This window comes from Dromiciops gliroides, chromosome 4, assembly GCF_019393635.1.
Source record: "Dromiciops gliroides isolate mDroGli1 chromosome 4, mDroGli1.pri, whole genome shotgun sequence".
Lineage (NCBI taxonomy): Eukaryota > Metazoa > Chordata > Mammalia > Microbiotheria > Microbiotheriidae > Dromiciops > Dromiciops gliroides.
The window spans coordinates 154,139,049-154,211,137 of record NC_057864.1 but is presented as its reverse complement, the minus strand read 5'-3'; the positions used below and the strand labels follow the sequence as shown (position 1 = coordinate 154,211,137).

The following is a 72,089-nucleotide window of genomic DNA, read 5'->3' as shown; positions in this document are numbered from 1 at the left end:
AGTGGAGTTTTTTTTCTGCCCCCAAGATACTCTCTGAAAGAAAAACTTAACTTTTTATATATAGCAATAGTCTTCCAGTAATGCTATAGGATCATGCATTGTGGACTATCATAGTTTTCAAAGGACCAAAATTGCAGGGCCCAGAGGTTCCAGAGCAGTGCTTCTTAATCTGTTATGTGTCATGCCCCACTTTAGCAGTCTGGTGAAGCCTACACAACCCTTCCCAGAATAATGTATTTAAATGCATAAAATACATTGTACAAGAGTACAAATGAAACTAATTGTATTAAAATATAATCATCAAACTATTTTTAAACAAGTTTCCGAACCCCAGGTTAAGAGCCCTGACCTAGGAAAAGATTTCCAGAACATTTGGTGAATTCCCATGACAGATGTATGTGAGGACATGAAGAAGCGTCCTATAAGATGAGAAAATGTGGAATGATTGCAATCCGTGCCACTGGAAAGAATATGCACATCACTGAGATCACGGGTCTATCTTTGGGGGGGGGCAGGAAAATGAGGGCTAAATGATTTGCCTGGGGTCACACAGCTAGTAAGTGTCAGTTGTCTGAGGTCAAATTTGAACTCAGATCCTCCTGAATCCAGGGCTAGTGCTTTATCCACTGTGTCACCTAATAGGTCTATTTTACAACTAAAAGATAGAAATGTCCAGGAGGTGAAAGTCAGGCTGTCCCCTTCTCTGGCCAGATCATGGCTGCAGTATTATATTCAATTCTGTATACCACATTTTAGGAAGAGCATAACAAGCTGTTGCTCATAATTGGAAGTCTTTAATCAGAGACTGGAGCACCACTTATCCAGATATTATTGAGGACATTTCTGTCAAGTATGGATTGAGCTTAGATGACCATTGAAATTGCTTCCAATTCCCTAATTCTACAGGAAGAAAAAGCATGAAAGGCAGGGAGTATTTGAGGAGGAAATCTAGATGAGATGGAGGCATGGGAAATAAGGAGGTCTGGGAGACTTTATTACCTCCTCCTCATCCTCCTCATCCATCTGCCTCTTACCCCACTGAAACTAAAGAGACTGGTGTCGAGAGAGAGAGAGAGAGAGAGAGAGAGAGAGAGAGAGAGAGAGAGAGAAACTGGTGTCCCTCACAGTCACAGCCTATCAAGTTAATTATCACCTCCCTCTATTCAGGATCCATGAAAAGACCAGCAAATCCTTGGTTTGCTGTGCCCACCTGGCAGGCTGGGGCAGGGCATGAAGGTAGAGGAACCCTCCTCAAGTTTCTTTATCATGCATCTAGCTCAAAAGAATTCCTCTGAGACAATATTTCCTTCCTTCTTTCTTTTGTCTTCCAGCTAGTCCGGGGTCCATGTATCTCTTTCTACAGTGTGGTATGGCGGACACTGGATTTGGAGCCAGATGACTTGGGATCAAAGCTAGGGGATCACTTCTCCTGGCTGAACTTTACTTTCTTCATTTGTAAGTTGAAGAGGTTCAACTAAATGAATTGTAAAAACTCTACTATTATTTCTGCAGACTCCCAAGATAAGGAAACTCAGGACCAAAAAAGTAGGGATAGGTGGCTGTTGGGGGAATGGGGAGTTGCAAGGTGGGTGCAGGGACGGGGGGTGGGGAGAAAGAAGTGTCATGGATAAGAAACACACAAGTAACAAAATTACTTTGTGCAAGTAATTTCCCCTCCCTCTCTGAAAGCCAGTTTCCTCATCAGGCAAATGAAAGGTTTGGAGAACCAGCCTGATGTAATGAAAAGGGTACCAGATTTAATGTCAAGGAAAATTACTCTTCTACTACTACAATCTATGTGATCTTGGGCAATGGCTTCCCTTCCCAGGGAAGGGATTGGTCTAGATTAGTTGAAGACAATTTCTAACCCTAAGTCCTCTGATATCCTCCCCCAGTGTTCTTGACCCAGCCCCACCACCCCAGCTCCACCTGCCAATTCCAACCCTGACTCCTCCTTTAACTTGCAGTCCCATCCTCTATCCCACCCATTTCCTTTTTATAAAGATCAGGTAAAACCTCCTTGAGAAAAACTCTAGGAGAGAGGACACATAGAAGCACAGAAAACATGGACCAACAGACACTAAGAAACAAAAAAAAAGAAGAGACCATAAACTTACATTCTGGTATAACTTAGAAACAACCCTTCCCCCCGCCCCCCCCCCACGCCGCCTTAATTTTCGCTGGGCACTAAACACATGATTTTCCAGTCGGGAGAGGAACATCTTTCAGTGTCTCCCACCTCATCTCGAACCTGGAAGATAGAAGTTATGGGATGTTTTTACATCTAGGTAAGGCTTGATAGAGACAAAAATAAATAAATGAAACAGAGACAGAAAAGAAGCAAGAGGGATAACGAGGGCGGACTCCAGGTTCCCCAGCTGTTGGGCAGGAAAAGTCACTCGCTCAGAGGCTCTTTCTTAGACATGACTCATCCCCAAACCCAGGTTTGTGTGGGGAAGGAGGGTGCCCTATGGCTCTCCTCCCTACCCTCAACTTCCTCCTCCCACAGCTCCCAGCTCCTTCTCTAAGGATCCTGCCCTTCCCCTATCTCTTCCATACCAAATCTCCATGACTTCTCCTTCCAAAGCTCTTCATTCTGGGTTCCCTGAAATTCCCTTCCCTGAACATCTGACATCCTTGGCATTACCCAAGGCTGCTGTTTCCCACAAACACTCCCCACTATTCCAACTCACTCCTAGTTCTTTCTTTTTAACATCCTTTTTTTTCTCTACCTGGGCACAAGGTCCCACCAATCTATACCCTCCCTTTCAGCCTCATTCCACATTCCCACCTCCTGCTACTCAGAGGACTCAGGAGTGGGTCTTGACAACTCTGTCAAAACATTTGGAGATGGGGGCAGCTAGATGGCATGGTGAATAAAGCACCAGTCCTGAGTTCAAATCTGACTTCAGAAACTTGACACTTACTAGCTGTGTGACCCTGGACAAGTCACTTAACCCTGCAAAAACAAAAACAAAAACAAACAAAAACAATTGAAAATGGAAGGGTGGGGCAAAGAGAATTAAGACTGATTTTTTCAAGCAACAGCCCTGAAATAGCCCTTTGAGAAAACAAAAGAAAAGAAACTTAGGAAGCAGAGCCATAAAGGATCAAGGTAGGTAAAGAACTGAATTCTTAGTAGAGAGAAATGAAATAATAGTTACAAATGGAGACAAAGAAACACCAAACGGTGCCAGAGAGATGAAGTCGAGTCCTGTTTTTTAGCTTTGATGTCTATGCACCAGGTAGGACTAGGGTGAGTGAGGTGAACGATGTGGTTAGGGAGGGAGGCACAGTGGGAGGAAGCGTGAAAGAAGGCCAAGGTGATGGTTGCAGTTATATTGGGGTTGAGGCAAAGGAAAAGTTAAGGTCAAGTAAGGAAGAATTAGAAACAGTTTCCCAAGTAGAGTTCTAGTTAGGAAGAAAAGGAATGGCAATGGGTTTTGGCATAGAAATCAAGGTTATTGGGGAAAAATACAATACGAAATAAATATTTTTTTTAATTAAGATTTAAAAGTTGATATTGGTGTCAGGATTAAGTACTGGGAACTGAACTGCCACAACACCCTAGGAATCCAGATTCCCTGGGATCCCTGGACCAAAATGGCTGCTTGGACCAAACTGAGAAAAGCCTAAGACTCCAGAAGTGACCTCTCATCTACAGGATACAAGGACTTGCCTTTGCCCTCAGACTCAGTCTCAGTTTCGGGGTCTTATTCTTGTCTGTCCTAAACCTGGTAATTACTAAGCTATATTCACAGGGAGGACAGGAATAAGATATCATGATAAATAGGGAAGACCGTCATAGAGTGGCAATGTCCAAGAAGGAAGAGCTGGTTCTCAAAGTCAGTTCTCCTCGGTCTTTTGGCTCTAAATCCACTCTACCACACTTCTGAGCTCCCATACAGTGGTCCTAGGTTTGAATCCTGGCTCTGCTACTTCCTTCCTATGTAACCTTGAGCAAATCAATTCTTTTCTTCTGGACCTCAGTTTCTTCAGTGTGAGATGGATACACGAGCCCTTCAAGGTCCTTCTGGCTCTAAATCTTGTGCTTTCTTGAGAGCTTGCAGCCATGGGAATGCAGCTAGCAGATACTGGGCCTGGGGCCAGCAGCCACCTTGAGAGCTGAAAAGGATGTATGACTGAGCTGGGAGACTCCCCAAGAAGCCTTTCTGGATCCAGCTCTGTACCCCTGGCTCCATGTTTGTTTTCCCTGGTTGCCCTGGATCCTGGATTAGTGGAGGGAGGAGTTGGAGTTGAGACAGAGCCAAAGGAGGTGGCACCTGGAGCAGGGCAGGACTATGTTGGGTGCATCATCCAGATATTTACTATCAGTCTGGATGACTTTGCCATGCCTGTGGTCCAGGGGGCAGACAGGGGGTTCTGGGTTAACTGGCTACTGCTCACATTGTGAAGGGCTAACAGCCTGAGCAAAGCTAAAAGCAACCAAGGCTCTAGGCAACAAGCAGAGGAGGGGCAGTTGGGCCTGGGCGCTGCGAGCACTACAAGAGGACATCCTAATCAAAGCAAGCTTCACCTTTCCTGATACTTGCTTACAAGGCATTTCCCTCATGATTACCTTAGAAATTAAGTAGCACACATATAATTTCAATTTAATTCAATTCCACAGTCATTTCTTAAATATTTACTATGTGCTAGACACTGTACTAAGTACTGAGTATAGAAAGACAAAAAAAGACCTTGTCCCTCCCCGCCCCCCAAAAAATTATCTCCATTTTATACTTCAATGGATCTGTGACCTCACTGCTGTATGCCCTCCAACAGTGCACATAGAAACCCTTCTTACCCTTTGCTGAGTCTTATCCAGGCTTTCCCATAAGGCCTCCAAAAGGGGTCCACCCCACCTGATACCCCCTGACACATGACCAGATCACCTCCATTTTCAGGGGATAGATTCTACATTTACATGTAATTTATTGTTGATAATAAGTTGTAATCTATCCATGCCCAACATAGCCCTCTTTTGCCCTTTGACTGACCCATGGTTTTGATTCTTTGGATATTATGGTTTTATATGGTTCATAACCATATTATATGATTATTTTAGTGCCTTCCTACATTTTACAGATGAGGAAAATGAGGCTTATTGAGGCTAAGTGATTTGACGAAGATTACCCAGGTCTTCTGACTCCAAGTCTCGAGCTCTTTCCACCACGTTTAGTTCCCCTTTGGCACACTCATATCATCCATGGAAGCCGTTGCTGCCAGCTTCCCTAGGAGAAAGAGACGTACCCAACAGCCCTTCCCTGATGCAAGGACAAAGGCCTTACAGATATGAAAGGGGAAGAGGACACTTCTGGGGTCTTAGGGGCTCAAGAGCAAATATTCCTTCTTCCATGGTGCATGAGGTGGGCAAAAACTTAGGGCGATTCCCAAAATAAGGGAGTCAACCTGTTCTCTACCTTTGTCCCACTCCTGTTCCTCACTCCCATCCTCCTTGGCTGCCATTCCCAAGTTTCTATACAGAAAACTCCTCCAAGATCTTAACTGGCCCAGCTCACAAATCCCTAAAACTTCATGATCTCCAGTGAAAATGGGTATTGGCATGGGCAGCCTTTCCTGGTCACTGAGAGGAGATGAGTTCAGAATTCAGGAGGCAAGATTGGAGTTAAGCCCCAGAGCTTTGCAGGGCTATAGAACAGAAGAGGAGATGAAATGTTTTATCTTGAACCCCAAATATTCATGGTAGTGAGGGGAAAGGCAGATAGATAAGCACGGGTGACCTTTCAGGAACCAAAATGTCAGGCTTTATGGGAACAGCATACCCTGGGGTATGGTTCTGGCATCTCTTTCATGTGGGTTTGGTAGGAAAAAGAATCAGGGTGTCTGTCGGTCTCCTGCCTGGCATGACCTCCAGTTCAAGCTAGTCCCCTCTCACTCAGTGTTCCCCAATATTCTGCCCCCTCACAAACTTTGCATGGAAAAGGTATTCAGGTAAAAAATATGAACTCTCAATGTGCCTGAGAGCCTTCCTATGACCTAGCTTCAGAGTCCTCCTCAGTCCCAAGGTTCTCTTGGAGAAATACCAACAACTCCCCTGCCCTCTCCCTCCTCCTCACTCCCAACTATCTCTCATCCCAGCCCCAGAAGCCCTGACTGGCTTTGAACTTCCACAATCCCTTTCATGCTGGCCTAATCAAAGCATATTTACAGAGACCAATTAAATACTCAGTTCTGGCACAAGTCATAAATGAGAGAACTAAGACGTTTGGAGTGGAGAGAACAGGGGGGTGACAGACAACTCCATTTAGTCAAGTGGAGGTCCTGTTCAGGCCACTGAGTCACACCCTTGCCTGAGGCAGCGCCGGCCAGGCTGGCATCAGCTTCTGGAGCAGGATTGCTGAGGCTCAGAGAATGCCTTCCAGCAAGGAGCCGGCATAGCATGGACAGCAGCATCTCAGTAGGCAAGGCTGGCTCCCAGCCAGGAGATCTGGGAATGCTTACCTGAGACAGCTGCTTGTAGGTCAGGTTAGTTGCCCCAAGATAGAGGTCAACCACTAGATTTTCTAGACGGAGCCATCCTAGACTGACACTTGTGACTAGGGTACCTTAACAGGAGATGGGGATAGAGACTTTAGGGGTAAGGAGCAGGGGATGGAAGATCATGGGCATAAAAAATCAAGCAATTAGGATGCAAAATATCATGCCAAGTACTCAGTGGCTCAGATGTTTTTGTTTTATTTTGATTTTTGAAAGCTCCTGCAACTTTGCAGAGTTGGTACATGCTAATAAAACAATCATAGCTTCTCAGCATTGAAAGGGACCTCAAAGATCCAGCAGTTAAACTCATCCCTACAACATTCCCAAAATGTAGTCAGCCAACTTCTGCTCAAAGACCTTTGGTGAGAGAGAGAGAGAGAGAGAGAGAGAGAGAGAGAGAGAGAGAGAGAGAGAGAGAGAGAGAGAGAGAGAGAGAGAGAGAGAGAGAGACTGCTTCCCAAAGAAGCCAATTCCACTTTGGAAATACTAATTATTCAGCACTTTTCTTATGAACAATAAATCAAAATCTGTCTCTGCCACTTCATAGAATCATAGCTTTACAGCTATAATGGACCTTGGAGGTCAAGTCCAACCCCTTTAGTTTACAGATGAGGGAACTGAAGCAAACAGAGGTTAAATGACTTGCCCAGAGTCACACAGCTAGTAGGGGCCTGAGGTGGGCTTCAAATTCAGGGCTTTGGGGCTCTAATTCTAGCACAATATTTACCATGCCCCATGCCCCTCTTCCTCTCTTCTATCATTGCCTCTGGTTCTACAGGAGAAAAAGAATAAGCCTAGCAGCCCCTAAAATATTTGAAATCAGTTATGTCTACTCTACCCCATCTTTCTTACCCTGTCCCCCGCCCCCAGCCATTATCAAGTCTCTCTTCTTCAGGCTAACCATCTCCCACTCTTAGCCAAGCCTTATATGGCCTGGTCCCATTCATTCAAATGTGCAGGACAGAAGTGGTGCTTCTGGACCAAGGAGTGCTTTTTCTCCATTCCCAATTCTCTAACCTACCCTCCTGTCCCTAAAGTCTTCCTGGGATCCCTAAGTCTATGTATGCTTCCTTCTAGGTTAGCTTTGGGGGCTTCCCCCTTATCAGGCTAAAGGTTCTCCTTTCATGGATGAAGGAAGAACCCAATCCAATGATAGACTTGGAAGTAGGCACTGACCATCCCAAGGGATTCACTCCCATAACAGCTTGGCCAGGGCAGGTAAGGCACTGAACCAGACATCCTGGTGCCAGAGGGATCCAGGTACTCCCTCCACAGCTCACCCAACAACAGTAGGCACCTAGGCCATGTCTGCCCCCAGCTACAGACAAGAGAACTTTCCCTATAATTATATTCACATCCATACCTGAGAAAGGGGGAGGGGGTAGCACAAGAGAAGACACAATATAACAAACCTATCTCTACCTTTAGAATTTATACTTAGCTCTCAACTGCACCCTAAATCTGGGACCCTGAGTTTCTCTAGTATGGAATGATCTGCCCCAGGCCAGAATTATCATCAAAAAGAAAGAGGGCAGCTAGGTGGCATAGTGGATAAAGCACTGGCTCTGGAGTCAAGAGGACCTGAGTTCAAATCCAGCTTCAGACACTTGATACTTACTAGCTGTGTGACCCTGGGCAAGTCACTTAACCCTCATTGCCCCACAGAAAAAGAAAAACAAAAACAAAAACAAACAAAAAGAAAAAAAAGAGGATGAAACAGAGGCCAATGTGAGGCTGAGGACAGCTAGAGGAGGAGGAGACCTAGGAAGCAGGAACAGACTAGGGCAGGAGGCTGAGAAGAAAGAAGAGGGGGAAAGATGGCATGAAGTTCACCCACATTAAACATCCAGATCATGTCTATGAAGACGCATTCACCTCAGCACCTGCTTTCTCTGCCCAAAGGCACAGATAGCAGAGAACGGAGGCACCTTAGTTTTAAAGAGCCGAGGTTCTAATTTGCATATCGTTTGGCACATGGTATTACAGTGGGGAAAACAACAGATTGCATCATAGGTTTTGGAGCTAGAAATGTTTTTTGTACAGTGTCTTACCTCACTCTTGACCAAACGTAAGAATGAGACAGTCTTGGATGTGGCCACTTCAGGAATTTGTTTTATTTGAATATGCATATTTGATAAGAATTGAGGGGTGGGGTGGTCCATATTGGGGGGAGGAGAAGTGAAGGAAAGAAAATCAGTGCTCAAAAATTGAAAAAAAAAAAAAAAGCAAAATAGGGGCAGCTAGGTGGCGCAGTGGATAAAGCACTGGCCTTGGATTCAGGAGGACCTGAGTTCAAATCCAGCCTCAGACACTTGACACTTAACTAGCTGTGTGACCCCCGAACAAGTCACTTAACCCTCATTGCCCTGCAAAAAAAAATAAATAAATAAAAATTAAAACAAAAAAGCAAAATAAAACTTACAATTTTAAAATGTTCTTCATGATTAAGTTCTTGACCTGTCATAGTGAACTTTTAAAAAAATATTTAACTATTTTTATGTAATTGGTTTCCTTTATGCTCCTATGTATTTTATTTTATGAATTTTAAAACGTTATCCTGAGAAGGCGTCTGTAGGCTTCCCCAGATTGCAAAGGGGTTCAGGACACACAAAAGGTTAAGAACCTCTGAGTGAGAGTGTTTGCAGTTGAAGAAACCCTGGGCCAGCTATCCATGTATATTTCTCAGGTTTCTTGAGGTCTTAAGTTCTGGAAAGGGTGCTAAACCCCTATATAAATGTAACCCGGGTTCCTTATTCTTGGATGTCTCTAACATGTAGGGACATACATTGCCTTGGATTAAGATTTTCTCTTTTATGCCTATCTTCCAACTAGAATGTAAATCCCTGGAGGCCAGGGACAACATGGTACATGTCTTGGGATTCTCCCATAGTGCCTTGTGCAAAGCAAGTACTCAAAGAACGTGTGAGGAAGAGGAGGAAAAATGAAGATATCTGGTTTCTAAACCAAACTCTGCCACTATTAACTAACCTTATGGCCTTAGTTAAATCACTTTCCTTGTCTAGGCCTCAGTTTCCTTCTTTATAGATTTGCAATTATTTCTTTTTTAAGTCTTTATTTTTTTTAAGTAATAAACATTTTTATTTATAATTTTGGGTTCCAATTTTTATCCCTCTTTCCCTCCCTCCCCTCTCCCTTCCTTGAGGTGGTAAACAATTAGATATGGGTTATATATGTACAATTATCTAAAACATTACCATATTAGTTATTTTGTACAAGAAAACTTGAATAAAAGGAATAAAATGAAAGTGAAAAATAGCCTGCTTCAGTCTGTATTCTATCAATATCAGTTCTTTCTGAGGTGGATAATATGTTTCATCAATAGTCCTTTGGGATTGTATTGGATCATTGCATTGTTGAGAATAGTCAAGTCATTCACAGTTCATCAAACAATATCGATGTCTCTGTGCACAATGTTCTCTTGGTTCTGCTCACTTCACTATACATCAGGTCATACAAGTCTTTCCAGGCTTTTCTGAAATCATCCTACTTTTCATTTCTTATAGCACAATAATATTCCATATCATATACCACAGTTTGTTTAGCCATTCACCAATTGATGGGCATTCCTTTGATTTCCAATTCTTAGCCACCACAAAAAGAGCTGCTATAAAGAATTTTGTAGAAATAGGTCTTTTTTCTCATTTTGGAGATGTCTTTGGGATATAAACCTATCAAATGGTATAGGCAGTTCTATAGCCCTTTCTGCATAGTTCCAAATTGTTCTCCAGAATGGTTGGATCTTTTCACAATTACACCAACAGTGGATTAGCGTCCCAGCTTTCCCACATCCCCTTCAACATCCAATATTTTCCATTTGTGTTATATTGATTTTCAATTATTTCTAAGATCCCTTCTAACTCTAATATGACTAATATCAAAATGTATGAACCCCCTCCAAGGTTTTTTGTCTCCTTTAACTGCTTTCAGGGTTGTTGTGAGGAAGGTACTTTATAAATCCCCAGGAGTAATATCTGTTATCTTAAATACCTTTGGTTTTCCCACTTTCCCCCTCTCCTCCCAAGAAGCAGCTAGATGGTGCAGTACTGTGCCTGGAGTCAGGAAGACTTTTGTTCAAATCCAGCCTTAGTTATATATTAGCTGTGTGACCTTGGACAAGTCTGCTTCATTTTCCTCAACTGTAAAATGGAGATAATAATAGCACCCACCTTCTGGGATTGTGAAGATCAAATGAGATATTTGTAAAGTACTTGGCACATACCAATTGCTTAAAAAATCCTTGTTTTCTTTCTTCTCCAGATTCCTCTTTGTTATCCTTGGGTCCCATCACTCTCTGTCAGTATCTTGGTCTAGGATCCTGAGAAAAGTACCTTTCCTCATCTTCTCCCTTATTCCTCACTATCTCCCTGGAAAGTCAGTGTAGGGGTAAGCATGGGCCTAGCTCTAGTTTTTGTTGTTGTTGTTGTTTTTTGGTTTGTTGGGGTTTTTTGTTTTTTGTTTTTTTTTTTTGCGGGGCAATGGGGGTTAAGTGACTTGCCCAGGGTCACACAGCTAGTAAGTGTAAAGTGTCTGAGGCCGGATTTGAACTCAGATACTCCTGAATCCAGGGCCGGTGCTTTATCCACTGCACCACCTAGCCACCCCCCTAGCTCTAGTTTTAAGGAGGCAAATCCTCTCAAATTTAGAGGTAGGCTGTTGGGGGGGGGTGAGGAAGACAGGATGCACGCCCTAGAGTCTGGAGCAGAAATTTGGATTTATTCTAATCCTACCTCTTACAGATTCCCAAGTTGGGTCTATCCTTCTCCATGACTAAGAATCTTCTAGAGAATTCTACATAGAGCAGAGATGGACTTCTCCTTGCCCTTTGACTTCCATTCTATTCCCAAGATGAATCGATTAGGGCTTAAGCTGGGCCTGAGAACAGGGTCTCTAGATCTCCTTGGTAGAATAAAGGTAGAGTTCCCCTGGGTCTGAATGGAGACAGGCACAAGCTGTTGTGCCTTTGGCTGACCCTTAGAGTGATCCTTATGCCAGGATGCCAACGAGGGAAGGGGATACCAAAAAAAACCCTGGAGGTGTGAATTGGACCCTTTCTAAGGGGAGGTAAGAGGGAGCCCTAGGGAAGAGGGAGTCAGCATTAAGGGGGTGAAGACAGATTGGTGGTTCTGCCTTCCTCACAGGAGCCCAGGCAGGGCCAGGACCTCCCTCTCTTCTGCAGTGGGGAAGGTACCTGGAGGAACTGTGCCGTGCCTGAGGAAACGGAAGAGCAGGAAGCAGCTTGCTGACTCTCACTGGGCCCCATGAAAAGGGGACTCTTGCCCAGGGCCCTTGTAACCTGGCATTGTAAACACCTAGGACGCACCCAGCAACCACCCTCCACCTCGATTGGCTGCAGGGCCCATCAGGGGAGGCAAGGCTGGGCCCCGGTCCTGGGAATGGGACTCCACTGGGTTTGGGGGGGGGGGAAGATGAGAGTTCAGGGATGGGCCCCTCCACAACGAACTCCAGGGGAGAACAGTAATGCAAGCGACTCTGGCCTAGGTCTTCCTAATATACTTGTGATCATGGGGGTAGGGGTGGGGGATGGGTTGGGAGGGTATTAATATTGATACTGGTATTGAGAGTTGATACTAACCACATCCTTGAGTCAAAGGAAATGGGCTGGGGAAGGGTTGAAAGGCAAGGTAAGAGTGGCTCAAATTAAGAGTAGACCAGAGCAGAGTGAGGAAAGCTGAGGCAAATCAATGGGCTGAGGGGAACCATGTTTATTGGGGTGAACTGGGTATGGAACAGGGTAAAGGGAATGGAGGCTGGCAAATGAGGTAAAGGGAATTGTTTGGGTGAGGGGAGATGGGGCAGGGTGGGGTGAGGATCACTGGGATTCTGGGTGTGCCCTGTCATGGGGGACAGAGAGGTGGAGGCATTGTCTGTGTTGTGGTATTGCCTGAAGTTAAAAGGGCTCTGGAAAGGGAGGGCTGAAGGAAAAGGAGTCAGGATTCATCCCCAACCATCCTAGATCACAGATGCTGTCTGATTCATGGGTGTGAACAAAGGGACAGCCCTGCCTCAGGCCAAGGCCCCTCCTCCCTGAGCCCTCTTCCCCTCATCCCTCCCTAACTTGGAGTTTCCATCTCAGCTCCAGTAGCAGGCAGGAAACTCCACAAAGGAAGCATCCCTCTGGAAGAGTCCCTGTGACGACATCCTGGGGGAACCGAAACTGTCAGGGCACGGCTGTCCCCTGCTCCCACTGGTTCTCCCACACCCAGTGCCACAGCTCACTCTCACGGCCCAGCTGCTCATGAGGTGCCCTCTTTCTCCTCTTATGGGGGTATCACAAAAAAAGACATCTGGGTTCCTTGGGTGATTATGTGTGGGAGGGGAAGGGACACAAGGGAAACATCCCCTTGCTACCGTGCCCGTTCCACTTCCCCGGGACCCCCCCCCCGTCTATCTTGGCACTCTCAGTGATGGGGACCGAACAACTTCAGGCCTCAGCCCCACCGAGAGAAAGTCAGGCAGGAATCCTAAGAGGAGTATAATGAATCCAATCTCTATTTGTAAACTCTCTGGGTCAGCAGCAATAGTGGAAACCAAGGGGGCACAGTCAAAGGCAGCCCCTGGCCGGGGCCTAGGAAAAAGTCCAGTCATAGCTCCTTCACTCAGCTCACGGGGGTGGCCGGCAGAATGTTGCCTTTCCTCTCTGCCTCGATGCAGTACTTCTCCGGGAGGCCCGTGGCTCTGCAGAGAGAAGGCCAGAGGGGGTCAGAGAGAGGGTGGACAACAAGGTGCCAAGGGCAGCAGGAAGTGGGGTTGGGAGCAGACAGCATGCAGAAGACGGGGCTCGGGAAAGGTTGGTCAGTCCATCAACAAACACTGATGGAGAGCTGACGATGTGCCAGGTGCTGTGCTATGTGTTGGAGATAGAGAGGCCGGAAGATAGCCCTGTTCTAATGGGGGTCAGGGGGGACACCATGGAAATACATGTGACACATGCAGGGTAAGATGGAAGGGAAGTTCACAGGGAAGGGCACTGGCAGCAGGGGGAGAGTGAGAAAGGCATCCTACAGAGCCAGGACAAAGGAATAGAGTAAGGAGATTTGAGTGTGCCTGGGACAAGTTCACACCCAGGCTTCCCCTACTGAGAGGTATCCAGAGAGCCACTGCCCTCACCAGAAACTTCTGGAATATCCCTGGCTCCCACCTGCTCCCAGCTCTGAGGCAATTCTCCTCCCTCCCCTTCCACTTGAGGGGAGATTTCTCCGTAATCTTCCCCCCAACCCAGGCCATTTCCTTTTCCCCATTTGCTAGTCCTTTAGTAACTCCCTTTTCTATACCTTTCAGCTCTGGGGTAATTCTCCATTTCCTCAACTCTGGGTTCTGGGATAATGTCCCATGTCCTCACCTTCCCCCTTCAGCTCCCTGATGTGGGGCCATTCCCTCCCACTCTGGGCCCCTGAGGATTCCCTCACTTCCAGGCGTCTACTCTACGCCAAGAGCCAAGATGATACCAGATGTGGGCCGCCCACACACCTCAGCTCTTCCATCTTCTTTCTCTTGATGTCATTGATGCGCTCACGCCGCTTCTGGGCCTCCTCCTTGAGGCGCCGGCCCTCTTCAAAAGTGGCGATCCGCTCCTGCACCTGCTTCTGCTGATTCTCTCGCACCTGACGCCGCAGCTCATTAGCGTGGAGAAGACGCTCCTGAGCTTTCTTCTCTTCTTCCACACGTTCCTTCTCGATCTGCTCTCTCTGGGCCCTTTGATTTGGGGGAAGGCAGAGATAGGACTCATTGGGGCAAGGGGGCCTGCCACCAAAGGGTTACTCACTCTCTAAGTCAACTCCCACCCTCTAGTCGTTCCTCTTCACTCATCTCAGAAACACATCGCCTGTTCATAGACCTCCTTCTCTCAAGGCCATGCTGCAATCTGTGCCTCTCCTTCTATCCAATACACCAAGGGCTCTTGACTTTATACAGTCATTCATTCAATGACCATTTATTAAGGGCCTGTTTTGCATAATCCACTCTGCCAGGTGTTGGGGGGAATACAGAAAAGATCTGAACGCTTCATTATTTATTCCTATAATGGAATTAAGATGATTTTAGCTAAGGGAGATGTAGAGCAGCAGAAATAATGGAGGGAGGCTTGGGAAATATGGGTGGGCTCCACACACACACAAAAAAAATGGTGCGGGCCTTATAAAAAAGCTCTTTCAAACCTAACACTCTTAAAATATTTAAGAGAGGCAATATAGGATGGTGGGTAGAGGGCAAAGCTTGGGGGGGTCATAAAGACATGTATTCAAGTTCAACATCTGACACACACAGACTGACTAAGTAACCACAGCTAGGTCATTTAAGCTCTCAGTTCTCCAGACGATGCTTGGAGATGAAAGTGACACACGGCTTGCCAGGAGAGAGAATTCACACCCCAAGAGTTCACCATAGGAATGAAATCTTGGGGCCAGAACAAAACGCTGGTGAGAAACCTCTATGAAGGGTCTATGTAATTTGCCCATCTCTTCTCACATGTGAGGGCACCCAACCTTCACTCAGATATTGGTAAAGATGTAAGACCTCGGCCAGGTCGTTTTTCCATCCTGAGTCTCACTTTATTCATCTATAAAAAGAGGGCTTTAATTAAACAGTCTTTGAGCTATCATTCAGCTTTAAATCCTATGACCTCTTGGTCCCCTGAATCAGTGTTTTACAACCCTAAGGGTCATGAGGTTCTTCTTTATATCTGTTGTTGTTCAGTCATTTCAGTTGTGTCTGGCTCCTCATAACCCCATTTGGGGGGGTTTCTTGGAAAAGATACTGGAGTGGTTTGCCATTTCCTCCTCCAGCCTATTTTACAGATGAAGAAACTGAGGCAAACAGGGTTAAATGACTTACCCAGGATCACACAGCTGGATTTGAACTCAGGAAGATGAGTCTTCCTGACTCCAGGCCCTGCACTCTATCCACTGCACCACCTAGCAGCCGCTTCTTTATGTCTGACTTAAACTTTTTCTGCTACAATTCCATTTCTTTCCCCCTTGTGGAAATAAAGACTCATTCTTTCTGTGAAAAGTCACTTCCCCCTTGTCAACCATCTCTCCTTTCAGGTGAATTACAATTCCTTTAACTCTCACAGGTCCTTGGCCAAGAAAAAACTTTGTCACACAGCTAGGAAGGAACACTTACGGACTGTATGATTCTGGGCAAGTCTCTTAGCCTCTGTTTGCCTCAGTTTCCTCATCTATAAAATAGGGATAACAACACCTACCTAACAGGGTTGTGGTAAGGCTCAAATGAGATAATATCTATAAAGCACTTAGCATAATACCAAGCATCTAGCACTTAATAAATGCTTACCTCCCCCTCTGTGAAAAGGTTTTAATGACCTCAAGACAGGAATGAAGGCTAACATAGACTGATGAGAATCTCACCAGTGGGTGACATTGCTCTACCCTCAACAACATGGTTTAGTCAGGGGGAATAAAGGTCTTTGTCTTTGGAGGCAACCCTAGCTCTTCTACTTATTACTGGAGTGACTTTGGCCAAGTCGTGGTTTCCTCACCTGTAAAATAAGGGGGTTAGACTAGACAATTCCTAAGGTCATTTTCCCATCTATTACAAATGCAGAGCTCTCCCCTTCAGTTCCTCCTTACCTCCCTCCACATTCTTTGTTACTTAATTGGCCCTTGTTATAGCCAGGGGTAAAGTGAAAGCCATCCATCCTACCTGAGGATCCTCTCAAACTCATCTCTATCCCGCTGCACCTGCACAGCCAGCGTGTGCTCCTTGAAGGCCACCTGGTCCAGCCGGCTCTGTCTCAGCATTGCCTCAGTTTCTGCTTTCTTCAGGGCATTCTCCTTCTCCTTCCGGCGCCATTCTCGTTCTGCCACTTCCTGATTACGCTTGGCCCGCAGGGCATCCTGGCAGGATGGGAAGAGGTGGGTGCTGTGCTAGGTGACTGGGGCATCTTAAAAAATCCCTAAACCCACCCAATTGAAGCCAGGAGTATGGAAGGGGGCACATTAGGGAGCATGGGGAGACAGGTCTCCCTATATAACACTCTGCCTCCCTAGAATGGCTGGGACCAGTTTCCTCAAAGAACCCTGGGGCTGACTCCCCGACTCACCCTACCACTCCTTCCATAAATAAAGTGGAAAACCAAGTACCCTACACCAGTCCCTTAGGATCACCAGCTTATGGTTTTCTCATCACCTTCTGCCTTGAGAAACCCAAAGAATTTCTCTAGCAGTGAGAGGGTTTGGGAAAGAATAGATCATATTTAATGATCTAAAGGCAGTAATGATCTTGAGGGGTCATCTTGACTATTTCCCACCCTGAAGTTATTCCTTCTTTAAAATACTACTAAGGAAGGAGTCTGTAGGCTCCCCTGGTGACCTGTATGAGTAGCTGAAATTCTCTCATCAGAAAGTGATTCTTAATGTGTAACCAGTCTCCAACCCAAGCAAGGCTGGGGAGGGACACCACTGCGCTGTAATGTAGATAGAGGGAGATATAACTCCTGATCAATACAGAGAAATGCATGCTTACAGAAGGTAGTATACATGTGTGTGTGTGTGTGTGTGTGTGTGTAGACAGATATATAAAAATTGATCTAGATCTAGATAGATGGATGGATGGAGATAGACAGACAGACAGACAGACAGACAGACAGACAGACAGACAGACAGACAGACAGACAGATAGATAGATAGATAGATAGATAGATAGATAGATAGATAGATAGATAGATAGATAGATAGATAATCATCTCTTGTTCAACCACTACCCCTGTAGACAGGCCCCACTTCGCTCCTCTTCTGCTAAAGTCTGCAGACAACTTTGGAATCTCTTCTGTTAGGTCTTTCCCAGAAGTCTACCTCCTAGACATTCCTGCCTGAGGGTCAGGTACCTGCTCTGCCTGGTAGTCCTGGGCTTTCTCCTGCATGGCCCTCAGCCGAGCTGTTTCTTTTTCTTTTTCCCTTCGGATTCTTTCTTGCTCAGCCTCAAACTCTGCTTCTCGGGCCTAAAAGAGAGAAAAGTCATGGAAAATGAGACATCTTATAACTCTGGTCTTTCAGACAGCCATGAGCCACCCCCAGATGTGGATAAGGTCACCCTTGCAGGGGTGCCTGGAAAAGTACAGAAAGCATTGGTTTGTCTTCTCCATCACCCAATTTTCTCATGGGGCAGTTTGATCCTGTCTAAGAAATAGCCAAGTGTGTAAACAATGAAAATAACAGTCTTTATCAAGTGTTCAGGCTATAAAAGTGGACAAGTAGCTACTAGCTATTCCCCAAGGCCATCTCCCCGGGGCTACTGCACTTCAGTTGGCAAAGAATAATCTCCCTGCAGAGAACTTCCTTAGTCCCTGTATTTACCGATACAAACCTCTGTGAAGATCCTTATGTCCCTAGGAGTTATAATTTCTCCAAATTTGCTGTTTCCTTGTAGCACCTAATTAGGACTTGGCACCCAGCTGGTGTTCACAAATGGTGCTGGTCAATGACCAAAGGTTGCCAGGAGTGCTCTGGGGCTCGGATAAAGCTACTTCCAAACACCCAAATATAACTAACCTATCCATAGCCCAGTGAATCAATCAAATATTTATAAAGTGCTTCCCATGCGCTAATCACTGGGGATATAGATAAAGAAAAATGATAACCCTTGCTCTCACAGAGCATATAATAGGGGAGTCAACACATATGAAAGGCTTCGGTTGCATCACATGGGCAGGTCCCTTGGTCCTTAGCATGCAGAAGCAAAGCAGATAGTAAGGCCTCTTCTTTAATGTTATTCCCAGTGAACAATCAGACAGTTCCAAGGACCTTGGTGGCAAGAACATTTCTTTCCACGGACTTGAGTGTGAGGGGGCTTGTGTCCATCTATGTTAAGACCAACTCCTCTGATCCATTTTGACCTAGATAGGAGTTGAAAGGACCCCTAGCTGTCTTAGTAGAGAAGTCATGCTGTGACTTGGGTGGTACAGGCCCACAGCTCCCAGGGCAGACTGTAGTAAAGTCAGAGAAAACCTGTGATTAACAGAGACTTAAGGGGCGGCACCATGCACATGGGTGTGTGTCTTCCAGAGAGACACAAAGAGCACATATACATATCTATGCCCCATTGTTTTGCCAGTCTACATACCTTCGAGCTCATCCCCAATTCCACCTGTTCCCCCATCTTTTTCAAACATAGCAGCAAGAATCACAGGCAATGAAATGTCATGGAAAGATCCCTGTACTTGGAGTTAAAAGGCCTGGATTTGAGTCTAAACGCTGCTACACATTAGCTCTGTGACTATGAGCAAATCATTTAAGTTCTCTAATCCTCAATTACCCCATGTGTGAAATTGGAATAATAATGATAGCCAGCATTTATACAGCACTGATGGGGGACCAGGTACACTTTACAATTTCCATCACATTTGATCCTCACAACAACCCTGAGAGGTAGGTGCTATCATAACCCCCATTTTAGAGATGAGGAAACTGAAGCAGAGAGAAGCTAACTAGCTTAATCAGGGTCACACAGGTAGTCAGGCACAAGAACTTATTAAGCACATCCCATGTGCCAGACACTGTTCTAAGTACTGGGAATACAAAGAACGTTGCAAAAGACAGTCCCTGTTCTCAAGGGGCTCACAGTCAAATGGAGGAGAGAACATGCCAACAAGTTAAACAAGATAAATAGGGGATAATCAACAAAAGCAAGGCACTAACATTAAGAGAGATTGGGAGAGACTTCTTGTAGAAGGCAGGATTTTGGTTGAGACTTGGAGGAAGCCAGGGACATTAGGAAGAGGAGAGAGAGAGAGAGAGAGCAAGCTCCTCTCTGGGGATAGAGCCAGCCAGTAAAGATGCCCTGAGTCGGGAAATGGAGTGTCTAGTTTGAGGAACAGCATGGAGGTCAGTGTCATTGGACTGCAGCATGCAAGACATAAGAAGACTGGAGGGGGCAGCTAGGTGGAGCAGTGGATAAAGCACTGGCCCTGGATTCAGGAGGACCTGAGTTCAAATCCAACCTCAAACACTTGACACTTACTAGCTGTGTGACTCTGGGCAAGTCACTTAACCCTCATTGCCCTGCAAAAAGAAGAAGAAGAAGAAGAAGAAGAAGAAGAAGAAGAAGAAGAAGAAGAAGAAGAAGAAGAAGACTGGAAAGACAGGAGGAGGTAGTAGTAAGTAGGAGTACTACCTATGTTAGAGTGTTACTGTGAAGAAAGTCCTCTTTTAAACTGTATAGTACCATGTGAATGAGGGGTTAATCTTGCTATTGTCTTCTTCATATGTGCTGTTCCTTCTCTTGCTCAAGACCTGGATCAGCAACTTCTTACCCAGCACAATCAAACCCAGACTCAACTAACTTCAGAGTCTCCTTACCAAGCGTCCCTACCCCTTCACATCTCACCACCTACAAGTCTCACTACTATGCACTTTAAACCCTGTTTCAGGCAAGCAAGTCTATTAGCTCAAGCATACCTTTACACAAGTCAAACCCTGCCACCTCTGAGCTTTCACAAAAAGTATTCACTCATTCAGTATTTACAGAGCACCACATGAAAGTACCAGGTCTGATCGGGAAGACTCATCTTCCTGAGTTGAAATCTAGCTTCAGATACTTACTAGCTGTGTGACCCTGGGCAAGTCACTTAGCCCTGTTTACCCCAGTTTCCTCATCTGTATAATGAGCTGGAAAAGAAAATACCAAACCACTCCCAATATCTTTGCCAAGAAAATCCCAAATGGGGTCACAGAGACAGACACAATTGAAATGACTGAAGAACAACAATACTTACCATGAGCCTAGCCCTGTGCTAGGTACTACCAGAATATAAAGAAATATACATATCACATGGTTTCTCTCCCGCAAGGGATTTAGGAACTAACTGGAATATTAAGACAAACACAGACCTTGGTCACCCTCCATAAACAGATGTCTGTCCCTCCCTCCCTTTTTTCCAAATCTTGCTTACAATTCACCCTCACGCAGGCTTACTGAGCAGATCTCCGTCCTCACTGCCTCCAATCATTCATTCCTTGTTCCTTTAGAACTTTCTGCATTTTAATAGACAATATTAAGTTATATTAATCTGTATTTCTCTATGCTTGAGAGTGTTGTCTTGCCCATGTTTCATGTGCCCCTTAAGAGAGCTCCGTGTTCTCTGAATTTTTTACGTTTCGTTGCACCTAATACAAAATTCAACACATAGGGTATGTTTCCATGGTGATGGAAGGATGCTGAGGGTTTTTTTTTTCTTTCAGGCAGTCTACGCCTTGGAGAAGCATTGTGGCACCGGGGAAATTCCTGGATTTGGAATCAGAAACCCCAAGTAAAAATTCTCTCTCTGCTTTCACCTGTGCGACCTTAGCCCAATCACTTCACCAATTTGGACCTCAGTTTCCTCATCTGTCAACGAGGGAGTTGGACTAAATGATCTCTAAGACACTTTTCAGCGTTAAATCCTATGATCTCATCTATGGGGGCATTCCGTCCGGTGATACAGACCACAACTTATTCATGTCTGCCCATCCATGTTCTGCCAGAAGTTTATCATGGGGGAGGGGGGAAGGGAGAGGGTGTCCAATGAGAATGGGAGGGGTGGGCTTCTTCACTTTCTCCTGACTTCATGAAGCTACGTACCATGAGACTACCTCTTACTTTCACCCCATGGGCAGCCCATCTTCTTTTGCAACCCTAAATTCTCCTGGTAATATCCCTTAACACTTATATCCTTGACTAAAGAGGCAGTGTGGCATGGTACATAGAGAGCCACCCTCAGCATCAGGAAGTCCCTCCTCTGATGCATACTAACTATGTGACCCTGGGCAAGTCTTTCAACCTTTTGACACTCTAGGCAGAGAAAATGATGACAGGTGTTGATAAAAAAAAGAGTCCCTTCATCTTAGAAATCAATGGCATTCCAGGTCTAGCTCCTATCCCTTACTCCAGGTCATCTTTGAAGGTCCTTGCTTATTATATTTTGTAGCCTGCTCATTCTACCATTATACCTCTCCATTGCCCTCTGCTGATACTCATTTTTAATTCTTTTAGAGACAGTGGTGCTCTATAACTTGCAGCCACAAAAGTAATTATTGGTATTTTAAAAGATGGGCATTTGTTTCAGGAAGAAGTCTGGGGTTATTAACAAAGCTTTGCAATCTTTCTCTCTCCCCTTCCTCTTTACCCCTGGGTCCAACTTGTCATCCATTTGTTTTGTCTGACCATATGCATGTAAGAAGCAGGGAGAATGAAGAATAGGTTCCCCAAACCCCAGCTCAGTTGATATAGTCTACAAGATGTAATCATAGATGACAAAATGTCAGTGTGTTAACACTTGTGATTCCTTAAGAAATGGAACGTTTCTATGATGGGATTCATGGAATCCTGACCAGTAGAGAAGAAAAAGAACTGGTCAAGACCCTGGAGAATTTAAGTAGTTAAGCCTGTCAATAGTACCAGTGAAAGTTATGGCAGAAGCCCACAATCCAAGAGATTTCGAAGCCATATTTGAGGGAACAAAAGCCCAGACTGGACAGACTACACATATAGATAAGCATGTGTCTCCCTGTTAGATGCCTCACCTAATATTTGTGATCAGAGGGTCACTGAACAAGGTTATGTCTATTGCTATAACTCTTAATGGATCTTGAAGTATATATGGGAAAAATCTTGTTAGAAGAAAATCTTTAGGGGAGCATCTTTTCTATCAAATCAAAATTTTAAAAGAGAATCAATGAAAAAGTCCAGTAGGGCCTCGTATTCTTTACATCGATTGTGTGATGGTAGAATTGGCAGTCTCCTATGGATATCAGGCTTACAAAAATCTGCCCGTTCCCTATCCTCATCATGTGTGTACATGTCTCTCAGAAAAATGTCACGTAAAAAAAGTACGTATAGTAGGCAAAGTCGGCATATGGTTCAGTAGTTATTGATGTTTTCTGTCTCTTTTTTTTCAAGTATTGAGATCTGAGATTTCCCCCCTCCCCCACATCTGTGGTATCTTCTTTTCATTGAAATACCTTGTGAATTGATCCTTCAACACCTTTACAACAGTGTTGCCTCCAGCACAGACCTCCTCTAAACACTTGGTTTAATGCAGCAGGTTTTTCCACCTTTCTTCTTTTCGCTGCCTTTTCTAGATCCTTCACAAGCACATCCTGGGCTGTGATAATGAGTCCATGTGTGGCAGTTCTACTGTCCTTGATGATGAAAAGAAGTTGGTTGTAAAAATCTTTGCAAATCTTTTCCATCTTTCTTCTGTTACATCCTTTAATTTTTGTCTTTATAAAGTCCTCAGGATGGCTTTGCTTTGCTCAATCTTTTAGCAGGTTTTTTTTTTAACTGATTTTACCCTTTATGGTTTTTCTCAGTTTTATGAGGCGACTGCTCATAATCTTCCATCTTTATTCTTTGTAACGTTGTACAAATATTTTTATATTCTAAATCAATGTTGCCTTTGGCTGCCATCCTTCTTTACTGAGTAAATAAGTCATGTTTGTTGAAGAAGGTGTTTTTCAGGCCCCGTCAGTCCCCTTGTTATGGCAATTGATTCACATGGATTAGACATCTTAATCAATCCATCCATAAACATTTAACCATCTAGGATGTGCCAGGCACCATGCTAAGCATTAGACACATAAAGAAAGCAAAACATAGTCTCTGCCCTCGAGCACCTCACTGTCTAAGGGGGAGACAACTTGTAAACAGCTATGTACAAACAAGCTACATCCAGGTTACATGGGAAATGATCAGCAGAGGAAAGGAACTAGAATAACCTATAGAAAAGTATTATAGCCTGCTTCTCCATCCTTTCTACTCACCATTTCCTGGGATATGAATAGTTAATAGTTGGACAGTTAATTTGAACAGGTAAGGACTGAGCTGTTTCAATTGCACACCATATCTTTTTCTAACTTTTCTTCCTTTTTTCTATATTTGCATTGATTTTTATCTTTGCTCTAATAAATCAGTAGTCTGCACACAAATATTGGGTTAAAAAATTACTCTCGCATGAGTAACGCCATTCTCTATCAGTTAAAACATATTCAGTTTTTTCATGATGTTCTCCAATGTTCTCCATGCTTATTGCCTACTGATTTTTTTTTGTTAAGAAAGGATTCATGATATATAGAGGTGGAGCTTCTTTGTGGTCTTCAAATCTTTGCTCTCTCTTAATTGCTATCTTCAATCCATATTTTCAAATATATTTCTTACCATCATTATGTATCCCTACCTCTGTGCTGATGTCACTAGATATCAAAAATAGGTTAATTGAGTAGGAGGATCCCATCGAGTTATTGGTAGAATTTCTCTACTCCTTCATCCTATGCAAAAGATATTGGCATAAAGAGGGAAATTATTTTTATGGAGGTCCCTTTGCCAGTGCTTATAAAGAACCATGCAATACAATATGACCAAATGTCCCATGGAATTTTTCTTGCTGACTTTGTTTGTGACAAAACTGATGACACTGGTTCCTTTATTTGCCTCTCCAAGGGGAATATGTAAGCCATCCTTTTCATTATCTGCAACTTCCTTCTTCTTTCCAGTTTTGTTTTTAGCAAGCATGTGGAGATGGATACAATTCTGTTCCTCCAGTAACATGTCCATTTGCTGGTCCCTAAACTGGAATCTCACATGTAAAGTATAAATGGCCAAGGTAAAGTTTATAGATGGCCTAAAACTCGTGTGACTCTTAGTACCCTCTGCCTGCTTTTCCACCCTGCTGTTGTAGTCACTGTGGAACAGAAAGAGGCAGCACGAAAATGAGGGTTAGTTTGTGGAGTTTTGTTTTTTTGTTTGTTTGTTTGTTTCCTGGTTGTCATGGCCAAAATATTCATCACCAAGTGGCCAGTATCCTATTGATGATCCTCCCCATACTTAGCTAGCCTGATCTTCAAAAAGCAGACCCAGTCTGTTGCCAGGACCACACTTGAGGGACAAAGAAAGCCCAGATAAATTAAACTCATATAAGAAGATGGTGAGGTCTTACCATGACCAGAACGCAGCAAAAAAAAAAGTCAGGTTTTTTAAAATGGAAGATTAGCATCATAAAGGCAGAAAGGTGAACCAGTAAGGTGAGTGAAGGGTGACATTTCTTGGTTTTTGTTTTTACTCAGATTAAATTTGCATGCCAATCCTGAAAGGACCTTGGAAGGAAGATGGGCTTCATCGCCTGAGCTTCAGTACAATTCCTGCGAATTTTCTGGGGACAGAATTCTCAAAATGTGTTGAGGGAGAGAGAGGAGCCCAGGATACTCATGGGAGTTAAACAGGACTTACAAGAGTTTTCTAATCCTAAATCATATAGCAGTTATCTTCTGATTGGATAGCAAAATATAAACAGATCCATGGGGGTTCATGCAGTATGGTTTTGAATGAGTGTTGACCACAGAATTCTCTAAACCTGGGTAGCTTTTCAGGGGTCTCATATGTGAAAGGAGATGCCTCTAGGTGCTACACCCTCAGGAGAAAGTTTAAATAACTTCATTTACATCAAAAGTCTCAACTACTGACCCACCACCACCCCACCACCCCCCAGCCCTGTCCCAATTTAATCTCCTCAGTCAAAATACTCACAAAGATAGTAAGAGAGTTACCAGCTAATCTGATTTTCTCCAATACTCTATTTTCCCTGCCACTCTCTGTTAATAAGCAATTGGACCATCCAGAATGGATAGAGAACTAAGTCACAGAATCAAGAAGTAGTTATCAGGGCAGCTAGGTGGTGCAGTGGATAGAGCACCGGCCCTGGAGTCAGGAGGACCTGAGTTCAAATCCGGCCTCAGACACTTAACACTTACTAGCTGTGTGACCCTAGGCAAGTCACTTAACCCCAATTGCCTCACACACACACAAAAAAAGAGGTGGTTATCTCCTATCTGGAGGCTTCTTGGCTCTTCTGCTAACTTGCCCTCCTGACAAAGGACTACCATAACCGTTTCTGGTAAGAAGTTACAAGCTGTTCCCATCCATTGTACCCCTCCACCACCATCATTTCACCACCTCTATGTCTTTTGTGTGTGTGTGTGTGTGTGTGTGTGTGTGTGTGTGTGTGAGGGCCAGTACTCTATCTACTGCACCACCTAGCTGCCCCTCTATGTCTTAATAATATCTGCTGTGCACCCTTACTCCCAGATAAACAAACCTACTTACTATCCCCATCACACAACTCACGCATTCCCACCTTTGAGCCTTCCCCAGCTCTAATTCCTCTTGTCCTTGTCCAGGCCCCTGTCCCCTCACCATTTTTTTCTTGGTAAACTCCATCACCATCTGGTCCGCAAGCCTCTCCTGAGCCAGTAATTCCTCCTTTCGCCTCTGGTTTTCATCATTGATGCGCTTGATCTCGGCCTGCATCTTTAGCTTATCCTGGTGCCTTCGTTCCATATCCTTCCAGGTAGGGAGAAACAAAGGCACAGTGTGAGACAGAAATAAATAACAGACAGGAACCAAAAGAAAGATATAGGTGGAGAGAAAGAGAGCAGCACACTTAACTCAATGGACTGGGCCTCCACCTTATCTTCCACTCTACTGAAAGCAGAGTCTTGGAAGTCATCAATGACCTCCCTTCTAGCCACATTTAATGGTCTTTTGTAAAGGGTCACCCTATTTTATCACTCTGCAACTTTGACAATGCTATTGTGTTTCAAGGAGTAGATGTCTTCCAATGGGAAAAATCACTAGAGGCAAAGTTGATGGTTTTTATACATATACACATGCATATACATGTGTTTGTATGTGTGTACATGTACATATATATAGTCAGAAAGATGTATGTATGTGTGTTTATACACACACATACATACATATATGCTTGGAATCAGGAAAACTCATCTTCCTGAGTTCAAATCTGGCTTCAGATACTTACAAGCTGGGTGACTCTGGATAAGTTATTTAACTCTGTTTGCCTCAGTTTCCTCATCTGTAAAATGAACTAGAGAAGGAAATGGCAAACCACTTCAGTATCTTTGCCAAGAAAACCCCCAAATGAAGCCACAGAGAGTTGTACATGACTGAAACAACAACCATATATGTGTGTATATATACAAACTTAATTCATATTATTTTATTGTATTTGTATTATGTACAAATCATATATATATAATTTAATCTGTACATAATCATAAATCTAAAATAAAGAGAAAAGCAATTGAATGGGAGGAAGGTGTTCATACTAAATATGGAAAATAGAAGCACAGTTCCCAGAATTTATAGGACATTGACAGTGGATTTTTGTTAAATGAATAAATAAGTATCTCATCTCCTACAAGGTAATTTGTTTGAACTACTTGGGATAGGAATTATATATTGGTCTAAGGTCACACAGTCAGTCAGTAGCAGGTTCAGGGCTAGAAGCAGAACTGAGGTCTCCTGGATACTATTCTAATGTTCTTTCCCTCATACCAAGATAGTTGTTTTTTTTGTTTTTGTTTTTGTTTTTGTTGGGTTTTTTTTTGTGAGGCAATTGGGGTTAAGTGACTTGCCCAGGGTCACACAGCTAGTAAGTGTTAAGTGTCTGAGGCCGGATTTGAACTCAGGTCCTCCTGACTCCAGGGCCGGTGCTCTATACTGCGCCACCTAGCTGCCCCTAAGATAGTTGTTTTTTGTTTTTTGTTTTTTCCTTTCCACTTAGCCACTGACTGGCTATATAACCTTGGGAAATTCATAAGGCTCAACTTCCCCCTCCCACTCTCCAAAGGCTTGGTGGATTAGATGATCTCTAAGATACCTACTATCTGTAAGATCTTATTCGAGGACAAAGGCCCCATGAATCCAGCACTAGGCTAGTCTCCTTTTTTTTCTCACAAGAGTGGAAAACATATGCAGTCACCAACCTGGAGCCTCCAGAGAGTGGCACAATTCCCAGGTGTTCAGAATAGTTCTAAACTCTGCCATTCACTTAATGGCATCCTCCCCACGACCCCTCTCAAAATGCCTGTGGCCTTTATACAGGGGTACATTTTTCAATAAAAGTGAATTAAATGTAAATTGAAGTGTTGATCAATTGATATATGTCAACCTTAGGTGGTCTCTGGGGAAGTATTCCTAAAGTTTTGTTGAACATTTTTGTCAGTGACTTGGATGAAGGCAAAGGTGGTCAGCTCATCAAATCTGCAGGTCACACAAAGCCAAAAAGGATAACTAAACTAATAGAAAGAACACTCAATCTGGGGCAAGGAGATTCAGGTTTGAGTCCCAACTTCAACACTTACACAGCTGTGTAACCATGAACATGTGGCTTAATCTCAGAGCCTCCCTCTTCTCATCTCTAAAATGGGAATAATACTTGCACTATTCACCTGAAAGTGTTACTGTGAGGAAAACACCCATAGAAATCTTAAAAGTAATTTATGTGGAAGTTATTATTATTATAAATGTTAGACAACAAACATAATCGGGGTCCAAATAATCTTGACAGGCAAGAACTTAATGAGATCATTTTTATCTTTATTAAACTTCCAACCCTGTACTTAAGTTAAGAAAAATAAATTATCCAAGGACAGGATATAGGAAATGTGGCTAGACGACACTATGTGTGAAAAGGACATGGGAGTTTTAATGGACAGACTGTATACACAATGTGAGTAAGCAGTGTTATAGGGCAGTCTAAAATGCTAATGTATTAAAGGCAACATCAACAGGTGCATGGTTTCTAGAATGATGGAGGTGATAACACCATTGTCTTCTAAGCTGCCACACTGGATTAGGAGTATTATTATGTCAATTGTTCAGTCTTGAGTACCACATATTAGAAAGAACACTGACAAGCTGGAGTATAGTCAGAAGAGGGAGACCATAAGGGTGAGGAGACTAGACATGATGTCATCTCATCTAAGAAATGGGTGAGCAAATTGGGAATGTTTATTCCCAAGATAAAAAGGCTTAGGAAGACTATGATCACCAACTGCAACTATCTGGTATGTGGAAAATGGAAATGACTTAGTTTATTTGGCCCCTGAGGAAAGAATTAGGACCTGGGAGTTGGGGAGTGGGGTTGGAGGAAGGTACAGGGAGGTAGATATCAGGAAAGAGGGAACAAATAAGAATTGTACAATAATGGAATTGGCTTCTTCGGGAGATAGCGAACTTCCCATCACTGGAGGTCTTGAGATAGAACCTGGCTAACTGCTTGGAAATATAAGAGACAGAATTCCTAGTGTGGGTATGAGTTGGGCTAAACCACTTCTGAGGTGACCCTTCCAGCTGTGAGTGACCATGGATATAATAATCATGATTAATACTCACATTTCTGGCACTTAAAGGTTTACAAAAGATTTTTGTCAAAACAATCCTTATGAGGTAAGTTGTATGAATGTTATTATTCCCATTATGCAGGTGAAGAAACTGCTCATTTCCATCTCTGGTTCTGTTCATGCTGCTCTCCTCGGTCTAGATAGTCCTTTATGCCTCCTAAACCAACTTCCTTCTCAGCGCAAGTCCCATTTCTTCCATGAAATCTTAACTGTTATTAAAACTCACTTTAATCATTCGTTTCTTCAAATTCCCAATGCACTTAAAGTCAGTGTTATTCTTTAATTACTGTTTTGAATGTCTTTCTAATTGTTTTTGTGTATGTGTTTCGCTTCTTAAATAGACTACAAAATCCTTATTAAGGGTATGCGTTAAGAATAAAACTTCCCTTGTATTCTTCCAAATCCTATGACAGAGGGACAAGCAGAGCTCTATCAATATTTATGGTCAGCCAATCAAGAGTAGGAAATTGCTGCGAGAATCCAAATAGGGTATATCCCTAACACTGGGAAATATTCAGAAAATGCCACTCTTTAATGCTGAAACTAATAAGAAGTGAACCAGAATGGGTGAGGTTGGCCAGGTGTCAAGGTACATCATACTAAGAGATAGTTGAGAAACAAATCTATGAGGTTCAGCAGGGGAGATGCCAGGCTGCTGCCCCTGAGGAACAGACCACTTGGTAACTTGCTGTTTAAATGAATCATTCTTTTGTTTTTTCTTTCTTTCTTTTTTTTTTTTTTTGGGTGAGGCAGTTGGGGTTAAGTGACTTGCCCAGGGTCACACATCTAGTAAGTGTTAAGTGTCTGAGGCCGGATTTGAACTCAGGTACTCCTGACTCCAGGGCCAGTGCTCTATCCACTGCGCCACCTAGCTGCCCCTAAACGAATCATTCTTGATAATTATGTACTAAAGTTCCTTATTTCTTCATCTTTGACATCCAAAATGTCTGGGGTATGGGAAATAGTGTGGAAAGCCCTATAGCTAGAGGTTTTGGAAGAAGGGGCTGAAAGAGGATGTAGAGTCAGTCACTCCCTCTGCCTTCAAAACAGAATCCTTAAAATATTATCTTAGGGCTTGAATGTAACTTAGGGATCAGATCATCCAATTCCTTAATCTTACAGAAGAGAAAATTAAGGTCCTAGAGGGGTTACTCATACTGAAATTAGAGCTAAATTGAGGTGGGGTCAAATGGAGCCCATTATAGACTCATTGATGACTGGAATAGGAAGGAACCTTGGAGATAACCCTGTCCAACTACTCTCTTATATTACAGGTAAAACTGAGGCCCTGGGTTGTTGTCAGGGCAGAGACTAAAACATGCTTTTCTTGACTGTATGTCCAGCATTTGGCATCCCTCCGGGATTAGGGTACAGAGAAGTATGGGGACACAGGAACCACGCTCCTTGGACCTATGGCTCAGGACAAGCAGCTAAGCAGGAAAGGTGGCCTCTGCCTCCCAGAAGGATCATAGGCCCTTCTCTATGCCAACCCCATCACCAACTCCCCACTCCTGCCTTCTTCCTGTCAATTGTGCTTTAAATCTCCAGCCCTGAAAATAACTGGAAACAGAGGGAGTGTCCATTAACTGGGGAATGGCTGAACAAGTTTTGGTATATGTATGTGATGGAATACTAATGTGCCATAAGAAATAATGAAGGGATAACTTCAGAAAAACCTGGGAAGACTTGAATGAACTGATACAGTGTTAAGTGAGCAGAACCAGGATAACAATATATACAATAAGATCAATATTATAATGACAAACAACTCAAAAGATTCAGGAACTCTGATCACAATTCCAGACGACTCAAGAAGAAACATGCTACCTACTTCCTAATGCAGAGGTGATAGCCTGTGAGTACAGACTGAGACATATTTTTCGGATATGACCAATGCATGAATTTGTTTTGCTTGACTCTATATGTCTACAACAAGGGTTTTATTTTTCTTGCTTAATCAATTTGGAACAAAATAATGTGGGAGGGAGAAGGATGAAAATAAACTAAAATTTAATATTATAAATAAATAAATAAATCTCCAGCCCTGGGGCAAATTTCTCCATCTTGGGCAACTGCCCAGTGGCCCTGCCCTAGTTGTTGTTCTTCATCCTTCTTTGTCTAAGAGGACCAATGACATCACCGGGTAATGATTTGACTTGTGCATGAATTGGATTTAAGTGAGGCAGAGTTGCACAAAGTTGTCAGCCTCACTCTCTCTCCCTGAGCCATTGAAGTCCAGTGGCAAAACAAAAGTCACGATGACTAGTGATGGTCCGGGATGCAGAGGATAACCCTGGTGTCTTCAATGTCTGACCAAGCTCTAAGTGCCCCATAGTGCCTGCTTCAGTTGCCTTCATGGTCACTGGAACAAATTGTTCTCATCCACCCATTCCACAGGGGGAAAGTCTTCACATACTTGGGGTAGACATCCCTCCCCAACTCACTGATGGGATTGAGGCCTGTCAGTTACCCCAATCTAGTTTAGCCCGTCTGCTGAGATGGTTTACTGGGGTGTGGCCACTGCACATATTACAGCTTCTTGGAGCCACAGGTGAGAGTTGGGTGAAGGTGGACACCAAAGGTGGATGAGCAGCCCTTAAGAGGGCTCAGCAAGCCCTCACACCAGAGGTGCTAGTCCTCCATGAACACCCCATACACCCCTCCCTGCCCTAATTACAGTTGAGTTTAAGTGACAAGCAAGATGAACTTGAAGGTTGTAAAGCAAATTTGAGCTCAAAGCTATCACTGAAACTAGGGAATGTTTCATGATTAGAATGACAGTTTATAAGTATACCTTTTTTAAAGAGAGATAGCTAAAAGGAAGACAGTAGCACTTTATATTCAGAAGGTATACTAATGTGAAGAAAACTAGGATCTAGAGGGGAGAAGTGTGGTAAAGCACAATCTTCATTTGGATAAAGATCAAAAGATTAGACGAATAAAAAAGGAATGAAAAACATTGTTTCCTATGCCCAAGACACTATGCTAAGGGTTGGGGGAACAAGAAAGAAATGTCCAAGATTTTATTACAGAGTTTATTACAGACCACTTAAGCCAAAAGAAGAAATAGATGGATTTGGGAAACAGATCACAAGTCTAGCACAGAGCATAATATAGTAATGGGGCCCTTGAATTATACAAACATGCTGGAGATCTCTTTGATAAAATCTGAGCAGCTAATAACTTCTTGACTTGTCTTGATGATAATTTCATTCTTCAAAAGGTAGAGAAAACAAGAAGGAAAATTCTATTCTGCATCTAGCTCTCACTAACAGGGAGAACCAGTTGCTGAGATGGAAATGATATGAACTCTAGGGGGAAGTAACCCCTCCCTTTTAGACTTTATGATAGAAGACCAAAGGAGAGCCAAGGTAGTCTACCATGCACCCTAGATAAGGGGAAAACCAATTACAAAGGGCACAGAAGAAAGTCAGGTAGGATCCCATCAAGTCAGTCCAAGAGGGATAGAAAGCTCTCAAGAATGTAATTCTGAAGACACAAAGTAAAAAACAGGAGCTTTCTGAAGATACTTGTGTGGATACAGAGAAAACAAAAAGATAGATTTTGTTGGGGAGGTAAAATCAACAAGATTTGGATATGTGACATGACAAAAGGTGAAGAATTGAAGATAACTCTATGACTGAGGACCTGAATAACTAGGATAGTAATGCCTTCAACACATACAAGGAAGTTCAGAAGAGGTGTGAATGTTAGGGGAAAGATAGTGAAATCTGTTTTGGAAATGTTGAGTTTGAGATGCTTATGGAAAATACAGTGAGAAATATCCAAGTGGCAATTGGTGATGCTGGGCTTGCTAGAAAATCTGAGGACTGCAACCTGATGAAGAGCTCATGAGGTCACCAAGGGAGACAGCATAGAGAAAGAAGATGAGAGGGCTTGGCATAGAACCTTGGAATACAGCCACAGTTAGGGGAGAGGATGATGAGCCAGGAAAGGAGACAAAGACGGTGGTGAACCAAGAGAGAACAGTATCAAAAAAAAAAAAGAGAGAGAAGAGAGAGGTCATTTGTTATCTAAGGCTACAGAGAGAGTCGAAAGAAGAATGATTGAGAAAAAGCCATCAGATTTGGTGATTAGAAGATCATTGGTAACTTCAAACAGAGGTTTCAGTGGTGAGGATGAAAGATTATAAGAGGCTGGAGAGTAAGAAGAGAAGTGGAGGCAATGGGTATAGAGAGCTTTTTTTTTCTAAGAGTTTGGCTATGAAAGTAAATAGATGATGGATGATAGTTTGATGAAATTGTAGGGTTGAGATTTTTAAGGATGAGCAAGGCTTGGGCACATTTGTATGAAGGAGGTTATAAGTTCTACAGATAATAACTGAAGATTAGAGAGTGACAGGGGATGACTGAGGAGGGTAGGAACAATGTGCTAAACCCTGAAAATCCTGCAACTGATGCTTACTACCTGTGTCACTTCAGGTGAGACATTTAACATCCCTGGGTCTCAGCTTCGTCATATGTAAAATGTGGTCGATAAGTTAGATGCTTTCTGAGGTCCAGCTTCAGATCTATGATCTATGATCTATGACCAAACTTTAGGACTGGAAATGTCAGAACAAAAATGTCTAATAAAGAATTGATATGCAAGGAAGGAGACAAGAGGAAAGCACCAACTTTCATCTGATGACTTCAAGTAACCTAGCCTAAATGAATCACATTATCAGAACCTAAAAGAATTGGTGGATATGATTACTGATTGATTTATCAGCGATACCTGAAAAACTGGCAAATGAAAGAAGTATGATATAAGATACTTAGATACTTACTGGCTCTGTCTCAGTTTCCTCAACTATAAAATGTGAGTAATAACAGCACCTACCTTGCAGAGTTGTTGTGAGGATCATATGAGATAATATTTTTATAGTGCTTAGCAAAGTGCCTGGCACATAGTAGGTATTATATAAATGTATATTCCCTTCCACTCTATTATTATTATTATTATTATTATTACTATTTCCTTGATTTAAAAAAAAAGAGAGAGAGAGAATAGCGATTGTCCTGGGAACTAGTGGGTTCCTTTTCAGTGGAATACTTAAACAAAAGATGGATGATTATTTGTTAGGTATGTTGGACTGGGAATTCTTCTTCAAATGTAGGTTGGACTATAGGGTCATTAAGATCCCTTCCAGTTTTGAGATTCTATGATCATGGGTTTTGTTTAAAAATACATGGAAATGTGGGGCAGCTAGGTGGCTCAGTGGATAAAGCACCAGCCCTGGATTCAGGAGGACTTGAGTTCAAATCTGGCCTCAGAAATTTGATACTAGCTGTGTGACCTTGGGCAAGTCACTTAACCCTCACTGCCCCCCCCAAAAAAAATACATGGAAATGAAAGCTAGCAAGACAAGTCAGGTAGATAACTAGCTAGCAGCCAGTATGTCCAGTTTGACTAAAATGCAAAATGTGTAGCCAGACTGCGGTGAGCCTTTAAAACTAGGCTAAGGAGTTGACACTTTATGGGAAAGTGAGAGACACTGAAGATTTGGGGGCACCTTTACATTAGAAAGTTTATTTTGACAACTGCATAAAGGACGGCTAGGAGAAAATGACTGGAAGCAATCAGTCCATTAGTGAAGGTACTGAAATAGTCCAGGGGTCCAGAGTGGTAATGAGGCCCTAAACTATAATGGCAGTGGCATAACTGGAGAGAAGGGTGTAGTTAAGAGAGACAGTGCTGAAGGATAAGCGACAGAACTTGGCAACCGACTAGATCTGGGGCAAGAGGGAAAGGAAAGAGTTAAAAAATAACCTTGCAATTTCTTTTCTGAGTGACTTAGAGGATGGGGAGCAAGAAAGAGAATCTGAGAGGAAGGACTTTTTCTGACAGACTTAATTGTTAGAATTTTTTTCTTTATGTATCAAATTTAATTCTTTCTCTCTGCACCTTCCTAGTTCTAAGATTGACCCACACAGAACAAGTCTAACAAAGTGGACGTTACATCACTGAAATGGCTGATGGTGGGCTCAAGACTGAGAAGAGTAGAAAAGTGAGGCCACAGTAAAGATGATGACAGATTAGAAAAAGAGGGAAGAGCAGGCTTCCTAGGTGTGAGGCAGAGGGAAAGGTACAATGTTAAGGAGATGGTCATTAAAAAGGGGGATTTCCATGACCATCATCTTGGAGGCAAGATAATTTAAAGTGATCCAGTCCATTTAATAGGTCTATCCTCACAGCAAAGAAAGTGGCACCAATTATTAAAGCCTTAGAACAATATCCTTTATGGTCACCCAGTGCCCTTTGTTCTAGATCCATTTAGCTTTTCAAGAAGACTTCCTTGTTGGGAGGTTATTACCTTCCAATCCATTGATCAGCTGATATAAAAACTTGGTACATAATTTCAATTCTATTTTTCATTATACATTGATAAATTAGCTTTCTGGTGGGGTGTATGGGGTATTCAAGGAAGACTAGCAATTCTGATATGAGGACTTGTCAAGCCTTTTTCAGGGCTGCTCATCCACCTTTGGGGTCCACCTTCACCCAACTCTCACCTGTGGCTCCAAGAAGCTGTAGCATATGCAGTGTCCACACCCAAGTAAACCATCTCAGCAGACAGGCCAAACCAGATTGAAGGTAACCAACGGGCCACAAAACCATCAATGAATTAGGGGGATGTCTACCCCAAACATGTGAAGACTTCCCCTCTATAGAATGGGTGGAGGAAAACAATTTGTTGTAATGGCCATGAGAACAACTGAAGTAGGCATTGCAGAGCCTTAGAGCTTGGTCAATATCAAAGATGATAAGGTCATTCATTCACTGCATCCCAGGCCATCACCAGTCATCCTGACTTTTGTCCTGCCACTGGACTTCCACAATTCTGGGAGAGTGAGGCTGATGACTTTGTACAATTCTGCTTCATCTAAATCCAATTCATGAGCAAGTCAAAATATTGTGATGTCACTGGTCCTCTTCGAAAATGAAAGACAAACAACAAATGACATTCTGGTTCAGACTAATCAAATTCCTAACCAGTCTCTTGTGAGTTTGGCTGGTATGAATCAGTTAAACAGCCTGAAAAATTGAAGCTTAGACCGGAAACCCAAGGGCATCCCTCCAAGGTCCTACCCAATTTTTTCCAGCTCTGTCTCTTCAAAGGCTGCCCAAACACAGGAATAGGATAGTCTGCAGCTAAACACCAGACCTCAAGCCAAGCTTGCTCTATCTGGTTCCACTCTTTCTCTTAAGCAATGCCAAGTGCCTATAATGACTCTCTTCCTTTCCCCAGACTGATAAGTCTCTTTGTCATTCAAATAACTCCTGGGATCCCACCTCCTTTATAAGGCCCAAAAAGGGTGACTTGGGATAGTAGAAAGAGAATTCCATTGAAGAGTCAGAAGACCTGGCTTGAATCCCATCACATACTAGCTTTGTGACCATAAGCAAGCCACAAACTCTCTTTGTTTCCTCACATGTAAAATGGAAATAAAACTTGCACTACCTCTCTCACAGGCTTTTTGCAAAAATGCTTTTTAAACCTTAAAGCACTGTTTGAATGTGAGTCAATCTGACTGCAGAATGCCTGGCCATGGGACACTTCCCATTCCCTCTTAGCACCCGAAAATTCACTTATCCTCAGTGTGAACATAGCCAATTGAATTATCTATACAAATAGAACAAGGCACAAAAAAAAAGATAATCCAGGGGGGCGGCTAGGTGGCGCAAAGGATAAAGCACCGGCCCTGGATTCAGGAGTTCCTGAGTTCAAATCCGGCCTCAAACACTTGACACTTACTAGCTGTGTGACCTTGAGCAAGTCACTTAACCCCCACTGACCTGCAAAAAAAAAAAAAAAAAAGATAATCCAAACTGCAGAGACTCTTCAAAACCTGTCTATTTAGCTGTGGCATGCATTTAATAATTTCTTTTGCAATATATGCTCCTTCCTAATTGTTTCATATTGGCTAATAGGAAAATTAGTTTTCCCTGCCTAAGTACATAACAACTAAGGATAGAGAAGCCACCAAACAGCGTGGGAGGTGACAGTCTCCAAACAGAGCACTGCTGGCTTAATGTACAAGAGAATAATCTACCTGCAGATAACTGAGAGGTGATTTACAGAAGAGGTGTCAAAACAAGCAGGCTATATTCGAATCATTCCCAAGTGCAGCCTGAACTGGATTAAAATGTAAATTGGGAAATATTTAACAAAACACTATAGAACAAAGATAATGTTAACATGTGGTTTTCTAAGTCAATTTCTGTAAGGCTTTGTGGCCTCCCTGTTTCTGTTTGAGTTTGACACCAATGGCTTACAGCATTGTTATCATTTACCAGCTATAAGTACAAACTATTCAGCATCACCCACCCAAAAGGGCTGATGTCTGCCTATGACTGTAAAAGCCTCCAGAAGGCAGGGACTGATGTCATTCACTTTAGCCCCCAGGACAGCACCATGTACAAATAATTTTTTAATAGAATAGTAAGCAATGATGATGGTGATGGTGGTAGTGATGATGTTAATGTACATGTGTCTGATGAATATTTTGCATGTAATAGAGGTAAGACATACTTTTCTTTCTTTCTTTCTTTCTTTCTTTTTTTTTGCAGGGCAATGAAGGTTAAGTGACTTGCCTAGGGTCACACAAGTGTCAAGTGTCTGAAGCCAGATTTGAACTCAGGTCCTCCTGACTCCAGGGCTGGTGCTTTATCCACTGTGCCACCTAGCTGCCCCCCACACTTTGTTTCTGTTAAGAAATGTCAACTTTTGGGGCAGCTAGGTGGTGCAGTGGATAGAGCGCCGGCCCTGGAGTCAGGAGGACCTGAGTTCAAATCTGGCCTCAGACACTTAACACTTACTAGCTGTGTGACCCTGGGCAAGTCACTTAACCACAATTGCCTCACCAAAAAAAAAAAAAAAAATGTCAACTTTGGAAGAGGAGAATGTTACATGTGCTGTCAGTCATAATGTTTGCCAGTTTTGATTAACGCTTCTTTTTATGGGAAATTTCAATGGCAGGGATGAGAAAGGGGTGTTGTTTATTGGGAAGTAACTAACATGGCCCAAAATTAAATTAAAATTAAAATTTTAAAAATTAGTTTAAAAATTAAATTAGGGGGCAGCTAGGTGGCGCAGTGGATAGAGCACCAGTCCTGGATTCAGGAGGACTTGAGTTCAAATCCAGCCTCAGGCATTAGACACTTACTGGCTGTGTGACCCTGGGCAAGTCACTTAACCCCAATTGCCTCATCAAAAAATAAAGAAGTCAATGAAAAGTCAATTTTTTAAAGTCTGTTTCTACCGTCTAGTCCCAGAGCAGCACAACTTTCGGAGTTGGGGAATGGTGGGGGGAAGGAAAAGAACAGGGAAAGGATGGGTTGCCTGGTAAGACATGTCACTCTTTCTCCCCCTCTGTTACCTTTATGTCTTCCTCCTGGAGCCTCTCCATATACTGTAACATCTGCTGGATCTCCTGCTCCCGGACCTCTGCCTGCAGTGACCGTTCCTCCTGGTTCTTTTCAATCTGCTGGATAATATGCCGTCTCCCTCTACAAATTATAGAAACCATCTAGTCCAACCCCCACTTTTAACAGCTTAGCATCCTGGAAACCATTGGTCTCCATTTCTCTTCTTTAGCCCCTCCCACAAGATGGTCAGAAAACAGTCTAAAAAAACTCCCTTTTCTAAATAGTAAAAGGAAATTCAGGAGAAAAAGTAATATCCACCATCTGGTTCACAGAGCTCTTCCAGTCTGTTTCAGGTGACCTCACTGCCCTTGACTTTTCTACCCCACTTTGCCCCTTTCTTTCTCTCAGGCAAACACACAGGGTCACCCTATATGGACAACCTGATTGAGTTGGAATCAACTATGATGGAGAGTCAGGTCCAGCAAGGGAAAACTGCAAAGTACAGGTGTAAGTACCATCTCTCTTCCCTCCTGGAGTATTTCTGCATAAGCACTTAGGAGAGGCCAGCTTACCGTATTCTTTCCTCTTTCCGCCTCCTAACTAGGTCTTCCTCCCTCTGTATGGATTTCTGCCGTTCCAATTCCATCATTTGGTCCAGTCGCTTCTCCTCTGTGTCCATCTCCTTTTGAATTAATTGCTTCTCCAGGATCTGAGCATCACGGATAGCATGACACCTGGCATTTCGGATTATCTGAGGCGTGAATAAGAGGTTATAACACTAGGGTTAGGAATAAAAGTAGTGACTAGGCATATATATATATATATATACATATATATATATATACACATACATATATATACACATACATATATATATACATATGTATGTGTCTATGTGTGTGTGTGTGTATATACATACACACATACATATTCTATGAAGAAGTAGTTTGGGAAGGATTGGAAGAAATGAGAGCTAAATGTTGATTCCTCTCCACAGACCAGTGGGAATCCCTAGCTCTAATTAATCAGAAGCCCAGAAAAGCAAATATAATAACAGAACCATATATCTAGAGCTATAAGGGACCTTAAAGGCTATCTAATCTAAAACCTTAATTTTAGAGGTAAGAGAACAAAAGCCTATTGAAGTTAAGTGACTTGCCCAAAGATGCATAGTAGTCATCAGAAATGGAATTTGAACTCAGATCCTGGCACTTAAGAGCCAGCATTGTTACTCTCCTTACTCATATGTGTGTGTATATGAGGTGTGCTAGATGTCTTAAACATACCCCACTTCGAAAGAAATTTAGTAGTTGGTGTCCCATTTTTTCAAGTTTGCATAATAAAGTTGAGTTTTTAATTTGTTAAAAAGTTACATTTCATTGTCTTAGTTTATTTAGTGTAGTAAATATTGAACACAATAAATATTTGCCTTTAAAAAAATTTCCTGAATGTACACCCTGATTAAATGTGTAGACACCCTCATCTTAGGCCACATATCCAGTCAGTTACCACGTCTTGTCATTTTTACCTCCACAATATGTTTCACTTCTGTCCTCTTCTCTCTACTTGCATGGCTATCGCCCTAGGTTCAAGCCCTCATCCCCACTTGCCTGGACCACTGCAATAACCTCTTAATTGGCTTCCTCGCCTCTAGTCTCTCCTATATAGCTGCCAAAGTGATTTTCCTAAAGTGTAAGTCTGAATTGTGTCACTCCCCTAATAATAATGGCTCCCTATTGCCCTCTTGGATCAAATACAAGCTCCTCTGGTTAGTTTTTAAAGCCATTCACAACCTGGCCCCAACCTATCTTCCTCATCTTGCTATACTATATACCAAAGGTGTCAAACACTGGACTAGGATCTAGCAACACTCCTGCATGCTGTCCAAACCCAATTAAAATCTGATTGGGAAATATTTAACAAAACAATATTTGACAATATAGTTAATATTGTTAATGAATATTAATGTTGAATAATATTTAACAAAATAAAAATACAATGGACCATAGATAATGTTCATATGTGGTTTTTAAAGTCAATCTGTGGCCTGCAGGGACCCTTACTTACATAAGGGTTTGGTGGCCTGTTCCTATTTGAGTTGGATACCATTGCTACATATTACTCGCCTTCCCACGCTCTGCCTTCCTGCTGTTCCTCACACACATCACCTTCTCTTCCTCCTCATCACCTTTGCATAAGCTGTTCCCCGTGACTGTCCTGCACTCCCACTTCACCTCCATTTCTTACAATCCCAATCCCCAAAATGTACTTTATATTTATTTTTGTACAATCCTAATTATGTACATGTTGGTCCCCCTGATGTCCTTGAGGGCAAGGACTTCCACTTTGGCCTTTGTATTCTCAGTGCCTAGAACGTATTAGGTGCTTAATAGATTCTTGTTGGTAGATTGATTGAATATGGAGCACAGAGTGTGGACCACTAGACCCAGCAAAGTGTTCACTGTGGCATCACTTAGGCAAACCCTAATCCCTGCTTTTTCTCAGGTCAGGAGAGCTTGTTCCGACAGCCAGGGAGGGAGATCCCTGGAGGTAATGATGGAAAGAGGGGACAAGGAGGTCTAGAGACCCTGGAAGAGAGAAGAGGAGGAAGAACTGAGTGTCAGAGGTAGAAGAGCAGGAATTAGTGTTATCGGGGGAATGGTAAATTCCTTGCATTGGCACGTTAAATGAACCAACAAGAAACAAGATGTAAACAGCTAGAGCACTTCTATCACCAAGACAGCGCTGCCAATTTTCCCCTTTCTTACCATTGGAATCTCACTGCCTGGGCTACCAGTTAGAGTCGCAATAGAAGGACAGGCCCAAATCTCATGCTCACTGAATTATATCTAGGCATCTGGTCTTCATGGAAGGCGTACCTACTATGGGAACAGCTTGGGCTTCCCCTTACATCTTCCACCCACTATCTCTTCACAAGCCTCCAGTTCCTTTCTTTGCTTTCTTTGACCTTGTCAGGTACCTCCAGCCTGTGACCAACAGTGCCCAGGGTGAGGGGAAAAAAAGCTTGGCAGGAATAGGAGACAACCAGCTGCCTCATGTGGCTCCCTACCTGGCTCATATCTTTGACTTCAACCTCTTGTTCCATCCTCATTGCATTGGCTTTCTCCAGTAGATTCTGTGCCCTTTCTTTGGCCTCCTCCTCCAGGTCATTGAGCTTCCTATTTTTCTGCCGTACCATCTCCTTCTGTTTCATCATCTGCTTTCGAAGGGTCACTGCATTCTGGGAGAGATAAGTCCAGCTCATCAGGGTGTGTGGAGGGGTATCTGATCCATTTTTTAATATCATAGATATAAAGGTAGAAGGGACCTTGAAGTCCCATTGAGGTTGGACTGTTGCCTAAATATTTTGTTCCAGGGCTGATCTCTCCAGTTTACTCCAGTGGAATTTCTACTCCTTACTCCATCTCATCATTAAGAAGCAAAAAGTTTCATCTCTTAGCTCCATCCTCACCACTGCCCTTACTACTCATAGTTTCTTTGGTCATCAGTCTAGCTGAGCTCTTCTGCCATATTTCTAAAAAATGAATGTTCCTGAGAGTTCAGTCTAACTTTCCACCCTTTCCTTCCTTTAGGGTCTTTTAGTCTGAGCTCCCATTTATCTAGCGAGAAGCCAACCTCTACTCCAACACATCCCCAAGCCACCAGTGGAACCACAGAGGCCAAGGTTGGCAAGGTTAGCTACCAAGACATCAGCTTTTTCCTTCTTGTGAGTCTCTTCAATGGCATCTCGTTCTTCCTTGGTAAGGATTCGGGAAGCAAACTTGATCCGTTCAAACTCCTCAGGGCTGATGATAAGAGACTCTCCTGAAGGGTCTTCCGTGGGGACTCTAATGGGAAGTAGGACCAAAAGTGGAGACAAAAATCAAAGGGGATAGAAAAGAAGAAAATAAAATCATCAGTGAGTCTCTCTCTTCCCCTCTGTTTCTCTTCCTCTCTCTTCTTCCCCTGCCCCCACAACTCTAACCGACTTTGGACTTCTCTGCTCCTTTCTCCTGTCCCTATCAAAGTGCCCACTCCAGACACAGAATCAGTTCCTGAATATGAAGTATTTCTACCCAAGCCAAATAGATCCAATAGGGAAAAGGTGTGAATATAATTTATCACAAGGAATCAAAAAAGGGAAGTTTTAGGGGATGGATCTTCTCTCTAAAGGAGCAGAGGGAAGCAGGATGGAGGCCAGCTGAGAAATACCTAAATATCCCTGTTCATCCAGCCCAGAAAGAAGCTTTGAACACTAAATATTAATTAAAATCTCTGATCAACAACAGCAGATGACATGTCTATAGACCTCTCCTTTCCAGCTGCCCAACGCACTCAACAAACCAATAACTAATTATAATGATTATAAACAAATGACATACATTAAAGGTGGGGGAGGGAGTAGTGGGGGGGTCACCTAAGGAATGAAGCTGCTTCTGGGTGAGGCATTTTAACAGGCACACAGGAATAAGACGCAATTGCTTTGAGACAGGAAGTGAAACCTCGTCTAATAAAACCAGTGGGGGGATTCCAGGAGGCAGACAGAATGAGAAAGCATATTTGGGATTTGGCCAGGACAACGAGGTTAACCAAGTGGCGTGGCCCAATGGAGCCTTGCATCTGGAATAACCAAATGTGCTCAGAACCTAAGACAGTATGACAACGGCCCTGGGTATGGATCAGTACCAGGTTAATGTGCCTCTTGATGCTTTCTATGGCCCTAAAAATTAACAAACATTCACCTTATATAACTGCCTCAGACCTCAGACCTGTGGATGGCTCTCAAGACTGCTGAATGGAAACATGATAGGCTTGGACTAAGGAAGGATAAGGTTATCCCAGAGCTGCAAACAAGAGTAACTGAAGAGACAGCTCTCAGGGCAGTCTCTGGTGAGTCTCCCTGGACCATCATTTCCTAAAGCTGGAGCCAGTACAGGATCAGAAGGGGAGGGGAGGGAATGGACAGTTACAGAGTTAGCTAAGCACCAACTACTACAAAGTGGCTCATCTCCAGATTCCTTGCCAGGCCCAGACTTAGGAGGAGACCAGGACAAGGAGGGAGCCACTAGGAAACCATGCTGAGCTCATCCCAAAGGAACCTAGCATTTCCCATTTGTGGCCAGCCTCTCTGGGAAGAAGCCAAGAGGTTAATTAGGCAGCTGGTCAGTTTTCCTTTGCATCAGACTCTTAAGGCACCAGAAAGGAACTGACTCATCCAGCTAATTTCCCTTTACCAAGAGCACCAGTGAGGAGGGGAGGGGAGGGAAAGAGAGAGAAGGGGAAGACCTAAGCATCCCATGAGGCCTTCGCCTCTACTAGCTGAAGGAAATGGGAAAGAAAGAACATGGAATAAGGAGACAACAAGAGAAGACAACGATGTATAAAGCAGGGATGGAAAAGGAAGAGGGAAAGTTAGAGTAGAAACTCCAAATCCTAAAACGAACAGGAAAAACCAAAAAGCACAGGAATGGGAAGAGGAGTGATAAGATGAGACAAGGCAGGAGGGATCATCTTCTCATCACAATACAGTCCCCTAAGCCAAGAGGAAAAAGGAAAAAGGGAAGGGTGACTGGGCCCAGCTACTTACACAAGATCCCGGACCATATCTCGAGTGATAAGCCGGATAGTCTCCGGCTTGTGGATCCAGCCCAAGTTCTTCTGGATACTTTGCTTGTCCCTTAGAAGCACAATGGGGCTCTCACAGCGGACATGCTGGGAGGACTGCAATGCCAAAAAGGGCAGCTCACTAGCTGGCCACGCAAACTTTCTACCCTTTTTTCACCAATTTGAGTTCCACAGAGTCCCCTCACCTCTCCACCCACCTAACAACCAAGCACTAAAAGCCAAATCAAGCCCCAGACTCTGGGACTGCCATGAGTGTTGGACACTGGGAAAACTAGGCCAATGTTCTCTATTTGGAGACGATGAAAAGTTTTTAACATTTATCTTCTCCCTCATCCCCTTCCCCCCACCCTTCCACGATAGTCCTATTCAGTAGCTGCTAAAGAAGAATGTTCTACCTCATAATCCATTTTTCGACCTCATAACATACTTTGAGGAGGACATCCCTTTCCACCCCAAAGGATGGGAGGAGATACTATCTCCTACCCATATAACTAATGTCTGCAATATCCCATGGTTTAGGGGGAGATGCATAAAACTTAGGAGATGGAGATGACGCTAGTAAATCATCTAACCCAACTCTCTCATTTTGCAGATGAGGAAACCAGAAATAGGTGACTTTCTCAAGGTCATACAACAAGATAAGTGGAAGAGCTCAGATTTGAACCAAGGGTGACTTGACAGCCAATCCTGTATTTGTTTTTCTTCTACATAACACTCATGAATTCTAGTGCTTTGGGTTTGGTGAAGAAGCTAATGAATTACCTTAAAACACTAAGTTAACTTGATTTCTTTTTTTTTCCCCTCAATCATCCAAGATTCCCCAGTTCACACTGTGTGGTGTTAAAAAAAAAAATCTAAACTGGGAGAATTCCTCAGTAACTTCTCTGAACACTTATCAAATCAAAGACATAGAGCTGGAAAGAACTTTAGAGATGAGTCTCATTTTCCAGATGAAGAAACTATGGACTTAGAACTCTATAGCAGGAAGGATGCAGATTAGGTAGAATTTTCCTAACAGTGTAGATTGAGGGAATCTGTGAGAGCTTTGTCCCCACAGATCCTAAGAAATAGGAGAGATGTTCATCCCTTTGTATGAAATGCCATCAGTGTAGCTCTGCCCAACAGTAGAGAGAGGGCTATACCAGACAGTTTCTCAAGGGCCCTCCCAGACACAGACATCAAACTCTCTAGATTCTATTCCTCTAAGATGCTGCTGCCACCTGGTGCCTGGCCTGGGCTTCTGTGTGGGTATCAGACAGACTGCAGGAAACTCCTGCCACCTACTGCCAAATAAAGGCCTTCTGCAGATTCCAATATGTTTTTCCACGCCCAAGATATTCAGCAGAAAGGCTTTATCCTGATGGCTCCATTCTCTTACCAGAAGAGATTGTTCACTGAAGACTCAGCCATGTCCAGAGCTGGCCAAGTCCCACTGAGTATAGACCAGGTGCGAGTTTGATTCTCATCAAGTGAAACTACACCCCCCTTTTCCCATCAATATGCACATGGACAAATGCCAGGTGGGAATTTGGTGAGCTTCTAAAAGCAGGTATGCTTATGCCGAAAAAAGCCGGAAAGACTTTTACAATTCTATTCTGCAAGGTTTAGGTCAGGGATATTGGTACTAGCTGGGGCAATTATCAGTGACCTTCTTCTACACCCCACTGGAAGTATCTCTTTCATCTTTTTTTCCTTCCCTTGCTTTCCCTTTTGCTTCTTCTTTCCCAATCCTCTCTCATTTATCTTCTGTTTCCTCCCCTACTTATGCCTCACACCTCACAGAGGTACTCATGGGAAAGCCAAACTCTTCTAGTGGCACTCAGGACTCAAAAAATTGGTGACCCCCTGGTTTAGACCCTATTTGCAAATAGCCACTGTCCCAGGCTCCCAAAGAAAGGAATGCTTTCCAAAGGACCAGTAGGAAAGTAAGTTAATTTCACAAAACCAAGGTACATTCCAGCAGGAAGGGAATATTCATTTACAAGTTTTACTCCTTTGAATTATGAACTGATCCAACCATTCTGGAGAGCAATTTGGAACTATGCCCAAAGGGCTATGGGACTGTGCATACCCTTTGACCCAATAATACCATTACTGTATCCCAAAGAAATCATAGAAAGGGGAAAAGGACCCATGTGTACAAAAATATTTATAGCAGCTCTCTTGATGGTGGCAAAGAATTGGAAATCGAGGGACTGCCCATCAGTTGGGGGATGGCTGAACAAGTTGTGGTACATGAATATAATGGAATACTATTGTGCTATAAGAAATAATGAGCAGGCAGATTTCAGAAAGACCTGGAGAGACTTAAGTGAACTGATGCTGAGTGAAGTGAGCAGAACCAGAAGAACATTGTACACAGTAACAGCAACATTGTATGATGATCAACTGTGATAGACTTGGCTCTTCTCAGCAGTGCAATGACACAAGACAATTCCAAAGAACTCATGATGGAAAATGTTCTCCATATCCAGAAAAAAAGAACTGTGGAATCTGAATGTAGATTGAACCATATTGTTTCTACTTTTGTTTTTGTTATTTCTTTTTTGAGGATTTTCCCTTTTGTTCTGATTCTTCTTTCACAACATGACTAATGCAGAAATATATTTAATGTGATTGTACATATATAACCTATATTGGATTTCTTTCTGTCTTGGGGAGGGGGGAAGGAAAGGAGGATGGGGGGAAAATTTGGAACAAAAATCTTATGAAAACAAATGTTGAAAACTATTTTTACATGTAACTAGAAAAAATAAACTACTTTTATGATTTATAAAAGGGAGGCAGCTAGGTGGCACAGTGGATAAAGCACCAGCCCTGGATACAGGAGGACCTGAGTTCAAATCCAGCCTCAGACACTTGACACTTACTAGCTGTGTGACCCTGGGCAAGTCACTTAACCCTCATTGCCCCACCAAAAAAAAAAAAAAAGTTTTACTCCTTTGGATGGAAAAAACTATAGAGAGTAACAAAATGCAGTTCTGTGTTTGCATGATTGGTTTCTGTTGGTTCTCATGCTAGGACCCACCCACCATCCCACCTCCCTCCTCAAAATGAGGTGATCTGGAATGTACTCATTGACACCAAATAGCTCCTCCAGTCGTCCTGTTGGCATCACAGCTATTCTTAAAGGCTGGAAGGCAGGGAGGGCTTGTGGTGGAGGGAAATGAGTCTCCTTGTTCATATGCCCAGTTTATTGAGGGCACTATCAGGGTTCTGCCACTCTGGTCCCAGTGACTATCATGGAATATGTCCTGTATTAGCATTAATCAGCAGCAGTCTAGGCCACTGCGTCAGGGGTAGTTCATGCATGTATTTCAAAAAGGAGATCACAGAAGGGGTTTGGGGGATCACTGTCAGGAGGAGCAGGAGGTTACCTTGCCACCACCAAAGAGGCTCTCATCAACCTCAGAGTTCATGGCCTTGGTCCGGTAGCGGGTCCGGTTCCTCGACCTGTTGGAAGTGCTAGAGGAGGAGCTCAGGATGCCAACTGCACTTAGTGGCTGAAGGGATGAGGGGAATGTGGAGGGAAGAAAGGAGGAAGATAAGTTTAAGGTCACAAATATAATGATATAAGCTTGGGTCGAGCAATCATTCTAATAACAAAGGGATTCTTAGCATTTTTTGATGTCATGGACCCCTATTGACAGGAAATGAAGGAAAATTCTCTTTGTGAAATTGCTGGGTCTGACAGCATCTCAGAAAAAGAACCTGAATAAATCCTATGAGATACAATCTACAGAGGTGCCCCACCAGGCCAGGGGTGCCTCCACTAGGGCAAGGGACAATCAGTGAGGACAAGGACCTCTGTGACTGTGAAGAAGCCCAACACAGGTTCTATAAGAGGAGATTGGACTGTCTCATAATCAAGAGAAACCCAGAGTTACATAGTAGGCAGCAATGATGGAGGAAGTGAGAAAGAATCCATTTCAACTCATCTACAATCCAGAAGACCACTTGTCTCCTTGGAGAGATTTGAACAGAGTCCTAGTCATGGAGTCCAACAAACCAGGGTTCAAATTGAATCTTCGACACTAGCTATGTGCACACTGATTTACAAGTCACCTTTTCTTCGTAATCTTCAGTTAGTCTATCTCTAAAATGGTACTAATAATACCTGTTGTACTTTATATAACTATTACAGGTTTATTTTAAGACTCCAAAGAGATCATGTAAGTAACATATTATATAAAGGTCAGTTATTATTATTATTACTGTCTTCTAGGCAATTCAGGTCATCTCATTTTCCTGACTCCAAATCTCTGGTGCTTCCCTACCAAACTCCTCAGACTAAGCTTCAGGACCCATTCACCCAAATGTAAGCACCCATCTCACCACCCTCGTTTCTTAAGCAAATCTGTTTATAAGCCCAACTATATCCACTCCCACTTCCAAACTCAGACAGGCCAATTCTTTCCATCTAGCATGCATTAGTCTAAGTCTTTCCTCTCATTCTGAACTCTGCTCTCCAGGAAGCTTTCTGTAATTAGGGTTACCAAAGTAAAAACTAAATAAAGCTTGGCATCAAACCAGAGACCAGAGCAAAGCAAACAGCTTCGATGACAGAGTATCAGTAAGTTTGCAAGCCTATCCATGATTAATCTCACCCGTTTCTGATGACTCCATTATTTAACAACATTTATGTAGTCGGTCAGTCAACAAGCATTTATTAAACGATTACTATGGGCCAGGCACCAGGCCAAGTGCTAGGAATACAAAGAAAGGCAAAAGACACAGTTTCTTCTACAGAAACTCATAGCCTGATGGTAGGAAAAATGGGTAAATAAGTAGTAATATAGAAGACATGTTCAGTGAAGATGGAAGGTAATTTCAATGGGGAGGTACTAGCAATGGAGGACGACTGCAAAGGCCTATTGTGGAAAGTGGGATCTAAGCTAAGTTTTTTAAGGAAACGAGGAAAGTGGGGAGGTATAGGGGTGAAGAGGGGGAGCATTCCAGGCATGGGGATAGATAGTGTAGAAAAAAAATGCAGTGGTGGTCAGGAAACAGAGTCAGGGAGTAGAGCGCCATATCTGAAGGCCAGTTTCACTGAATCATGGAGGGTCGTGCATACATAGAGAGGAATAAGGTCTGAAAAGGTAGGAAAGGATCTGGGAGCTACTGAATTTTCCTGAGTTACTCTGGGGGTATTGGGGTCAAGCCTTGGGCTTTAGAAGCGGGTTGGTGGCCCAGTAGATAAAGACTTGATTTCAAATGTGACTGCAGACACTCACCTTCTGTCTGTCTCAGTTTCCTCATCTGTAAAATGGGAATGATGACATCAGCTACCTCACAGGGTTACTGGGAGGTTAAAATGAAATACCTGCAAAGCACTTTAAAGTTCTTATAAATGCTAGCTCAGCTTTCTCAAGGAATTTGGTCATTAAAGGGAAGAGACCTATGGCAATAGCTAGCAGAGATGGCTTGACCAAGTGAGGGGGAAACACGGACCTGTCTATAAGTAGCCAGAAAGGAACTGACAGATAGGGAGAGACTGAAGTTCTCCACCCTTTCTCTTGAGCACACTGAATTGGAATCCCATCAGCTCTCCCTTGGATTTAGCAATGGGGGAGTTCCTCTACCTTCTTCCTCATACCCTAGGAGCAATGGTGGCTCTGTCTGACTCAGTCACCCAACTGCCCTAGTCATGGGGACCAAAGGAGCAATTGGGTTATTGGGTCATCCATATCCTTTAGGGATGTTTGGGCGACTGAGGGAAGAAGCAGGAAGAGCCAAAGTAATGAGAGGGCCTGCAAACAAAGAGTCAGAGGACCTGGGCTGAAGTCCCACTTTTGACGCATTACTTTCTGTATGACTTCAGGCAAGTCACCGGAATGGGGAAGTGGCCTGTGAGTCCAGTATGAGCTTGCACAGAGTGTTTGGCTGATGCAGGCCCCATGTGGATTTTGAGGCATGCATAGCTATTATTGAACTGGGTCCGGTCTGATAACCATGTGATAAAGAGGGGCCTCATTGAATGGCCACAGAGGTGGAAGCAGGGTTCATTCAAAAGGACACTAGTCCACCCTTTGACTCCTTCCTGCTAGTGTCAGAAGAGAAACAATTCAGTAAGAGAAGAGGCCTCAGAGACACATAGCCCATGAAAATGGGCTGGGGGCAGCTAGGTGGCACAGTGGATAAAGCACTGGCCCTGGATTCAGAAGGACCTGAGATCAAATCCGGCTTCAGACACTTGACATTTACTAGTTGTATGACCCTGAGCAAGTCACTTAACCCTCATTGCCCTGCAAAAAAAAAAAGAAAAAGAAAAAAAAAAAAAGAAAATGGGCTGGAGTTCTTTGCCTCAGCCTTTGTTCTCTCTTGTTTTAGGTGAAAGAGACTAGAGGTGACTTTGATCTCATGATCTTTAAATGGTTAAGAAAATGAACCACCAGAGGTCTTGGAGCAGAATCCATAGCAGGTTTTATTGTCAACCAGTTCAGCACTGAGATGCCAAAAAGAGACCTTCAGTACCCAGCCACAAGCAGGAAAGAAAGACACTCCTTCCCTTCCTGCCCCTCAGTAGTGCCCCTAGAACCCTGAGGGGTAAAGTAGCATCTATGCATTGGTTCAAAAGATGTTTATTGTTGGGGAGGGCAAGGGCAGGAGGAAAAGAATTTGGATCATAAATTTTTTGTGGGGGCATGGAAATAAGGGTTAAGTGACTTTCCCAGGGTCACACAGCTAGTAAATGTCAAGTGTCTGAGGCCAGATTTGAACTCAGGTACTCCTGAATCCAGGGACGGTGCTTTATCTACTGTGCCGCCTAGCTTCCCCCTCCCGATTAAATTTTTTTTAATTTACCATTCATTTAAAAAAATTTATATTCTGGGGCAGCTAGGTGGTGCAGTGGATAAAGCACTGGCCCGGCATTCAGGAGGACCTGAGTTCAAATCCGGTCTCAGACACTTGACACTTGTTAGCTGTGTGACCCTGGTTAAGTCACTTAACCCCTGTTGCCCTGCCAAAAAAAAAATTAATTGGAAACACTTAATGAAATAAAAAAATGTAATTTTTAAAAAATGTTTATTGAGTACCTACTATGTACAAAGCATTGCTCTACTATCTCCTGGATCAGACAAGACATCTCAGAAAATGGTAACCTGTAACTGAGCCTCACGGCAACACCCAGGGCCTCTGGCTGTGTCCAATCCAATCAGAGCTATAGAAAGTCCCCTTTTCCTTATGTCCTGGCTCAGTCAGACAAAAGGGCCTGATGAGGGCAAAAGGGCAGTCGGAGTTGACCCAAAGAGAACAAATGAGAATTCCTTGTGCTCATTAAAAAGTAAAGGCCAGAAGATAGTTTTAAGATAGGTAGAAAGTGGCTATTCTCCAACTCCACCCCGACTTCTGCTGTCAGTGCAAGAGAGAGAAAATAGAATGAGAAAATGAACTGAAATTGTTCAAGATGGGATTAAATTTAGGCATTGGAATTAATTTCCCAACTGGAAAAGGTCTAGGGCACTGTAACATGAAGGAAATGGTGAATTTCTGTTCTCTAGGGACCTTTAACAAAAAGGAATGGAAAAGAAGGGGCACTGGCAACTCGATGTCCTTCAGGACAGGAACAAAGCATCATTAGTTGTACTCATCTGAAGGCTATTTGACAAAATAAACACACAGGGAGGCCTAGTTCTAAAGAGAAACAACAGTCAACCATTAAATTGAAGCTGGAAGAGAGTGGGAGGCTCTTAACCCCATCAAGGACAGAGGAGGCAGTGCCACTGGGGGGAAGTGTCAGATCCAATGTCTTTTGAATCCACAGTGGGCTTCAATCCTAGCTCTATCATTTCCTACCTAGACCATGACTTAGGGCAAGTCTCTTAACCAACCTGGGCTTCAGTTTCTCATCTATAAAATGAGGGGGGTTAAGTAGATGACAGCCAAAAGTCCTTCCAGCTCTAAATCAGTAAGTACTATGATTAGTACTACTCTATAATCAGTACTATTAAGAATGGATAGAGCGGGGCGGCTAGGTGGCGCAGTGGATAAAGCACTGGCCCTGGATTCAGGAGTACCTGAGTTCAAATCTGGCCTCAGACACTTGACACTTACCAGCTGTGTGACCCTGGGCAAGTCACTTAACCCTCATTGCCCCACCAAAAAAAAAAAAAAGAATGGATAGAGCACCAGCCCTGGAGTCAGGAGGACCTGAGTTCAAATTTGGCCTCAGACACTTAACACTTACTAGCTGTGTGACCCTGGGCAAGTCACTTAACCCCAGTTGCCTCACACACACACACACACACACACACACACACACACACACACACACACACACACACAAAAGAATGGAGTTTAAAGTTACACCCTGATTTAGGAAGGAAAGAGGAATAGGCATTTAAATATAGCACCTACTATGTGCCAGGCACTATTTTTAAGCGTACAAATATGATGTCATTTGACCTGACAACTGCCCTGCAAGGGTAAGCATTGTTATTGTCTTTATTTTATAGTTAAGGAAACTGAGGCAGCTAGAGATTAAGTGACTTACCAGGGTCACACCACTAATAAATGTCTCAACACAGGTCTTCCTGACTCCAATTCTAGTGTTTTATCCCTAGCCCCAGAGGGGTGAGGTAGTGAAACTGAGCTTCCTATGAAAATATGCCCTAGAAATGTAAAGTCCTGCACACGAGTTCAAAAACACCAATTTTATATGGATAAGTATGGCTAAATAACAATTTTGTCGAAGATAGATCTGGAGGGCTGCAAGCTCACTTCTGGTCAACAACATGACGTGACAGCAAGGAAAAAGCAAATGTAATCTTACATTTCATTAAAGGAGACATATTAATAACTCACATAAATACCCATTTTACAGATGAGAAAACAAGCTTTAAAGGAGGTCAACCATGAGGAGAAGGGCAGAACAGAAAAAAAGCCTGGAAAAAAAACAACCCAGTCAGACAATTTAGGGGAGAGATATCATTACATTGGAAAAATGGAGGCAAGGGTACAGTTGTTTCTAAAATTTTATCCAGAAAATGATGAATATCAGGATTAACACGAACCACTGGAAGACATGAACTGATGCAGAGGGAAGTAAGTAGAACCAAGAAAACAATATATAACAATGAAAGAAAACAACAACAACAAATGAAATCAAATGATGCGTAATATAAATGACCCACCTCAGCCCTGAAAAAGACAATTCAAGGTCAGGGATTATGCGTGTGGAAAGCTGCATATTACTGTCAGACTCAGTTGATGTGTTGCTGAATTTTGCTAAAATTACTCTCTCTATCTTTATTACAAGGTATGACTTTCTGGGAAAATGAAGGTTATATGAAACCCAAAAATATTAATAAAACATTTTTTAAAATAAAAATAAAATTTCATCCTGATGGCCCAGTTTAACTCCCTTTTCTTTGAACCTCTCAGGCTCTGGGGAAGAATTAGAGCCATATCTGGGACTCTATGAGAGTGAGTCTGGACCTCTATGTAATTACAGAGAACTTGAAATCTGGGAGTCTAACTTCTGGAAATCTTGGCAAGACTGACACTTAAAGCACCAAGGCATTGTCTATCCAGAGCGTTCAGTCAGTACAGAGCAAGACAAAGCTGGAATGAGCTGGTTTGTAGTTTCTCTGACGTAACTGCAACACCTGTCAGCTGAGCAAAAACAAAGAAATATTCTTTTCCTGGACACCATTCTCTAGTCCCAGACCTATTTCCTCTTGATGAATGTCAAGGCCACAGAAGGTTAGTATCTCTAACAAGCAAGCTAAAGTGGTGGCTCCCCTGGCCTAAAAGAAGGAAGGCCCTCCAAGTCACTGCTCAAACTCCACTCACTCACTGCCAGCTTTGATTATTAAGAGGATTACTCTGAGAAAGATCATAGAATGTCAGAGCAGACGGGTCAGATTTAGACCATTGAATCCGGCAGTTCTCAAAGTTTGGTTCACAGACCCACAGGAGGCCCTCAGAACCTTTCAGGGTTTTACGAGGTCAAAACTATATTCATAAGAATACTAAGACATGATTTGCCTATTAAAATACTCCTCCCTTTTCCAACTATAGATCTGTGTGGGGCCAGGTTTTCTCAAATACTTCAACCAAAACAACATATCTCAACATATCTCAACATATTGAGTGCAGAAGTAGATATAAGAATTTGTCCTCTATTAAACATGACAGTAAAGGGATTTGCAAAAAATATGTAAAACAATGTCATTCTTCTCACTAAATTTTTTGGTGAAAAATACTGCTTTTTTCATTAAAAATGTTATTTATGTTAAGATGCATGGGGGCAGCTAGGTGGCTCAGTGGATAAAACACTGGCCCTGGATTCAGGAGGACCTGAGTTCAAATCCAACCTCAGACACTTAACACTTACTAGCTATGTGACCCTGGGCAAGAGATGTAATAAGTTTATTTTTTTAACTGATTTTTTTTTTAATTTGGGACAGCTAGGTGGCACTGTGGATAGAGCACTGGACTTAGAATCAGGAAGACTCATCTTTCTGAGTTCAAATCTGGCCTCAGACACTTAACACTTACTAGCTGTGTGACTCTGGGCAAGTCACTTAACCCTTTTTGGGGGGGGGGGTGAGGCAATTGGGGTTGTGACTTTGCCCAGGATCACACAACTAGTAAGTGTTAAGTGTCTGAGGCCAGATTTGAACTCAGGTCCTCCTGACTCCAGGGCCGGTGCTCTATCCACTGCGCCACCTACCTGCCCCCACTTAACTCTTTTTCCTCAGTTCCTCATGGGTGGAGATGGAGAAGAAAATGGCAAAGCTCTCTAGTATCTTTGACAAGAAAACCCCAGGGGCAGCTAGGTGGCGCAGTGGATAGAGCACCGGCCCTGGAGTCAGGAGTACCTGAGTTCAAATCTGGCCTCAGACACTTAACACACACTTACTAGCTGTGTGACCCTGGGCAAGTCACTTAACCCCAATTGCCTCACTAAAAAAAAAAAGAAAGAAAAAAAGAAAACCCCAAATGGGGTTACACAACTGAAACAACTAAACAATAATTTTTTTAAATTTATCAGTTTTAATTTCTAATAAGGTAACTATCAGTAGATATAGCCCATATAAACAAAAGCTCTTTAGGATCCCCAATAATTTTTAAAAGTGTAAAGGGGTTCCTGAGACCAAAAAGTTTGAGAACCAGTGATCTAGTCCAATCCTCTCATTTTACAGATAAGGAAATTAGGGACCATCAATGATACATTGTGTCTACAATCCAAACACAAGCTTCATTAGGTTTGAAAAGGCTCATGAATTTAAGGGGTATAGCAAATATCTAAGACCCTACTAAGGTACCAATGGATTGCAATACACATCTGAGGAAAAAGTACCCACGCTAAAAATAAATTACAGATCCTCCAAGTACCTGCACGTTAAAAGATAATTTACTTGATTTATAAAGACTTGGGTTATTCATCTAATGACACTTCTGAAATTGGTGACATGTTTTGATTTTGAATATATTTAAGGAGTTGGTTAAACTGCAGGATGATAACCTTATACAAATTAGCTAATCCTTGGATGATTTCTATATTTGTCATCTAACATACAATTATGATGAATTAAATAATAAATGTGGGTTGGTGAGCTTGGGAAAAAAAAAGAAGGGGAGAAACTGGGAGCCAGTAGCGATTGTTTCTACCATTTCCTCAACTATAAAATGGGGATAATAACATCACCTACCTCCCAGGGTTTTTGTGAAGATTAAATAATATTTGTAAAGCACTTAGCACAGTGCCCAGCATATAGTAGGTGCTTAATAAATGCTTTTGTAATAAATGCTTGTTCCCTTCCTTCCCCCCACCCCCAAAGCAGCAGACTTAAGGTCACACAGATAATAACAGCAATAAAAACAGAAGACAGTCCTCCCCTACTAGATGATCAGCTTGTCAAGGACAGGAACAGTATCTCATTCACCTTTGTATATATCCATTGCCTAATTCAGGATCTTGCACATAAATAAGCACTTTATTGCCTATCTCACAGGGTTGTTGTGAGGGAAAAAAAAACAAATTAAGATGTTATATAAATCCAAGCTATGTTATTAGATGCTCAACAAATACTTTTTTCAGTAAATAAAGCAGTGATTAAAGATGTCTGCCTTTGGAAGGATTCTATTCTTATTATTTTTTTCTGCCAGACCTATGATTTCATTACTGTGGCACTCCCAAGGAGGAATTCCCTCTACCAATTTAGATCTGTAATTACAAGACAATTTATAGTCTTAGAGAGTTGCCTGGGGCACTAAGAGATTGACTCATAAAAAGCCTCATAAAAGGTGTCATTCTCAAGACTTGAACCCAGGTTTTCCTGACTCTCCATCCACAATACAAAATTGCTTCTCCCCTTGTTTATTGTTGTTTGTCCTTCAATCTCCAAGAGGACCATGACATCAAGGTGATGTCATGGCTTAAACTGAATTAAAATTAAGTGAGGGAGGGCTGTACAAGGTCCCTGACCTCACCCTCTCCTCCAGTGGCAAGATATATATACAGAATTCATGAGGAACACATTCACACTCATGTACACACAGAAAAACAAAAAATAGGAAAACATACAAAGAAACATGTTAGCAAATTCTAATTAATACAGGGCTATGCAAGTTGTATTTGGATATCCCATCAGCATCAAAAATTCCAAAACCCAACTCATTCATCATCCTTTACACACACACACACACACACACACACACACACACACACACACACACACACACATCTTTACAAAAAATATTCCTTTCCCCCAACCTGGTCTATTACTGTTGGTGGAACTACCATTTTCATTCTCCACCTTCCAGAGTCAAAACTTCAGATCATCTTGGACTTCTTCAATCACACCATAGAATCAGTTGCTAAATCTTATCAGTTCCATCTTGGCAACACCTTTCACACCTGTACCACCCTCTTCATTCCCACTGCAATCACTCTAGTGCTGGCCTTCATCGACTCTCATATCAACTACTATAAAAAGTTCCAAATGATCTCACAGCCTACCTCCAACTAGCAAACTTCCAGATACACCATTCTGTCAAGTTACTTCTCTGGTCAAAAACCACCTCTCACTCTCTATTGCCTACCTGTTTACTTTAACATAGAGAGATCAGGCCATCAGGAAAGCCTAACAATGATTGCCAACCCCAGGTTATCAACCCGGGCCAAGTTGGGAACTGAAAGGAATTGTTTCCCCCTAACTGGAGGAATATACTAAATTCAAAAAGTGATTGTGGAGGCAGAGGAATGGCAATTATTAAGGCGATCAGTATCTAAGAGATTCTCTGGCTATCTGGCTTTATTTATGTGTCTGAATCATAAAAGAGTTGAAAGAGACCTGGGGCCTTTGATTTAAGAAGAGAGACTCTTCCCAGACAAAGGAAAGGCCAAATATCTGCAACTATTCAGCAAAAAAAAAAAAAAAAAAAAAAAAGATAACAGAAAGCAGCTGAGATAGCAATGTCAATCCAGAGGAAACAGACGAGTGTTGAAGGTCAGAAAACATGCATTCAAATCCCAGCCCCGTCACTGCCAGTGTGACGACAGCCACCTGACAACCTTTCTGGGCCTCAGTATCACAGACAAGACTAGATGATATTTTAGGTGTTTACCAACCCACACATCCTATGGCTGGATTTCTCCTTTGCCTTTAACATAGTTTTGCCTTGTATCACACAAGTGTCCATGTTGGAACCCTCTCTTCCCTTTAGAATGTAGACTCCTTGAGGAAACAGACACAAGAAAAAGTTCAGCACATCAGAGAGCCATGGTATGGAGGAGTCTAAAGGCCCAATGTACTTGCATAAGTCCTGTGTACTGTGTAGGAAGTGTGGACACACCAGACAGAAGGGTTTATTGATTCCCTTGGGTGGCATTATAAATGTGGAGAACTGTAGGATTCCCGGGGGAGGGGGGAAAGGCTCACCAAAGGGTAAGATTGTTTTATTTTTTAGCACTCCTAAATTATTTCCCCCTGGAGGAAAAGAGGAACCCACTAAGGACTATACTATAAGTTTACAGGATGGTGTGGGTCCCTGAGGAAGGTGGGGCTCCACCAAAAAGGGAAGAAAAGTTGTTGTCACTACTTATGGTATCCAATATGAGTCCTTTGGATTTTCTGTTGGGTTAAATAAAATCTATCCTACAGTTAGTTAATGTTTTATTAACCTGAGTGTTTGAATGGGCACAGATGGCCTTATAGTGAGGCAGAAACCAAAACTGGGTGTCATAGCAGAAAACACTGGATAGGAGCATGAGACAGATATTGATATTCCCAAGAGAGATCCCAGGGGGGTATAAAATGAGCCGTAAACATAATTCTAGAAAGAAGTCTCCAAGACTAAACTTGATCCATGTGAGATTGGAGCTGTGGTTCTTGAGACATGGACTACATTGATTTTCAAATCCTACCTGGCTTTTGAACCATGACATTGAGCCCCCAGAAAAATAACCCCCTCTAATGTCTCTTCCAATCCTTAGGCTTTATCGCAGTAAAAGCCCAAGTCACTTAACTTCTCAGGACCTTGGTTCCATCTATCAAATGGAAGTAGAAACACCTGTTCTTCCTCCCTGTGTCCATAAGTACATCTCAATGCCCACTGATACAGTTGACAAGCCCCTAGAAGATCACATGCTTCGGCTAATATAAAAATGTTTTGTATGACCTCACATGTATAACTGAAATCAAATTGCTTTTCAAGGAAGGGGAAGGAATAAGATAAAAGAAAGAAATTTGGAACTCAAAATTTTTAAAAAGGATTGTTAAAAATTTGTTTACATGTAATTAATTGGGAAATATTTAATGAAATAAATAAAAATAATCTTAAAGAATAAAGTTAATGATAATAACTAAAAATATATTCACATCCTTGAGGGAAATCCATAAGAACCCAAAGTTCCCAAATCCAACCAGCCAATGGAAAAATACGTTCTGTAGCCCCTACCTCAAACACCCAAGTAGGCCCAAGCAATTCATCTCAGAGCTACTCCCAGTTTCTGTCTCCCTTTCCCATGCCTCAACATACTTCTTTCTATGTCCCCTGTCCACACTCAAACTCTTGCTCCCTTTCCTAGGTTCCAGAATCCCTAATACTTTCCTCCTCTCAGATCAAGCACCACCCCCACCTGCCAATCTTCTTCTATTTGCCTTATCCCTCCCAAACTTCCAAGACCCAGACCATTTTTCCATCTTTTGTCCAACCACATCACCCTACTTTACCTACGCCCTAAAGATGGTCCCACCCCCATTTCCCTGCCTCTCCCCTTTCGGTACTTCATGTCTGTTCCTTCAACTCTTCTCTAAAACTACAATAGGAGGGCTTTATGTTAGATGGGAGATTAAATTACACACCATCTCCCCTGCTGTGAGAATGGTTAAACAATGCTCTGCCAAAAAAGGCTGGGGGATTCTCCTGAGGATTTTTAAAAATGACTGTTAGAAACGTCCAGGTCCTGCTCTCTCTGCTAGACTGAAACATACACCTAGTACTGCACCAAGACTCAATGACATCCTCTGTTTCTGGGCCCTGTGGCCTAATGGCTAGCCTTTACATACATATTATCTTATTCAATCCCCACAACAACCCTGGGAAATAGGTAGATGCTATTACAGGTAGTGCAATGGATAGAGAGCCAGGAAGACTCAAGTTCAAATCTGACCTCAGACACTTAGTACCTGTGACCCTGGTCAAGACACTTTAACCTCTGTTTGCCTCAGTTTCCTCATCTGTCAAATAGGGATAATAATAGCACCTGCCTACTGAAGTTGTTGCAAGGATCACATGAAATAATAATTATAAAGCGCTAAGCAGTGTCTGAGACATAGTAAGCACTATAAAATATTAGTAACTATTATTATTTTAAATATGAAGAAATTGAGGCTGAGAGGTTATGTCTCTGGTGGAGAGCAGAGCAAAAGATATGCTCTCCCTTTGAACTCTTCACCAAATTCTTATTCTCCTTAATAAATGCTTAAAAGTCTAACTCTTGCTAAACCTTATAATTTATTGGCGACCACTCATTAGATATTTTAGACAGACTAGCTAGAATTTTAGCCCCTTACAGTGGCCAGGGTCACATAAGCTAGTAAGTGTCTGAGGCAGGATTTGAACTCACATATTCTTGACTCCACCTCTGTCCACTGCGCTAGCTGCCTAAAAGCAATGTCTTTCATCTGTAAGACACTCTACTTTTCAAAAACACTTTCACACATATATTCCCATCTGTGAGATGCAAAAACCGAGGCTCAAAAAGGTTAGTGCCATCCTTTCAAAACAACTTGATGGCCTAAGATGGGTCAGAGCCTAAGTCTCCTAGAAATGGCAGTAGTCAGGGGCAACTTCCCCCCATATGCTACAGGTCCAAACCATTCTTAGCACTGAATCTAAGGGGTGTCAGCACCACCTTCCAGATTCCTGGTCCCTCCATCTGCATGGCCACAATGGAATCATAAATTCATACCTGGCAAGAACCTTAGGGATGATCAGATCCCCAGCCCCCTCATTTTACAGACAGTCCTTCACATTTACAAAGCACTTTATAAACATATAACTCTGTGGGTTAAGACACTGCAAGTCTTATTGCTCTCGCTTCAAAGACGAGGAATCTGAAGCCATTTGCTCACATTCACACAACTGGTATAGTCAGTAAAATGAGCTGAACATGAAGGAGAGAAGCACCAGGTCCCACTTAATAGCTGTGTACTCTCTGCTGATCAAAGCGAATCTGAAGTTAAGTGTACAGTTTTGGCAACAACATTTAGGTTGTTTGGCTGTTTGGTTTTTTGAACATTTTGGAAGAGTCACCAGTAAGCTGGAGGGTACCCCGAGGAGAGAAATCCAGATGGCAAGAGGACTCTAAATCATGCCATGCAAGCTGTGTGACCTTAAAATCACATCCTCTCTAAGCCTCAGTTTGGGAGGCTTTGCCTTCACCTGGAAAAGAGAAGACTAGCAAGGAATATGAGGGTTGCTTTCAAATACTTAGAGGACTGCCATGTGGAAAAGGGCTTAGGCTTGTTTTGCTTGGCCCCTGAGGAAAGACTTGGACCAATGGGTGGGAAGTTCCAGGAGGGAAATTTTATTCAGCTCAGCATAAGGGAAAACTTCCTAATAATTACAGCTTTCCAAAAATAGAATGGGCTGACTGGAGGGATACTGAATTTCCTATAACTGGAGGTCTTTAAATGGAGGCTACATGAAGACCACTTGTTAAGGGGTAAATGGAGACAGAATCCCTGATTTAGGGTGTGGTTTGTAGTAGATGACCTCTAAGGTCTCTGCCAACTCTGCAGTTCTGTGATTAAGCCAAAGTCATTTAACCTCCCTGAACCTCAGTTTCTTCATCTATAAAATGGGGAGTCCTCTATTTCATAGTGGTTGTGGAAACACAGTAGACGGAGCATGTAGACTGACAGCATTTTTAGCATTGCTAACAGTAAGAGGCAGAGCTGGGACTGGCTCCCTTTCACTTCGGCCAAGTTAATGACCCTCTCTCTGCGTCTTCTGTAATTCAAAGGGGGTGAGACGCAATGACTTCCAAGTTCTCTTGAAGTTCCCATTTCCGTACACTAACAAACTTACCCTAAATCGCGGACTCTCATCCCCCATCTACGTGCCTTTGCACTGGCTATCCCTGGAATATCCTTCTGCACAAAGACTGCCTGTCTCCCAAGTTTGTTTCAAGACTCAGCTCGAGTTACCTTCTGCATAAAAACCTTTCTTAATTCCACTCCGCCGCCAACAAATTTCCTTGCGTTTATTTTGTACCTGTTGTATTCCCATAGAATGTACGTTTCTTGACAAGCAGGAACTGATTCTCGCCTATTACATAGTAGGTGCCTTAAGAAATGCTTGTTGATTGACTAGAAGATCCCTAAACTCCTCAGCTTCCTTTTTCCCTCCAGCCCTTCCACTTCACTCCTGGGCCAGCCCTGCCCTCTTGCCCCGGACCCTGTCCCGGGCACCAATAACCAGTCCACCACAAACCCCTTCCCCACCGCCGGGCCATCACCATCTGGCAGCACCCCGCAGCCTCCGAGGCCTCCCCAGCCTCTCTGGCCTCCCGGGCGGAGCCACCGCTGCTGCAGCCACACAGCTGCCTGCTGCCGCGGGCTGGAGGTGTTGACGCGTCACCATGGCAACCGAGAGCCGGGCCTCGCTCCACCCCCTGCGTGACCCCGCTCAGTTCCCTGCCCTGCCCTGCCTGTTCCGGGTCGGCCTGGCGCCGGTCTCCTGGGTGGGTTGCCATAGGAACCAAGAGCCCCGCCCTCCCCCGTCTCAACGTTCCGGGGCGAAAGAGGCGGGGGATAATTAGATGGATTCTCAGGTGGGCGCCCCTTCTCTTTGGGGCCAAAAACCCAGACTTGGCACTGGACATCTTGGTTTTAAATGCTCATGTTCTGTGCCCTTTCTGTGCCGAGTTACCTTTCTATAAACCTCAGTTTCCTGATCTGTAACATGGGGAGATTAATACTTGCGCTGCCTATGGGGATTGCGCGAGGAAAGTCTTAGTTAAATTAGAGTTCTCACCTCGAATTATCTTGCACGCGCCTGCGTAAATGTGGCACACCGCCCCCCCCGCTTAGTTTCCCCCCTGCGCTAGCACAAAGCTTTGCACATAGCATTGTGCATCCTTGAGTGAATATGAGCTATTAATATTCTGACACTCCGTCCATTATTTTCTCCCACGAAGAGTTCCAGACTCAGAATTGGAGGGAAGGAGAAGGAAAAGAAAGAAAGGGAAATAAATCCCAGGTGAATGCTCCTTGGAGCATCTCCCTTAATCTGACCGGTCTATAACAGAAAGACAATAGGGTGTCCTTGAAAGGATTTGAGTTAGACCTGAATTCGAATTCTGAATCTGCAACTATATGTGTGACCCTTGACAAGATAATTAATGACGTAACTCTCTCCGGTCTTCAGATCCCTCCTCCTTAAAGTCCCTGCCCGCCCTAAAACCTTTGAATGGTGAGTGAATTTATTCCTCTTAGAAGCACAAGTAGGAACAGAGGGCTACAAGAGGTTACACTAAAACCCGGGTTAGAGTCTAATCTTGCTAGTTAAAAGCTGAGGGAAGGTGGACAATCCCTTTCCCTTTTCAGAGCTTCAGTTTCTTTATCTGCAGAATGGCTAGCATTTCTATAGCACTAAGATTGCAACAAATCTTTATAATATTCTGTCATTTGAACTTCGTAACATCTCTGCGAGATAGGTGCTATTTACTCTGCCCATTTTGCATATGAGGAAAAGTGAGGCTGAGAGGTGACTTGCCCAGATCATACAGCTGGTATCTGAGACAGGATTTGAAGTCAGGTCTTCTGGATTATTCTGTCCACAGGCGAAGCCAGGCCACTGCGGCATAAATAACAATGGCTTATCTCACCCCAGGTCTTTGCAAGGAAGAAACGTGTACAAACAGATCTGGTAATCTCATCGATTTGTGTATCCCTCCAATAAGACAGCACAACTGACCCATATCTGCCTACTCTGTGCTGCTTTTGTCCATACTTTCCCATAACACCAGAGAGAGACAGAGAGACAGAGAAAGACAGAGACAGAGACACAGAGACAGAGGAGCAGAACAGACAGAGGGAAGAAACCCCAGGGATGGTGAAAAATCCTGAAGATACTCCTGTTTTGCTTTGGTGGAATTAAGCAGTAGGTAGGCATTGGAGATATGGTGTGGGAAAGCAAAACATTGAAACTGGAAAATGCTCTAGAAATTGTTTTTATTTATGCCCACGTGGACATGCTATCCGTTTCTCTGATCCTTCCTGAAGTTACTTTTCTCTGAAGGCACACCCTGGGCTAAAGCAGGCCACGATGAGTCTGGCTACTGGGATCTGGTGAGTCCTCTATCCTGATGTAACACCGCAGGGGAAAAAATAATCATTGGTTCTCAAAGTTAGAGGACCTGGGATGAAATTCTAACTTTGTTACTTATTTACTGGCTGTGTGCAGTCGGGTCTCACTTTTCTCAGATATAACAGGGAAGTGGGGTATGGAGTTGATATGGAATCCCAGATATAAAATGGGACGGTATGATTTTCTAAATGTCCTTAAGGGTAGATGACAGGACCTATGATTTCACACTGTGGGGAACTCAGGCATGCAGATTTTTTTCTGAAATTTATAGTTGCCCCAAACCATTGTTGTTTGCTGACATGGAGGTAATGTCATGACTTGCACTGAACTGGATTGAAGTGAGGAAGGGCTGTTCCAGGTCACCAGCCTCATCCTCTCCTCCACAGCCTCCACAGTCATCTGGGTCCAGTTGCGAGATACAGATCCCAACACTGGAATGTCCCTGGATGTTTAAGGCAATTGGGGTTAAGTGACTTGCCCAGAGTCACTTGCCTCCTCTTGACTTCAGGGCCAGTGCTTAATCCACTGTGCCACCTAGCTGCCCCAGGCATTAAGAGGTTAAAGTATTAGTTCTTGATCTGTTTGAGGGTGTGTCAAAGGTAGGACTGGAACCCAGATCTTCCTGATTCCCAAGGCTTGCTGCCTTCTATCCACTATGCCACACTTTCAAACAAGATCCTGAAAGTTCTACAATTTTGGAATATAAATTCCTAAAGTATAAGAAAAAGGATGTGACATTTCCTTATCCCTGTAAGGCTGTTTTGTTTTTGTTTAAAAAATACTGGCCTAATTCTCCGTTCTGATCGGGTTGAGATGAATTAATGCACAGGAGGACATTTTTTAAGGTCTCTAAAAAGCCTGGGGGTTCTTGATTTTTATGACTTTCCTCGAACATTGTCCTCCCTGCCCCAGGCTGTTCCCACTCTGGAGGGGCGGAGCCAGCTGTGGGAGGCCCCTACCCTGCTCTGAGCCTCGCTCCGATGCTCCTCTACAGATGCTCCCCACCCCCACCAACCGGCCAAATTAGACTTTCCCTTCTTCCCATACCAGCTGGTTGACCACATCCCATCCCCCTTCTTCAGAAAATCCAGAGAAAAGACCAGAAAGGAGTCATGGAGTTACTGTGAAATGTCCTTCTTCCTCACCCTGCTCATAAGCGTGGCTCTCCCACCCACTCCCCTAATTCCTTTTACCCCTATTCTTGGAGGTCACCATAGTCCTCTTCCTGTGCCCAGAGTGACCCCCATTGCTCATCTTCCCAGCCCCGTGACTTCTCCCATCTCCCCCCCCTCCCCCCACCCCCCCTTCTACTGGTGAGGTGAGAGGTCAGAGCTAGAATAGCTAGAGGCAGACAGAGTAGCTGAAGGATGTTATTAGTCCCCTGGGGTGTGCGGAGAAAGGAAGGGGTCGCCTCCTGCTGATAGCCCTGCTGTTTTTGGAACTAGACTGAGCTTGTAGCTGCTCCCACTGACTCCACATCCCTTTCTCTGGTTTCCTCCCCAGCCCTTATCTCTTCCTGGATTTCCTAGACTGGAAGACTGTGTCCCCTCTACCCATGATCACACAGTCTCCCCACATGTGGAGAGAGGGAGGGCGCTACCATATTGGAAAGGAGCCCAGAGGAGGGAGCTGCAAGGGGGAAAGGAGAGTGGGAACTGCAAAGCAGGAAAATACGCTGCTGTCTCCTGGCTTCTTTCTTCAGTTTCATTCAGACCTGAGGCCAATTGTATCAAACTCAGATAAGAATGGGGGACAGCATTATCTGTGTTCTACTGTGTTTTGTTAAAAGTTTCCCAATTACATTTTAATTTGGTTTGGTCTGGACTCCCAGGTTTGACACCTCTGCCTTTGCAAACACCATTCGATTCGCCCTGGCTTGGACTCAAATCACCCTCTTAACCTGATAAACTCCTGACTATCCTGCAAAGTTCAATTCCAATGCCACCTCCTTCCCATAACTCCCTCCACCCTCCATCTTGTTCTCACACCCCCCCTCCACACACACACACACACACACACACACACACACCAATTTGTTCTGCCTTCTATAGCATCTAGCATATAACAAAAATAGCCAGCATTTACATAGTGCTTACGATGTGCTAAGCACTTTATAATTATTACCTCATTCAATCCTCACGATTACCCAGGGAGGTAGGTGTTACCAATATGTTAATATTTTGCATTATAGTTATCTCTGTGTCTCTTATTTCCCTACTAGGCTTTCAAAACCTTTGTATCTACCCCAGTGCCTAGCACAGAGCCGTTTAACTAATTAGTTAGTTCGTTAATTAACATATGCCTCATTCCTATTACCCAGAAGGAAGGATTTAATGTTACTTTGTGGTGGGGGCATTTTTTCCCCTGTATTTTCTAATCCTGTAGTTTTTCCTAGTGTGTTCCACTATCTGGCTATTTATTCTACCTGGAGTCTTCTAGGACAAGGATTTTATATACCCTCAGTGTTAAAGCCAGGGAGAGAAATCATAGCCCTGCCCTTCCCTGTAGAGCTCACTTCAAACCCCAGTCAGCTGCTCTCTCTTTCCCTGAATTCTTAAGCTTCTTTGGAGGCATTTTAGGGGTAAAGCTTCCTTTGAAGCTTTCTAGTTACATCACCTACCCCAGGGCCATAACTAACAAGGTTGAGCAACTGGGGCTTTGTCCCAGGGTTCCAAAAATGAGGGGGGTGAACTTCCTTCCCACGGGCAGCTCTCCAGGCTGACTACTTCTGCTGGTCTGTCTCTTCCCGGGACTGCTTTGTACTAAATTCAGCCAAGACCCTTAGAGGAAGCACTGCCCCCTCTCTTGGTACAACTACACCCAACTTGCAGAATGAAACGTATTTTCAAACATGGTCATTGAAATTTGTTTTGTTTAACAATGTGTCTTTACTGTTGTTGTTTTCTTTTTCCTAGTGGGAAGGAGGTAGAAAGGATATAAAATAGATTATTTTAATTTTAAAAATTGGAAAAAAATTTTAAATAATTACATCCAACTGAGATGGATAGAGACTGATTACCATTTTCTATACCAAAAAGGCTAAGCCAGGCTCTCTGAGGGAAGGGATTTCCCCTCTCCAAAACCACCAGAGAGTGAGTGAGCAGACCTGGGAATCTTACACCCCACCTCATCCCACCCCACCCTACTCCACCTCCAACTGAATTTGCCCCAACTCAAGAATTCCTTACTATGACTGTCACCCACTAATGCTCATTCAGATTCTGCCCCTCCACAATAATGATTCACATTTACGTAGTGGTCAAACGATTCTCACTCTCCCTGAGGGAGTTGTACAAGTGACCGAATAGGGATTCCAAAGAGGTAATTAACTTGCCTACCGTCAAGTGGTGGACACCAACCCAGGTTTTCTGATTCGAAGCCTGGTGCTTTGAGCTTTTTCCACACCTTCATATTCCTGAAGTGAACCTTCCTTTATTGCTTTTTCAATACTTGAAATGATCTGTGGTTTTATCAGTGGGGGAAATCCCCTCACTGAAGAAGTCTGGGGGATGGTTTTAGGAACAGTTGCGGTCAGGAAAAAATAAAAAACCAGCACCTAGGAACCAACCTTCTGGTGACAGTAAGCTGCCACACCCTTGACTAGGTTGTCCTCCTGAGGTAGTCAGGAGCTTTATACTTTTGGAGGACCTGCGCTGTACTGCAAGAACTTTAAAAAGCTCAGAATCACTTCCACAGAAGCATGAGACATCTCAGCACAACTCTTTTGGAGGCTTCCCTTAATATGATATGAATGTTCTGCCATTTCCTGCTCCCACCCCACCCCACGACACTCTTGGGAACCTGGTTGCTAGAAAACCACTCCCGGGGGCAGCTAGGTGGCGCAGTGGATAAAGCACCGGCCCTGGATTCAGGAGTACCTGAGTTCAAATCCAGCCTCAGACACTTGACACTTACCAGCTGTGTGACCCTAGGCAAGTCACTTAACCCCCATTGCCCCGAAAAAAAAAAAAAAAGAAAGAAAAAAAAAAGAAAACCACTCCCTTGGGGAAAGGAAAGTCGGTACTGAATCCCTCACCTTGAGCTACTGAGGAAACTGAGTAGAGCCTATTTGGACAAACATGACAAGTTCACCAGATGCATTATGTGAAGTCTTTTCAGCTGTTCAGATGAACCATGAAAAGTTGGAACTTTGGTGGGGAGCAGCAGAGGGGACACCAGTTTTTATACCAGAAAAAGACAACTAGTCTGTTGAACAATTTTGATAGCTTCAGACGCTAAAGATTTGTGTGACCCAAAGCAAGTCACTTACCCTGATATGCCTCAGTTTCTTCAACTGTTAAATGGGGGTCATAGTAGCACCTACCTCCCCAGGCTGTTGTGAGTATCAGATGAGATAATATTTGTAATGTACTTGTCACAGTGCCTGGAACACATGTTAACTATTATTACTATTATTATCACTATTGGTATTATATGGGTTGGAAGTAACTGTCCAGTTCATTCCCAGGTGGCATTTAAGAGGGGGCTGAGTAACTAGCTAGTAGGGATGATGAAAAGGGGATCTCCAGAGGGGCTAAATTTGGTCAGATCAACTTCTCATATTCTGTCCAACTCTGAGATTCTATAAAAAATAGTTCAGCCACAACCATATGGACAAAAAACTACTCCCAAGTCACTAATAATTAGAGAAATGTGAATTAAAGAAACTCCGAGGTTTTATATCACCACACTTATCAGACTGGTAAAGATGGCAAACCAGGAAAATGACAAATGTTGGCAGGGCTATGAGGGAAAAGACACACTAATGCACTGTTGGTGGAGCTGTGAATGGGCCTAGCCAATCTGAAATGCAAATTGGAATTGTGCCCCCAAAAGTCACTGAACTGTGCATACCCTTTGATCCACCACTACCACCACTCAGTATATTAAAGAAAGAAGAGGGCCATATATACAAAAATATTTATAGCTATTATTTCATAATAGAAAAAAAAACAAACCCTGAAAACTAAAGATGTGCCCACCTATTAGGGAATGGCCAAACAAAGGATGGTTTATGAATTTAATGTAATAATACTTTATCATAACAAATGGTGAAGTGTACAGTTTCAGAGGAACTGAGAATTCCTTTATGAACTTATGAAAAGTGAAGTGAGCAGAACTAGGAGAATTTATAAAATGAGAACATTATAAAGAAAAACGATTTTAAAAGACTTTAGAACTGATTAGTGCAATGACAAACTACAATTTGAGAGGACTGAAAATCAAGCATGCTACTCACCTCCTAGCAGGGAAATGCTTAAAATGCAGAGAGAGATAGACATTTCTGGACATAGCCAATGTGGGAATTTGTTTTGCTTGACTATGCATATTTATTGTAAGGGTTTTCTTTCTTCCCTCTTTTTTTTTTCACTGTACATTTAGGGAGGGGGAAGTAAGTTGCAAAGAAAATAAATGCTTATAAATTGGAAAGCATAATAAAAATTAAATTTAAAAGAAAGACAGTGCAAACCACAGGGGAAAAAAAGAAAATAATTGAAAATAGTTGAGTCATGTAGACTGTAATGAAAGTTAGGCTGAGAAGTTAGCTAATGGTAAAGGAGTTGAGTATCACTTAAGGCAAGAACTAGCTTTAGTTATACCAGAGAATGTCTGTTTGGCACTACCCTGGAGGAGAGATAGACTAGGGTCAGCACTAGAACTTTGAGACCAGATCATGTTATCTTTTTTTTTTTTTAACATTTTTATTTATTTATTTATTTTAGTGAGGCAATTGGGGTTAAGTGACTTGCCCAGGGTCACACAGCTAGTAAGTGTTAAGTGTCTGAGGCCAGATTTGAACTCAGGTCCTCCTGACTCCAGGGCCAGTGCTCTATCCACTGCACCACCTAGCTGCCCCCAGATCATGTTATCTTAAAGATGCTTCTCTGGGAGAATCCAAATAATAGGCAGCCTTCCTCTGTTTTCATGTATTAAAGCATATTTATTATGTATTTGATATAGATTTAGACTTGGAGAGGCTCTTAGAGGTTATCTAATTCAGCTCTTCATTTTACAGATGAGGAAACTGAGACAAGAAGTTAAGTGATATACAGCTATTAAGTGTCTCAGGTAGAATTCAAATCCAGGTCTTCCTGACTCAAAATCCAGTGTCCTAATCAGAGTCAAGAAGACTATGCTATGATTTTGTGCTTCAGCATTTTTATGGCTCTATAACATTTTACTTTATTTTCCCCCCATAATTCCTTAGTAAACATTTTAACTCCTGCTTGTCAAAGTTGATTTAAAGGAAAACCGATTGGTTGGCACTTTACAAAGAGTCATATAGAGTACTCGAACCCTAATAGATCCTAGCCAGTAGCTAGGTAGTGGAGTGGATAGAGTTTGGAGTCAAGAAAACCTGAGTTCAAATCCAGACTCAGACGCTTACTAGGTGGGCAAGTCCTTTCACCTCTGTCTCTGTTTCCTTAACTGTGAAACCCTCCCTAGGGTTGCTGTGAAGATCAAATGTGATATTTGTAAAGTGTCTAGCACATAGTAGGTGCTATATAAGTGCTTCCCTTTCCCCTAAATGCTACCTGCTTACTTGGACTATTGCAACCACCTTGACATAGACTTGGAATAAATCAGAAGTTTCTCCTGTGAGAAGCAAAACCAAAGACATATTGGAACAGACATATTGAGGAATCAAGAGACTATTAAAGTTTAGATTGACGAGCTAGATATTAGGACAGACATACCTAAGAAGTAAGGGGAGATAAAACTCTATAGAAGAAACATCAATTAGGTGTAGCTACCACCTGGCTGGAGTTAGGAGACTGAGATAACCCCAAAGGTCAGGACCATCATTTCAAAAAGATCCCCCTTGACTCTTAGGAATATGACAAACATCCAAACATTCCCCACCCCACCCCAAAAGGGAACTTAACAGTTTTCAAGCAGACACTCCACCTATCCTCCAGAAAAGCTTTTGCCTTCCTTCTGTTCTCGAAGGAAAATGTTTCTAAGCCCTCCTCATCAGGGGTGAAGTCTTTGACTTTCCACTCAGTCACTTTCCTTCACCAAATAAAGATGACTAATTCTAATTGGACTGTGTGCCAGAGTGTAATTCTTTATTGAGAAAAATCTTAATAAAGATTTTCCACTACCTCTCTCTGGTGACACACCTCCAAAAATGTTTTCACATTTTTAACCTAGATTTGTTTGGTGGTGTTTTTTTTGTTTGTTTTTCCAATTGTCCTACCTACTCTAATTCAGCATGCCCTGTCAGCTGCCAAATTAACCTTCATGGGTCAGGTTATATCACATCTTTGCTGAAAATCCTAAAATAACAGCTTATTGCCTATAAAATAAAATTAGACTCCTTTGCCTATTAATCAAGCCTCTCTATAATCAAACACCCTATTATTCCCTTCTTTCTCAACACTCCTGCCCCACTCGACTTCCTTCTGTCCCCCAAACACATCAGGTTCTTTCCTGCATCTCCCAGAGCCTGGAATGTTCTCCTCTTTCCCTGTTGAATTCCTTCCCAGCTTTTTAAGCCTAAAGAAGTCTTCTTCCCTGAATCCCTCACCAGTAACAATCCCTTCCCTCACTCAAAAACCACTTTGTTTTGCACTTATCTGATACACTTAACATATAATATTGTGAATTCTACGTGTCTTTATGTCATATCATGCTATAAAAACTGTTAAGTTCCATGAAGGCAGGAATCCCAAATTAACTAAACTTTGTATCTCACCGAGGGTATAATGCCTAGGTCAGGACCCTGCACACAGTAGGATGGATGGATGAATGGATGAATGAAAAACGTTAAGCACTTACTATATGCCAGGGCACAGTGCTAAGTAGTAGGGACACAATTAATAAAAAACTAAAGTAAATCTGTGCCCTCAAGGAGCTCATATTCAAATAGGAGAAACCACATATATAGGTGGTGGTGACCAGTGAAGGATATATTGCTGTGGAAAGTCACAGGCCCAGAGGCTGCCCACCCACAAGGAAGTTGATTGACAGGAACTTTCCGGAAGCAACGTGAATAAATATTTGTTGAATTAAATTGAACTGCCTTAGGGGTCTGGTACAGGCTGATCTCAGAAGGAAAGACAAACTTTTTGGAAAAAGGCCTTGGGTCTCTGTGGTGGAAGCCCTTCCCTGCCTGGAAGGGGTTTTCTTAGCCCTCTTCTCTTAACACACATCCTTCTTTGACCCTGTGCCTTCTAACCCAAATTCTGTCCCCTTCTCCTTTCTTCTCCTCCCTTTCTTCCGTCTTTCATTTCTATTTGGGTTTGTCCATGGGCTTCCTCTCTCCAAACTCCAGTCTCCAAAAATCCCGGAAAATCTGAGTTCTATTCCTTTAACGAGCATATTCTGCTGCCCCCCCCCCCAATTATCCTCCTATATGATGGGCTGGGTGCCGGGAAGGGGCGGGGGGAGGGAGGGGAAGGGAGCTAAGGGGAAAGTCCAGACTGATAGCAAGAAGAGAGGGTTTGTAGGAAGCATCCTTCTTCCCTAACCACCACTGCCCTGCCCCTCCCCCGCCCCCTCCGCCCTCCCTGTGCAGTAGTCCCA

The 72,089-nt window shown here is 43.1% G+C and overlaps 1 protein-coding gene across 1 annotated transcript; it reads right to left on the bottom strand.

Moving 5' to 3' along the window:
- Positions 1-12,268: 12,268 nt before the first annotated feature.
- Positions 12,269-49,629, bottom strand: CFAP45 (cilia and flagella associated protein 45). The gene is made up of 12 exons (XM_044003195.1): positions 49,561-49,629; positions 47,108-47,233; positions 43,693-43,826; positions 41,809-41,953; positions 41,176-41,346; positions 38,678-38,856; positions 38,117-38,246; positions 25,723-25,869; positions 17,387-17,500; positions 16,204-16,397; positions 14,011-14,235; positions 12,269-13,218 (listed from the first exon to the last, which is right to left on the bottom strand). The coding sequence occupies exons 1-12, from the start codon at positions 49,627-49,629 to the stop codon at positions 13,140-13,142; spliced, it is 1,713 nt and encodes a 570-aa protein (XP_043859130.1). The 3' UTR covers positions 12,269-13,139.
- Between the last annotated feature and the right edge of the window lie 22,460 nt (positions 49,630-72,089).

Bases quoted from the DNA above. Each gene is read 5' to 3' on its own strand.
- CFAP45 (XM_044003195.1), bottom strand. From the start codon at position 49,629: ATGGGGCCTGCATCAGCCAAACACTCTGTGCAAGCTCATACTGGACTC. The intron at 43,827-47,107 runs GTAACCTCCTGC...TTGGCATTGCAG, and splicing joins GCCTCTTTGGTGGTGGCAAG to TCCTCCCAGCATGTCCGCTG. The intron at 16,398-17,386 runs GTACCTGACCCT...CCATCCTGCCAG, and splicing joins AGGACTACCAGGCAGAGCAG to GATGCCCTGCGGGCCAAGCG.